Source organism: Scardinius erythrophthalmus, assembly GCF_964197995.2.
Source record: "Scardinius erythrophthalmus genome assembly, chromosome: 2".
NCBI classification, from domain to species: Eukaryota; Metazoa; Chordata; class Actinopteri; order Cypriniformes; family Leuciscidae; genus Scardinius; species Scardinius erythrophthalmus.
Window position 1 is genome coordinate 64,085,412 of NC_138222.1, and position 72,089 is coordinate 64,157,500.

The 72,089-nt window shown below is 35.0% G+C and overlaps 4 protein-coding genes across 4 annotated transcripts; all 4 read right to left on the bottom strand.

The window, feature by feature from the left end:
- Nucleotides 1-11,462: 11,462 nt before the first annotated feature.
- Nucleotides 11,463-12,410, bottom strand: LOC308705737 (aerolysin-like protein; the record flags this gene model as incomplete). Its single annotated transcript, XM_081390905.1, has 1 exon — nucleotides 11,463-12,410. One exon carries the CDS (start codon nucleotides 12,408-12,410, stop codon nucleotides 11,463-11,465), a length of 948 nt encoding a protein of 315 aa, XP_081247031.1.
- A 10,606-nt stretch (nucleotides 12,411-23,016) lies between these two features.
- LOC308705747 (aerolysin-like protein) lies at nucleotides 23,017-23,964 on the bottom strand (the record flags this gene model as incomplete). Its single annotated transcript, XM_081390917.1, has 1 exon — nucleotides 23,017-23,964. The coding sequence occupies one exon, from the start codon at nucleotides 23,962-23,964 to the stop codon at nucleotides 23,017-23,019; it is 948 nt and encodes a 315-aa protein (XP_081247043.1).
- Nucleotides 23,965-46,613: 22,649 nt separating this feature from the next.
- On the bottom strand, nucleotides 46,614-47,561 carry LOC308705755 (aerolysin-like protein; the record flags this gene model as incomplete). Its single annotated transcript, XM_081390929.1, has 1 exon — nucleotides 46,614-47,561. One exon carries the CDS (start codon nucleotides 47,559-47,561, stop codon nucleotides 46,614-46,616), a length of 948 nt encoding a protein of 315 aa, XP_081247055.1.
- Nucleotides 47,562-59,643: 12,082 nt separating this feature from the next.
- LOC308705759 (aerolysin-like protein) lies at nucleotides 59,644-60,591 on the bottom strand (the record flags this gene model as incomplete). The annotated part of the gene is made up of 1 exon (XM_081390944.1): nucleotides 59,644-60,591. The coding sequence occupies one exon, from the start codon at nucleotides 60,589-60,591 to the stop codon at nucleotides 59,644-59,646; it is 948 nt and encodes a 315-aa protein (XP_081247070.1).
- Nucleotides 60,592-72,089: the final 11,498 nt, after the last annotated feature.

Sequence of the window (72,089 nt, forward strand, 5' to 3'; positions counted from 1 at the left end):
GCTTGATTAATTCAGAGCCAAAACCTACTAAAGTAAAACAATTGAATTAAGATCTTGAAGGGCACCCAAGGGGGCTATGAAAAAGTCTCTTTGATTGTTGTGCGTGTTCGGCAAAATCCTAGAGAATTAGCCAACTGCCTCTGCTCCTGATCTTCGGGACTGACCACTTGTGTCGTGCATCCTTGGGAAGGACTGCAAAGCGATATAGTTTTCCTGATCTATAAACGGAAAAATATAAAGTAAGAGTAAATAGAATAACCAAACGTTAAAATGGCCATTTAAAAGACTAAATGAGAAGAAAATGTATTTGAAACCTAGCAAAGAAAAAAGAGAAACAGCGAATGTACATCTTATCAGCCCTGAGCCAGAAAAGCCTTTTTCATATTCAAATGTATTGACATGAGAACAAATAGAGATTTGACCATGCGTTAAATTGTCCCAGAGACTCTTCAGAGACTGAAAACAATATAATTTGACTTGTATTGTTAAAGAATATAATTATATTATAACTTGAAATATAATGAACATTATATTACACTCGCAGAGTAGGATAATAATTGGAGAAGTGTGACTTTCGTCATTAAAATTGAATTTCTGAAACAGAACTTCATTTGTGTGCTACCCAGTGCCAAAAAGGGGCGGTACACGGCTAGAATTGTGTGGCACAGGTAATAGCAAACCAAAATTGTGCAACAACTAAAATCTAATTAATCAGAGAAGTAAATTTACAAGGAGGGTGTGAAATGCTAAAAAGTACCACAGTTTTTTGCAGGTCAAAAAATATCTGCACTAACTAAAATGTGTGAACGACACCATAAACCGCAAATGCTAACCAGACAACTCAGAGATCTGGCTGTAATGAGAGAAAGCAATGAGCATTGCACATGCAGCAGACTGAAGGCTGAACTGGAAAAGCAGCTTCAGGTGTACACACTGAGACAACAGCAACAATTCAGACTTGGTCAATGAAACTCGGTTTCATGTGACATCTGGAATTAAAATTGCAATTGACATGATAATGGAACAAGTAAAAGAATTCCACAAGTCTGAATTTAATGCTTTTGAAATATTGGAATTATCTGTCTGTGGTTCGCTCTCCTCTGTTTTATGTCTCAGGTTTACTTCTGCAAATTCCTCGAAGGACAGATGCCAGGATGGGCCGGACCCCACCTCAAGGCCAGGACAGTGGAATTGTTAGAACATAACCTCGGGAGATGGGTGAAAAGACACTTCAAGAGGCCATTCACACTCACAATAGAACATCACTGAATAAATATGGCCTCCCAGTTTAGAACTGGATCAAAATTTGCAACACAATTGTTATAGATTATATTCCACCCATCTCCTAGAAGTGAACACTGAACACACACCTCCATCACTCTACCCTCACAACTGAACACTACACATCATACGAAGATGTGTCATCTTCACACAAACAGATCCAGATAGCTTCACACATATAGGTTGGTCATGACAGTCTAAAAGAGACACACATAGCATACGCTATTCACAACACACTACCAACTCACTGGAAAACACTGAAAGATACATATGAATGGCTACAGTCACAAGTCAATGATGCAAAGCATAAAGCAGAGACAGACCTGCTATCAAATTTCAAAATGTTCAAACTTTCTGATTGTTATTGGGGTGGTTGGAAGATCAGAGGGCCCCTGATTTCTCAAACATACCACTAATAACAGAAACATAAAAACGGACAGATCTGAAGTGCGAGCACTTCAATCAATTACAAAATTTACAATTTAACCCTATCATCGACTGCGACATGGCCAGCACAAAACACACACACACACACACACACACACACACACACACACACACACACACACACACACACACACACACACACACACACACACACACACACACACTCACTTGCTCACTCTCTCTCACACACACCCACACTCACAAACACAAAAACACAAAACTGTTACAAGGAATGAACAATCTCCATTCTTATATGCTTAAACATGTTCCAAGTCACTTCTTAGATCTGCATAGGTGGCTTGCATTGGAAGATTCATGAACAAAGTGATTATTATATACATGCATTTCTAATTGTGATTGAATATTATTATTGCTGTTATTTATTTAGGTTACACTGACCTCTTGCTGCATTTCCTTTGAATAATTCAGACCAAGAATATTTAAATTCCACTACCATTTAACATCACAGTGGTAGTGAAGAATTGGATATTTAAAATGAGACCATTCTACATGACCCTGAGAAACATTTGAGACCAGATGTACCATTCGCACTTGCTGACATGAACATGATATTTTATATTGAACATGACATGATTTTGTTTTGTTGCATTATGTGTTCCCATGCATTTCCATACGACTTCAAGTTCATAAGTGCTCAATCGTGAAGTGGACATTTAAGATGCTTTTCAGGTGTCTCAGGCTTTTCACACAAAGCAGTGTGAACAAAGGAGAACCCCTTTATCCACTGAGGTCTGCCCAGACCACCGTACCGCTGGAGGTGACAGGGTTGGTCAAGAAGGGTCAGATCATCATCGTGGAGAAGGTACCAGGGAAGCAGAAGTTTCCCCATGAAGGAATGACACGTCAACTGAACAAGTCACAAAAGGTCCAGATTGACTCTATGAACTTTGCTCACGTCACAGGATTACAGGAAGAGAACCTGCATGCATTCATCCACCTGCAGGACTCAAGCTATACACCTGACGAGAACAGGTGTTCTGTGAACAGGTGTTCTGCAGGTGAACACAGCCCACTGAGCTTCTACAGATGCCAACATTGCAAAAACAATTTTTGTGCTACATCTTCAAGGATTATAACAAACGTCTTACTGTGACCCCAAAAGTGTTCATCAGAATGTGACCCACGGGATCAAGGAGGGAATCTGTAAGACTGAAAATACTGGTTGAGGCCCTGATCTGAGACAAAGGGCTAATTACCATTTGACCTCCCCCATATGACCTCACTTCCGCAAACTACTAAGAACTCACACAAGAACATGTTTTAATGTGAATGATTATCACAGAGTATTTTCATGTTTGGTATCGTTTAAAATGTCACAGTGCGACTGGTACAAATGTCTCTTTCCAAATAAGTAAAACAAAAGGTAATAAGGTTTTTAAGAGTTTATGGATAACTGACTTACAAAGGAAGGTGGTCTCTCAAGCAAATGGTCACCCACCCCCATGAAGGTGCGACCACTGCATGCAAATTTCTTTTGTTAGTACATGTTTCCTGGTGAAAGGTTTGTGTATATAAGGAGATGCAGCAGAGAGTTCGGGGCCTTTTCTGTATTTCAGATCGGTCCGTGAGGCTGAGAGTGAGAGCTCTCAGCCTCATGTCTATTTCTTAAAGTTGGGTTTGCATCTTCTCTCTATTCCAGAGCATTTGATGTTTTGTATCGATTATCTTTGAATTGATTATGAAATTGTCATGATACATTTACCTGACATAATAAATTGTTACATGTGATTATTCTAACTGATTTTGACATTGTTCATTTAATGGTTAAAAGGAATAGTTATTCGCTCACTATTAGTGAGGCACAGATATTATTAAAACCCTTTCATTTATGGAGTCAGATGAAATTACGAGAGAATACATAACTAAATGTATTGCAAATATAAACAACCAATACTTTGCATGAGTGAGGACAGAACACGTGATACCTTCCCTGTGTTATTGGAAAACCTCCATTGGGCCAATTTCACGGGCCTTACAATGTTGATGAGATTCTTCTAGTTAGTTGCCCAACCAGTTTGAGAGTTTTGGCAGTTTTCCCAATTTTAGCAGTTCAAAGTACAATTAAATGTTTTGAAGGTTTTGCATTATTGTGAACATAATACATCTCCATCTCTTCAAAGGTGTTATCAGTTGTGTGATGTTGAATCATTGGTTTGATTCTATTATGGAAATGTGTGATGCTCTTCTCAATAGTCTTGATCATGTTAGATGCTTCACTTGTTCCTCCTGCCATTCCCAATGTAAAAACTGATAAAGTCAGACGCTCTAGCCATACAAAAATGCCCTCTGTAGTTTTCTTCTTTTATTATTCTTATTATAATTTTTTTTAACAAATATAACAGCAAACATAGTTACATCTCAAAACAGAATTAAACAACAATAATATAATTATAAACAGTAGACAAAAAGCCAATAAAAGCAAGTAAAATAAACAAATAAAATAAAATAAAATAAAATAAAATAAAATAAAATAAAATAAAATAAAATAAAATAAAATAAAATAAAATAAAATAAAATAAAATAAAAAATTGAGCCAGGGGTAACATAATTTTAAATAATGCATGACCAATTTTATATGGTTTAACAGCCAAATGGCACATATTATATTGAAGGAAACCAGATTTATTAAAATGTTTAATTTAGGTTTACATTGAATTTAGCATGTTAAGGTTAGGTATAAATTATGATTATCAGAGTTTTCTAGCAAAAGACTCTGGTCAGTCCTGTCTTACTGAAACTCTTGGAGTTTGTGTTTTAGCAAGAAAGTCCAGCCAGTCCTGTACTCAGGTCTCAGTGTTTGAATAGATATGCTGAGTGCATTAGGGTGGGCAACGCTTTCAGTCTAGAACCGGTTCCTAAACCTGTCTTTTTGGTTCCTGCCCCTAAATGTATATAAACTGTAAGAGAACATTTCACGTCAGACTTTGGTGACTGCAGCTACCGACAGCTCGTGTTCTCAATAAAGAATCCTGCTGAAAGATACAACCAAGTCTCCTGGTCGGTCGATTCTAAGTTCACAACAGATGGTGCCGTGAACCCGGATGGAGATGAAGGAAACTCAAAGAATTTTAAGCTCAAAGAACTGCATCTTGAAACTTCAAGCTCAAAGATCTCAACAAAGCTGACTGAGTTCCAGACTGAATCTTCTGAATCCAGATTGAAAACTTCAAGCTCCAAAAAAGATCTCAAAGACTGAATTTTTCCAGACGGAATCTTTCTCTACAAATGAAAGACTTGGTGAGTTTCACTCCATTAAAAGAACCAATGCAGACCAGTACAAATGTTTTCCTCTGCGCCGTTCAGAGAAGTAGTTAACAAACAGCTGTAGAGTTTGGTTAACTAAAGATAAGCCTCTAAAAAGTTTCTTTAGAGATGAAATTGATCCTCTGTTGTTGGCAGGGAAGATTAACAGTTACATGTTAATATTGTTTGTACCTTTGTAAGCTAGAGAAGATTTAGCCTCATGTGCTAATAAGATTGTACCTTCTGTTTGCAAGACAGTAGAGAGAAGTTTTTTTAGTGTTTGTTTGTGGTAACAGAAATTCACAAAATGTTTAGGAAAAGTACTAGAGAGATTACCCCTTTATGGACAGACAATGAGTTTAAGTCTTTGTTATCAGAACACATGGACACAATAGTGACTGAGCAAGTCAGATTGAATTTAACAAAGAAATTTGGCATTAAGGCAGACGAAGTGTGGTCAATTGAAGATTGCAAGAAAGTGTTGGGTGCGTGTATCAGGAAGAAAAATGTCAAAGGCATTATCTTCTGTCACAGAAAATTTAGCTTATCCATTGTACAAGAACAAGCTCGTTGTATAGATAAGTTGAAAGAACAGAACAAACAATTGCTTACTCAAGTGTCCTGTTTCACGAAAACGGTGGGCCTCAAGGCCTCAACCAAATGTGATTTAGAAGACCAACAGTCAGATGAAAGCTATCCTGATTTACAGTCTTTTGATAGTATAGAGGACAATGTCAATGCAGATGTAAATGCAGTTGAAGTGTGCGTAGCTAGACAAAAGCCTCAGGGAAAAGGTGTTGATACAGTTCCATTTGCAACCCCCATATTGCAGCCACAAGCAGTCAAAACATCTTTAGGTCCTAAAGATATTGAGAGAATTGCTGAAAGTTTGCCATCAGTGCAAAGAAATTTTTCTGAATTTAGAAGAGCATTGTTCAGTAAAATGCATCTTTATGACATGTCGTTGCCGGAAGTCACACAGCTGATGTCACAAATTCTAACTGAATCTGAATTCAACAATTTTGAGTCTGCTGTTACTTCCGAACTGCAACATGTCAGTAAAGGCGATTTGAGAGAAGGTGTTTTGAACATTTTAAAGAACATTGTTGGACCGAACGTGGACTGGTCAAAGCTCACTAGTTGTGTACAGAAGAAGGATGAAACTGTTTGTGAGTACACAGAAAGATTTTGCCAGACCGCTGCCGCTTACAGCGGGATTGCCGACACTCCAGAGAAAGTGTTAGGTCATAATGGTCCTCTAGTTCGCGCATGGTCCGATGGTCTTTTGTCAGAACATAGAAATGCATAGCCTTTCTTAGATCTTACATGGTCAAATAGAACCCTGCAAGACAACTTGGACAGTTTAGCTATGTGGGAAAGAGACTTTGATGTCCAGGCAAGAGTAAAAATTGCAGCAGCATCCTTTAAAGTTAACTCAGAGAAGCCAAAGAAACGCAAAAGTCCTAGAGAAGCCAGTTGTTCTTTCTGTGGCAAGCATGGACATTTTGGAAAAGAATGTAGAAAAAACAAGAATAACTTAAGACAAGTTAACAATGTTATGCAGCTTTTACTACATTTGTTTGCTACTCTGAAGCAACCCCTCCCCTCCTCATTAAACTCGGGGGGCAACCTGATAAGGTGTTAACCATTTAGGCTGTGATTACTTAATCTCCCCAATTTACAACAAAGATGAAAGACTTATTGACTGTCACAGCCTTTGTTTGAGGGACATTCAGTATACTCACAGCCTTAAAATGTTATACCACAGAAATATTCCAGTCAGACCCCCATGCTCTATATGATGTCTATTAAGACTGATGTTTCATTGGAGAATGGGAAGTGCCAATTTTTCTCACACACTGTACAGTTGTTTCCCCGTTCTACAGGAACAGGATAGGACACACGGTTCAGTGAGGGCCCTGGAAAGAACTGACGCAACAGGCGTCGGGGGCCAATCCAGGGTGAAGACAACCTCATAGGCCTTCCCCATTATTTAGTCCATCCTTACCTCACTGATCCATAGGTGTCAAATCAATTAAGAAATAGGGAAATAATGAAACGACAACAGTAGACTCTTAAAACGATAGAACCATAGTGTTTAAACTGCTACAACCATAGTGTTTTGAAGAAATACTGCTCTCTGTTTTTCTGTTTTCTGTCTTACAGTGTGCAGATAAAACTTGATGGCTTTTTCAAGATCCATATGCAACGACCGTCTCATCTGCATATGAAGCCCCAACCTCAAGAAGACAATCAGACCCACTGCTGAACGAACTATCACAAAAGAAAATGAAAAAAATACACAACGCAGAGAATTCACGGACCCTAAATTGCATGTTTGTTTCTGTGTCAGCATGCAATTACAGATGAACAACACAGAGCAAGTTATATGTGCCTGTAACTTCCACCAGTTACAAGAATGAACTTTTAAGTGTATAAATTTGTATTTTGTGAGAGTTTTTTTTTAGACTCTCAAAGGGGCAAGTGAAGGAAACCAGATTTATTAAAATGTTTAATTTAGGTTTACATTGAATTTAGCATGTTAAGGTTAGGTATAAATTATGATTATCAGAGTCTTCTAGCAAAAGACTCTGGTCAGTCCTGTCTTACTGAAACTCTTGGAGTTTGTGTTTTAGCAAGAAAGTCCAGCCAGTCCTGTACTCAGGTCTCAGTGTTTGAATAGATATGCTGAGTGCATTAGGGTGGGCAACGCTTTCAGTCTAGAACCGGTTCCTAAACCTGTCTTTTTGGTTCCTGCCCCTAAATGTATATAAACTGTAAGAGAACATTTCACGTCAGACTTTGGTGACTGCAGCTACCGACAGCTCGTGTTCTCAATAAAGAATCCTGCTGAAGATAAAACCAAGTCTCCTGGTCGTTCGATTCGAAGTTCACAACAATATTAAGCATTATTCACATTGTAATTGTCATGCTGTACTTTTGCACTATAGCAAACTAACAACACTATAAAACTCCACAATAAAGGCTCCTTTGTTAACATTAGTTAATTCATTGGCTAATAGAGGCTGTGTTCTAGTTTGTGTGTCCTTCTCTTGATAACTTCTCTCCGTCTCAGATGAACATCATTGCTAACGTTACACCAGTGTCCTTTACTGGCAGAACCTGCGCTAGTTCAACTCACTGAACTACAATCATTTGAGTTATGCATCGCTCATGCTTGGGGTGTGGAATAAAATATTATAAAAATGCACTGATAAAGATGTAGTTAATTAATGTTAACAAATGAAACCTTGTTGTAAATGATGTACTTATGGATAATAATCAGTTGATTATAAAGTTAATAAAGATAAAGTCAAAGCTTTGAACAAGAAACACTTACTGAGACATCTCTTCTGCTCGATTCACTTCACCTGTATCAGACATTAAGCATTTTCAAAGATTACACACTTTACACATTCGTCAACAACAAACTCTGTCTGTGTGTGTGTGTGTGTGTGTGTGTGTGTGTGTGTGTGTGTGTGTGTGTGTGTGTGTGTGTGTGTGTGTGTGTGTGTTCAGATCTGTCAAACACACTGAGAAAAATCACCATGAGAAAGAGATCAAAATCATCCATCTGTTTTCTTTCCAACTCATTTGTTGTTTTTGAAAATGTCCTATTAGTTTATCTTTTTGAATTAAAATGCTTATTTTTAACTAATCAATTATCTAAACAAATTCATGCACAAATTTTAGTCAGATTTAGTCAGTTTTAATGAAGTCGCATCATTTCTAAAAACTACACTAGTGAAATAAATAAACAACCAAAATATATAATCATGAAATACTGCTCATATTTATATGCTCCATTTATTTTCCCAAGAGCTTCATTTCAATATGAGTTTACAAGGAACAACAGACTTTCACATCACTATAATGTTGAAACTATCAGGTTTATTTTGTCTGGGTCATTGTCTGTGATTGTCTTTCACTGTATGTCAAGTTTTCCAGCAAACTCCTTCAGTGTGTCCTGAAATATCCTGGTGGTTTCTCTTATTGAATTGATGAATATCAGTGTGTCTGATCTGGTTTTGTTGTTGTTGCAGATCTTCTTCAGTTCAGCATTTTATTTATAATTTACATAACTTATTTTCGGAATGCAAAGCATTATAATATATTATTAACAATCAAGAAGCTGCGTTCATTGCATACACAAGTCTAGGTCTAAATCTAAATGTTACGGGAAACACACTGGAAAAAACATGGAGCAGACTTAGCATTTATCAAGCTGGCTAGTGATGTGACAAACAATACACACTATAAAGTTTTCCCCTTTTCTCAAAAACACATAAAATAACAGTTAATTTCAACAATTATTCTCTCTTAATTCAGCCATACGCAAAGCATTCTGGGAACTAACAAGCACCGCCCAGTTTCAGTTAATGCAACACAAATCATTCATGTAGTCCAACACAAACGGATTAATATTTTAGATATTCTTCCAGAGAATAAACCCAAGTGTCATGCAGATTACATCCAGGAAAAGCATGTCAGTTTCAGATTACGATGGCGGCGGGAATGCAGTTCTGTCTCCCTGTAAAACAAGCTAAATGTGATACCGCAGCCATCTCCACAGATTTGTGACTTCATAACTGAAAATATGCAACCATTCTCATGTTTCCTTCCGTAAGTTTATACAGGGAAACCCTTATTTGCATAAAAACTTGATAAATCATCGTAAAGCATGAAAGAATCACTGCTTGAAAACCTCAGGGCATTGAAACTGTGTCCTACAGCAGATCCATGGGCTTCTCATCATAGATGTGATCTGACCTGTGATTGGACAGAACAGGAAACACTGAGGAGGAAATCAGCCGTAGAGTCAGAGGATGTGCACTGTGGTTTAAACGTCTGCATCATTTTAAAGTTGTTTGTGAAGGAAAAACTTTGTATATCCGCTTGATGTATTTTTAACTGCTGTTGTTTGATATGTTCAAAATAATGATCAAGCTTAAAAAGTTTTAGAACCGGACTTTACCCTTTTTTTCTGATAATTTTAAAATAACTAAGTAAAATACATTCTCTGAGTTGTTTTAAGAACAATGACTTTTTTTAATTTTATTTTTAGCGTTTTTAAATGTATGTGAAGGGAAAAACTCTTTTACTTGTTTTTACATTTCTTCTGTTAACGACCTAAAATGCACGAATAGAATAGTACTAAACCTTTGTATTTTAATGGTCGGCATAATTTTAAGTTGTGTGTGAAAGTGGTACATGCCTGTGTAAAACTGTTTACCACATACATTTCACGCTTTTAAAGTTTAAGACACATAGTTTCAATATTTTCTTTGTCCAAAAAAACACATTCTGAAACAATGGTTCATATTCCTCCATTGGTAGAGGTGAATTGTGCTATCGAAGAGTGAATAAATCAGTAATTTAGTGAATATTTGTTAACTTAACTAACATTTCTAAATTAACTAATGACATGTTTTAATGCACACGAGTGAAATTTTACCATTTTTTCTGATGTCTTTACAAACTGTACATGTATATGTACATAGCTACTCTAACTTGTTTTACACTTCTTCTGATAACATTTTAAATACTAGCCTATACCTTTTGTATTTTAACTGTAGGCCTATACATCATTTTAACAAGTTTTAATATTTAATTAGAGAAAAATAAATGTAACAGTCGAAATATTAAATATTTAAGGAATCAATCCCTTCAGTCGTGAAAGAGATCTGTCATAATTTACCATAAATAAACAAGTGTGACGCCTCTATTCAGATGGGTTGTCATTGGCCGTGACTTTATCGCTGAACACGCTGTGATTGGACTATCCTTTAATCCATATAAAAATGTGCTTCATGTTACAAAGTATTTACGTTAGTAATACACTAAGTTAACTATAAAGTGTCACTATATTGTGAGATATTACTCCTTGACTGAGATCCCAACCATAAGCATTTCTGCACATTCAAATGAAATACAGCATCATAGAGCAACAGAGATTACTTTACTTTACTTAACTAAGTTACATTAAGGGTCAAATCAAATAGAAATAGCACATTAATTAAATGACGTTAAATCATTTAGTTGTAACTTGTAACTTACAAGTTACAACTAAATGATTCAACCACATTTAGTCACTTTTCAAGTCTGGTATAAAGACTGTTGCTCATGTGGCTGAAATGTTCGCCCAATAGAGAAAAATAATGAAAATAAGAAAATAAGTAGAGGGAACACTGCTTACAACAGAGGGTTTATTTATTTTTTTTTATTTTTTTTTATTAAATGTAATTTTAAACACATTATTAGAGAATCAGTATCTAGAGATTATTTATTGTGATTACACAAAGTACGAAGCTATATGAATATTTGTGTATTGGTATTATATAAGGTTATTTGAAAACAACAAATGTTGAATATATATATATATATTCCCTGAACACCCAAACTGATACATGATTGACAAAATTAGAAGTATTCAAAGAACTTGTGCATCACATGTGCAATCTGTCTTGACATTACAGAGGAGATTCCTTGGTATCCACTTTGATATCAGTGTAAGTGACGCCTTTGTATCTGCCCTTGGTTCTGTACGCAAACACACTGCCGTTCTTGCAGGTCATCTTCACTGTGCCAGTGTAAGGCAGGTCAAAAGTGGCTCTGCCAATAGTGATGGAAACATCAAGCTTCTTCCATGGTTGCACCTCTACATTTGTAATCAGCTTTTCGGTTCTCTTTTCTGTGTTCTCCTGACCATAAGTGCCTTGAAATCCAATGGTGACACTGAATCCTTTAGTAACTTCAGCAACCTCTGGAACCCCAGCCTTCACTTCCATTTTAAATGTTGCAGATAAACTTGCACTCACAGACCATGAAGATTTCTTATTTATAGTCGTTGAGCTTTCAAGTGTTTGATTTTGTGTGGTGGAGGAGTTGTTCCTGTAACTGTGGGCTTTGATGTCTTCTACTTTCACCTTTGGTATCAGTTGGTGGATAGTGGGATAGTGGACATCGGTGAGAACTGTTGATTCAATTGCTTTGAGAAACATGAATCCCATGCAGTCAATGTCGGCACCACCTCTTCCTACAACTCCCAAACAATATCCAGACCCGACATCCATGGGATATTCTTTTTTTAAACCCCAGTCTGTCATCTTTGCAAAAAACTCTCCCCCCAAACTGGTCTTGAATTTGATGGCTCCAAGACGTGTTCCTGCTCCGTTCCCCCACAGGGAAAGTGAGGTGAAACACTCACCAGGTGAGAACGTGTACTCTTGATACGGTCCAGAACCTTCTCCAAAATTTTCAACTCTTCCATCTGAAAGCCAGACCCTGACACCCCTAACCTGCCATCCTCCCACCCAGACTCCGATCTTCTCTAAACTGGCACCGTTGTCCACACCAGTAAATGAGAATGCACCACCTCCGCCTCCACCAATTAGATGCAGATTTATTGTGTCGGACATCTTGGAATTAAATAGATCTGAAAGCAAAATCAGATAAGAATTAACATCAGCTTTAAAAACACACACACTGTATTAATAAAACAAAACCACATAATTGTACTAGATATATGTGAAATTACTGTGGGAAAAAATAATTCTCTGAACCCTATAGATGTACACCAACTGAGAAAGTCAAAAAGCGTTTATGTAGCATCATGTCCAGCCCTCCAGCACCCCTGATAATAGGCTTGTTGGACTTGAACCGGCGCTGCACAGACCGATCGGTGAATTTCATCAGAGTACCGCAGGAGCGAATAGAAAGTAGATGGCTCCTTATGCTTTTGGACTGCTCTTGCGGTACTTTGATGTCATAAACCATATGAACGACATAAATGAAGTTTGAATTATGTCCGACACACGACCAAAGAGACGACATTCTGATGAACAAATTGCAAAGAAGAAGGACAAAGGATAAGGAACGCGGGAAGTACCGAATTTACATCGGAAAAACCTTGGAAAGGTGGCGAGAACTCCGCCGGCAGAAGGGCTTCCAATCCGACATTCCAGTTGCTCTGTTTTTGCAGAACAGGTAAATCCATTTTTCTTTCTAAATAAACGTTCATGTTCACCAAACCAACACAAGGATGTCATTAGCTAGAACTATGCAGTCAGCGTTAACTTTGGTGACTACAACACGTTAGCGATCAATCTATATTGTAAATGATCAAGCAAACTCACAGTATAGGGCGACAATTTGTGTGAATGATTGTTTTAACCCACGGTTTGTTATGAATTTGAATGTTCATTTATAGGCTATTGACAACTTTGACTAAATTTGTTTACGACACCGCTGTTGTTTATGCTCAGTGGGAAACGCGAAGCTAACGCTATCATGCTATTATTGCGTCCTTGTATGGGAGCTATAGTTATAACCTCAGGTGGCGAAATTATTTTAAGATAATGTTTCTCTTTTTCTGCATTCTGTTCTGCAATATATAAAAGCATTTATCTAACGGTGACATTACACATTGAATGAAGTATCAGTAAAACTCAACTTTGTTTGTAGTGACTACTTCGACTTTCCTTTATGCCGGAAGGGAGGGGAGGAGGGGAGGGGGGGAGGGGGGGAGGGGGGGAGGGAGGAGGGGGGGGGGGGGGGGGGAGGAGGGAGGGTCGAGCAAGCCTCCGTTTTGTTTGACAACAATTCGAACGTCAACAAGAAGTAACGTCTCTCTACGACATCGCTTAGAGCACCTTTTAAAAAAGTTTTGTCAGCATTGTGATTCTCTCTACACATACTCTCTTTAATAGACGTATTCACATTTAAACAAATTTAAACAACGTATTATTCAATTCAATACTTCTATATAATTATATTTAAGTTGCTCAAGCAAGTGGTAAAATATTTAACCATGTAGGCCTACTTATATAAAATCGCATACATTTTAAATTAAAACTTAAAATTGACAAAAACTGCAGACTCATGCCCTTTCTTTTGCATAATTTAAATCTTTATACAATAAATCTCGCATGTTTTCCACCTCCACGAATGAGACGAGTGTTGTTATGTCACCTTGTTGAGGTAAATTGTAGTTTTCCTTAATTTACTAAAAGTCTTCTAAAAGTAAAAAGATGACTGTGAAAAATTGTAGTATACAATTAAACGCATGTATGGTGAGATTATTATATTTTCATATCAATCTGTGTTAATTTTGACCACGAACCATGTGCTGTCACTTTAATTCAGCGCGTGCAGCACAGCAGAAATAGTCTCGGTGCGGAAACGATCTCTGCACTGCTGTATACGCACCGCACCTGGAACGGAAAAAAAATACGCACCGCATACACACTGCAAACGGAGTATGTGTGAAACTACAATTTACCTCAACAAGGCGACATAATGAACAACACTCGTCTCATTCGTGGAGGTGGAAAAACAAGTTCTTTGTGACATTCAAGATGTATTGTATTAAAATTTAAATGCAAAAGAAAAGGCATGATAGTCGGCTGTTTTGTCAATTTTAAGTTTTAATTTAAAATGTTTGCAATCTTAATATAAGTACATGGTTAAATATTTTTAACTACTTGCTTGAGCAACTTAATACAAGTAGAAGTAGTACATGAATAATAGGCCTGCGTTGTTTTAAATTGTGTTTTCGTGCATACGTCCATTAAAGAGTGTATATGTGTACAAAGAGAATCGCAATGCTGACAAAACTTTTTTTTAAAATAAAAGTTGTATAACTTCTGAATTTCAATTTAAAAAAAATAATTTTTTTGTAGAAAAACTAGTGATTTATACACTTTTTAGAAATGCCCAGATCCAGATTGATCCTTATTTTCGCAAATATAAACCCAAACCTTTCCCTAAACCTAACTTAAACATATTTTGACTTTTCATTTTAAAATAACCTGTTGGAAAGCGGCTCCTAGACAACCAATTAAAGTCAATGGGTACATTTTGCGTAAAGAGCATGGCAAATGAAAACATGAACTCGTGATATAGATACGCGGTGGAAGAAAATTGGGTTGGATAATCTCATGCAAAGTATTAGAAACTGTTAGCTAGCTACATCTTAAGTCAAGTGCCCTTGAGTGAAAGTATACTTACATGAATGACTGCAGTCTGAAATTCTTCTCAAGAGCAGCTCGCCTGGTCAAAGCTGGAGAAGTGTGATGTGTTTGGTCAGTCTGCTGCTTAAATACAGCTCTGAAGGGGACAGGCAGTCCTTAAAACACACCCCGAGTGATTGATCAATGATTTCCAGTGTAATCAGCTCCCCCACCTCACAAAGTAGAGTGCCATTTTAAAACCATACATAATGCAGCTTAACACAGTATGATTAGCTCAAAAACAATCACCAGAACAAATCACAATGAAGAAGACTTGAGTGACATTACTCATCTATGATGAAGCAGTCTCTCACTGACCTTGCCCTTGTGAATAAAAAGTGCACTTTAGTGTCCTTTTATAAAGTGTACTTATTATACAAATAATATACTTTAAATGTATACACTTAAGTGTGACTTAAATGCAATGTTTTCGGTGCACTGAATGTACATTAAGTGTAATTGATTTCGTATACTGTATATCACATATTAAGTTGAAATAAAATGCAACTTAAGTGGGACTTTAATACAACTTTATATTTACTTTGATAATTGCTTCTAGTGTCTTTAAAATTGATTAACTGAACTAAATGTACTTTGATGTCAGTTAACAATACACTTAAGTGTGAATTAAATGTAATGTTTTCACCGCTTAGTGCATTTTATTTGTATTTAGTTTCAAATGTATCACAAACTAACTTCATATTAAATGCAATTAGTTGAACTTTTGAATGTTTTTTTAAACAACTTAAATGGCACTTTAATAAAAATGTAAGAAGTCATTTCATACTTGCATATAGTGTATTTAAAATATAGTTAAAGTGTACTGTTTAATGAACTGACAAGCAATTAATGTGAACTAAAATATACTTTAATGTCAGTTAACAATACACTTAAATGTGAATTAAGTGTAATGTTTTCGACAAACGTATTGCATATAATATGTTATTGATTTCAAATGTATCACAGATTAAGCTCAAATTAAATGCAATTAGTTGAAATTAAGAGTGATTTTTTTTGGAACAACTTAAGTGGGACTTTAATACATTTTTATATGAACTTTGAAATATGATAAAAGTGTACTTCCAAATATACTGACAAGCAATTAATGTGAACTAACATACACTTTAATGTAATATACATCATGTACACTATTATATAATTAAATACATTTGTAATTAAAAATAATAATAATAACAAAGTTATTATAAATATCTTAATAACCTAGTTACAATCAACACAAATTCAATTTAAAACCCTCTACATTTACTACAAATTTACTACATTTACTACAAATTTATTTACAAAACAATCTCTAAAATAAATACATAAAAACCTTTCTGTTGATGCACAAGAAAATGAAAAAGAAAATTCTGTCATCATTAAACTCACCCTCAAGTTGTTTCAAACCTGTATGAATTTATTTCTTCTGCTGAACACAAAGGAAGATATTTTGAAGAATGTCAGTAACCAGACAGTTAACTGGTCCCATTGACTTCCATAGTAGGAAAAAAAATACTATGGAAGTCAATGGGACCAGTTAACTGTTTGCTTACTGACATTCTGTATACTAATTTTTAATGCTTGTCAACTGACATTCACAAATGTGTTAAAATTGGCAGCAATGGCAACAAACTGCACATTACATTTAAATGCAAAAATCGTTTAGTGCTGACATCAAAGTAGTTCAATATTGTCAGTCTTAATAAATAAATAAATAAATAAATAAATAAATAAATAAATAAATAAATAAATAAATAAATAAATAAATAAATAAAGAAGATTAGTTCTAAAACTATACGTGTTTAACGGATTAAATACAGTGACATTGACAATTATATTTTAAATTCAGCGAATGCAAATCATTTAAAAATACATCAAGTATTAAATAGTCAAATACAATTAAAGAAAGAAAGAAGATTAGTTCTGAACAATGACATTTATACGTTTAACTATTACACGTTTAATGGTTTAAATACGCAGTGAAATCGACAGACAGTTAATTTTAAAGTCAGCGAATGCAAAATAATGTACATAAGTATAGTTGAATAAAGTCAAATACAGTTCAGAAAGAAAGAAAATTAGTTCTGAACAATGTAATTTATACCATTAGGAAATTAAAGAGAAATTTACAGATGTGCAAGATTGTATTTTACAGTTTGTACACAGTGAAATGTACATTTTTTAGACTCTGAAGAAGAAGAAGTCTCTTACACGCGGGTCTAAAATATCAGTTTACATTTTCAAACATTCTTTTTGCCATTAATTGTAATAATCCAGTGAGATTTGTGTATGCACAAGGAGTCTGACAGCAGCCGGTATGATCTGATCTCACCATCATCGAGTCCGTCTGTGATTACATGAAGAAACAGAAGAAACTGAGACAGACTAAATCCAGAAGAACTGCGGGAACGTCTCCGAGACGCTTGAAGAAACCTTCCTGCAAAGCTACAGTACTGTGAAAAGCACTGGCACTCGTGTTGAAATGCTGTAAAGTGAGAATTGCTTCAAAAATAAAATCACAAATTGAATTTATGTATGATTTAACTTCTTCAAATCAATATATGGTGTAACGACCCTTTGCGTTTAAAACGGCTTTTGTCCAGGTACACTTGTGCATAGTGTACACAGAATATAAAATTGCAAATATTTCATCTTATTTCATTTTAATGAGTTGTCAGTACAGTACATAACAAAAACAAGTATGATTTTACCCCAAAATTCAACATATTGACACAAAATATAAATGCAAATCCACCTTTCTCTGCCTAGATCCAGATGTTTCTGTGAATCGCAGCGAGCCATTGCTTCTCTGTTCTGTGGCTTTTGGCAGTCAGTAAAAAAATACCTCAGATTTCTTTTCAAATCTTATGTGTACAGTAAGTTCTTCTTCTGTTATATGCATATCCTCTATGAACGGATAAGACATATTGATAATCAATCCACCTGACAGAACAAGAGCCCAACTACTGACTAACATGACATTAGATTGAGCGATTTGAGCATTTCATTGTCCTACAGTGTAAATTATTTCTCCGTCAGTGTTTTTCTTTTGTTTCCAACCACAAACCAATTTCATTGCAATTTCAGAAATCGGTTCTAACTCTGTTTTTTTTTAATCAACACTTGAATGTTGATAAGTTTAATTTAAAAAAAGGTGATCAAAGGTGATGAATTGAGTCCATCAACACACTCAAAGCTTCACAGTCCTTTGTTTTAATCAACGCTCTTAATCCCATCTTGATGAAGTCTTTGAAAAGAACGTTATTTTCTCAGCTTTTTTTTTTCAAAATGTTTGAAATGTTGATGTTTTTTTCAAAACTTACACTCTCACTATCTTCAATCTTTCGGACAAACTTGATGATGATACATAATTGTGTTATTTCTTTTAATTCCAAAGAAGTGGTTTCATTTATATCATTAATATACTATACATACTCTGTAAGTGTTAGAAGCACTTTAGGAATGTCACTAACAAACTCATTTGTTCTGCTATTGAGACATTTTTTTTGGATGTTATTCCATAAAATTTAGTTGTTATATGTGTTCAACTGTTCTGACCAGTGATTGCTAACCATGTGCTGATTAGCATCTTCGAGCTAGGCTCAAAAGTATCTAAAATTGTCACTACCAAAACAGTCACAACCGAAACGTTTTCTTGAAGTTTCGGTTGTGACATTGTTTTGGTAGTGACAAAAGGGAACACATAATCCTTTATTTGGAGGAATAAACTACATTTTAGTACAGTTATGCAAATAATTACTACTGTAGTATGTTTTAGTAATGTTTTAGTATGCAATATTCTGTTAAAATTCTGTAATGTGATGAGGTTACAATTACTTAAGGTTGCAGTCCATGATACTAGCTTAGGTGTAAGGTTGTTGTCAGTAATGTTAATTTCTATGATTAACTTGACAGGGAGAATGACATAAAACACCAACATGCCTAAAAAAAAATAGAAAAACTACAACAGAGAGACAGAGAGAATACAAACAAAGGTTGAGGGAAGACCCAGTGAAGTACGAGGAATACTTAAGGAAAGAAAATGAAAGAAATAAGAAACGAAGGGAAGAAGGAAAGTTGAAGAGTATCAGTGAATTATCTGACAGAAAAGCATGGAGGAAAAGACAGAAAAGACACAGGATGATGGTGAAAATACAAAAAGAGATGGAGACATTTTGCAGGGCTTCCGCACCACCTAGCACTTCCAGTGAGGGTGATCAGACACCAGTACACACACACACACACACACACACACACACACACACACACACACACACACACACACACACACACACACACAGTTCAGTGGTTCTGGAGATTTATCTGAATGAGGAAAATTATTCTGAAATTAATGTTTTATGTAAACACACACACACACACACACACACACACACACACACACACACACACACACACACACACACACACACACACACACACACACACACACAGACAGAGAGAGAGAGAGAGAGAGAGAGAGAGAGAGAGAGTTCAGTGGTTCTGGAGATTTATCTGAATGACTCATAAACAAAATGTTGAAAATGTGAAAATAAAACAAAGTGGTTCTGAGTCTACATTGTAAGTTGTTGTTTTTTTGGGAAGAAAAATCTAGGAGCATACCTCTTCTCACTTGCACCTCAAGACCCAAAATATAGAATAGCTCTAGGTGTTCTTATAAGATATTTACTGTCAGATGTGTGTCTGCTATATGTACTGACTGCATATGTGCATCATAGTTATTTATTTATATTAACATAAAATGTGGACAGTCTGATTCAGCCATGGCAAACTAATTATTGTGGTCACTACCAAAACATTACTGTCACTACCAAAAATGTGCAGTCACTACCATAACATGGGATGTTTTGTCAAAAATAAAGTATATTGAATTATCAACTAAGATGTTATGATAGTGTTTGGTTCAGTGCATATTCAAACCAATGAATCCTTAACTTTGAAATCAGTACGATAAACTTTATGCCTTCTACAAAGAAAGATTGGGTTCAAAATACAACAAATCTCATAAATCACACTTAAAATATTATTAAAATTATAATCTTTATTGATTTAACTAGTAAAAATATTTTTTAAAAATAGAAAAAATATATATTTATAAGGTAGATGTAAACAAAATCTTAATAGGTCATTATAAGCCTTCTTAATAAATTATTTATTATTTTGTTTCGGTAGTGACAAATTTGGGGAGAAGGAAAATATTCCAGCATTTTCTGAAAATACAATATGAGAACTGCACAATTACTACACTGTAAAAAATGTTACTGCTATTTACTTAAAAAAATTATGGTAACAATATTACACATACTATTTTTGAGTAGTTAAGCTTGATTTCATTCATGGAATCTACCTGAATAAATCATGTAAAATGCCCTAATTTAATTAGACATAATGAATTAAAAAATTTTAGTGAAATGTGCTTTTTTATTTTAAGTATTTTTTATTCTCAAAATTGTGTGAAGTCAAGTGAATGGATATGACCTGTTTATATTTATCTATGAGATATATTGTTTTACAATAAGACTGTATGCTGCTAGGACAGCACAGAATCAAACTTGTTACTGCACTATCATTAGCAGAGCTATTGCTACATGTATAAAATAACATGCTTCAGAATATTTAAAATTGCAGTTACTCACAACCTAACCATAAGCCCTACTCTTCTGCACAATGGTAACTATCAAAACTTTAACATAATAGATCTCTTTCAAATGTCAAACATACCTGAACATTAAACATTAACAGATGTTTCCCTTTACTCAAAAACACATGAAATAACACTTTATATCAAGATTTACTCTCCATTTCCAGCCATGTGCAAAGCATGCTGGGAACAAACAATGGTGTCGCATAAATGAGCTAATTCTCTTAAAATAAATAGGTAGCCCCTTTTCCTTAATTTTTTTAGATTTATCAGTTCCTCAATTCAAGCCTTAAAATTGTGTATGTTTCCTTAAAAAAAATAGGAAAATGCATCTCTTGGTGTTATTAGTGAAATGTTCTCAATATTTTCAACAAAAACTGAACCACAATTTTCTTAATAAAATATACATAATATTTTTAATGATCACCTCAATTTTTTTAATGAAAATTACAAGACTCATGATTCATTTTTTACAGTGTAGAAAAGCGTACCTTGGATATTATACAATTTGCATACATGCAAAATTTGTGGGAAAAAACAAAAAAAATTTCAAGATGTTTCCAACTTTGCACCAATTCTGTAGAATGGCCCATATATAATTATTATTTATACATATATACATATATACAGTATAAATATATATATATATATATATATATATATATATATATATATATATATATATATATATATATATATATATATATATATATATATATATATATGTATAGACTATATATAGACTATATATAGGCCTATAAGCAGATCTTTTTTTACAATGAAAAACGTGCAATGATAAACTTACAAGTGTCTTTGATTTAGGAAATTATTGAAGGCCTGCTTTAAAGATTACAAAATAAAATAAAAACGTGCAATGAAAAACAGGAATAGTTTTAATTTGTCATGTCATTGAATCAACAGTAAGAGAGAATAATAAACCAGAACTTTAACTTCTATGAGTAAAACTGACGCTTCATCTTTTGTGTGATGTACAATAAACTTTATTAAACTCATCAGTATATTTTTGATCATCATTCGGACCTGGTCCGAAACAGCAGACTTGTAGGCTAGGTACATACAAGCAGATGACAAATACTTTATAACCGTAATTAAATTAAACTATACCTGTTCCATCTCCATACAGCACTCGCACTCTGACTCTGTAGGCATTATTGTCCGACTCCGGGTCGAAATGAACACCGTTACTGAGAGTTTCTGATATTATCATCAGTCCTGAGAGACTGAGTGCGAGCTCATGAAGCTCCGCCCACTGTGCCGCGCAGCAGCAGCTCATTTGCATTTAAAGGGCACACACTAAAACAGCGCGTTTTTCTGAGCCCCCAAAAATGACAATTTAAACATACTGTAAAAAATTATCTGTTTTTGAGCTAAACCTTCACATACACACTCTGGGGACATCAGAGACTTGTTTTACATCTTGTTAAAAGGAGCATAATAGGTCCCCTTTAAAATGTGCCTTTAATATTTAATTAGAGAAAAATAAATGTAACAGTCTAAATATTAAATATTTAAGGAATCAATCCCTTCAGTCGTGAAAGAGATCTGTCATAATTTACCATAAATAAACAAGTGTGACGCCTCTATTCAGATGGGTTGTCATTGGCCGTGACTTTATCGCTGAACTCGCTGTGATTGGACTATCTTTTAATCCATATAAAAATGTGCTTCATGTTACAAAGTATTTACGTTAGTAATACACTAAGTTAACTATAAAGTGTCACTATATTGTGAGATATTACTCCTTGACTGAGATCCCAACCATAAGCATTTCTGCACATTCAAATGAAATACAGCATCATAGAGCAACAGAGATTACTTTACTTTACTTAACTAAGTTACTTTAAGGGTCAAATCAAATAGAAATAGCACATTAATTAAATGACATTGAATCATTTAGTTGTAACTTGTAACTTACAAGTTACAACTAAATGATTCAACCACATTTAGTCACTTTTCAAGTCTGGTATAAAGACTGTTGCTCATGTGGCTGAAATGTTCGCCCAATAGAGAAAAATAATGAAAATAAGAAAATAAGTAGAGGGAACACTGCTTACAACAGAAGGTTTATTTATTTATTTTTATTAAATGTAATTTTAAACACATTATTAGAGAATCAGTATCTAGAGATTATTTATTGTGATTACACAAAGTACGAAGCTATATGAATATTTGTGTATTGGTATTATATAAGGTTATTTGAAAACAACAAATGTTGAATATATATATATATATATATATATATATATATTCCCTGAACACCCAAACTGATACATGATTGACAAAATTAGAAGTATTCAAAGAACTTGTGCATCACATGTGCAATCTGTCTTGACATTACAGAGGAGATTCCTTGGTATCCACTTTGATATCAGTGTAAGTGACGCCTTTGTATCTGCCCTTGGTTCTGTACGCAAACACACTGCCGTTCTTGCAGGTCATCTTCACTGTGCCAGTGTAAGGCAGGTCAAAAGTGGCTCTGCCAATAGTGATGGAAACATCAAGCTTCTTCCATGGTGGCACTTTTACATTTGTAGACAGCTTTTCGGTTCTCTCTTCTGTGTTCTCCTGACCATAAGTGCCTTGAAATCCAATGGTGACACTGAATCCTTTAGTAACTTCAGCAACCTCTGGAACCCCAGCCTTCACTTCCATTTTAAATGTTGCAGATAAACTTGCACTCACAGACCATGAAGATTTTTTATTTATAGTCGTTGAGCTTTCAAGTGTTTGATTTTGTGTGGTGGAGGAGTTGTTCCTGTAACTGTGGGCTTTGATGTCTTCTACTGCCACCTGTGGTATCAGTTGGTGGAGAGTGGGATAGTGGACATCGGTGAGAACTGTTGATTCAATTGCTTTGAGAAACATGAATCCCATGCAGTCAATGTCGGCACCACCTCTTCCTACAACTCCCAAACAATATCCAGAGCCGACATCCATGGGATATTCTTTTTTTAAACCCCAGTCTGTCATCTTTGCAAAAAACTCTCCCCCCAAACTGGTCTTGAATTTGATGGCTCCAAGACGTGTTCCTGCTCCGTTCCCCCACAGGGAAAGTGAGGTGAAACACTCACCAGGTGAGAACGTGTACTCTTGATACGGTCCAGAACCTTCTCCAAAATTTTCAACTCTTCCATCTGAAAGCCAGACCCTGACACCCCTAACCTGCCATCCTCCCACCCAGACTCCGATCTTCTCTAAACTGGCACCGTTGTCCACACCAGTAAATGAGAATGCACCACCTCCGCCTCCACCAATTAGATGCAGATTTATTGTGTCAGACATCTTGGAATTAAATAGATCTGAAAGCAATATCAGATAAGAATTAACATCAGCTTTAAAAACACACACACTGTATTAATAAAACAAAACCACATAATTGTACTAGATATGTGTGAAATTACTGTGGGAAAAAATAATTCTCTGAACCCTATAGATGTACACAAACTGAGAAAGTCAAAAAGCGGTTACGTAGCATCATGTCCAGCCCTCCAGCACCCCTGATAATAGGCTTGTTGGACTTGAACCGGCGCTGCACAGACCGATCGGTGAATTTCATCAGAGTACCGCAGGAGCGAATAGAAAGTAGATGGCTCCTTATGCTTTTGAACTGCTCTTGCGGTACTTTGATGTCATAAACCATATGAACGACATAAATGAAGTTTGAATTATGTCCGACACACGACCAAAGAGACGACATTCTGATGAACAAATTGCAAAGAAGAAGGACAAAGGATAAGGAACGCGGGAAGTACCGAATTTACATCGGAAAAACCTTGGAAAGGTGGCGAGAACTCCGCCGGCAGAAGGGCTTCCAATCCGACATTCCAGTTGCTCTGTTATTGCAGAACAGGTAAATCCATTTTTCTTTCTAAATAAACGTTCATGTTCACCAAACCAACACAAGGATGTCATTAGCTAGAACTATGCAGTCAGCGTTAACTTTGGTGACTACAACACGTTAGCGATCAATCTCTATTGTAGGCTAAATGATCAAGCAAACTCACAGTATAGGGCGACAATTTGTGTGAATGATTGTTTTAACCCACGGTTTGTTATGAATTTGAATGTTCATTTATAGGCTATTGACAACTTTGACTAAATTTGTTTACGACACCGCTGTTGTTTATGCTCAGTGGGAAACGCGAAGCTAACGCTATCATGCTATTATTGCGTCCTTGTATGGGAGCTATAGTTATAACCTCAGGTGGCGAAATGATTTTAAGATAATGTTTCTCTTTTTCTGCATTCTGTTCTGCAATATATAAAAGCATTTATCTAACGGTGACATTACACATTGAATGAAGTATCAGTAAAACTCAATTTTGTTTGTAGTGACTACTTTGACTTTCCTTTATGCCGGAAGGGAGGGGAGGGGAGGAGGGAGGAGACGGGATGAGGAGGAGGGAGGGTCGAGCTAGCCTCCGTTTTGTTTGACAACAATTCGAACGTCAACAAGTAGTAACGTCTCTCTACGACATCGCTTAGAGCACCTTTTAAAAAAGTTTTGTCAGCATTGTGATTCTCTCAACACATACTCTCTTTAATAGACGTATTCACATTTAAACACAATTTAAACAACGTATTATTCAATTCATTACTTCTATATAATTATATTTAAGTTGCTCAAGCAAGTGGTAAAATATTTAACCATGTACTTATATAAAATCGCATACATTTTAAATTAAAACTTAAAATTGACAAAAACTGCAGACTCATGCCCTTTCTTTTGCATAATTTAAATCTTTATACAATAAATCTCGCATGTTTTCCACCTCCACGAATGAGACGAGTGTTGTTCATTATGTCACCTTGTTGAGGTAAATTGTAGTTTTCCTTAATTTACTAAAAGTCTTCTAAAAGTAAAAAGATGACTGTGAAAAATTGTAGTATACAATTAAACGCATGTATGGTGAGATTATTATATTTTCATATCAATCTGTGTTCATTTTGACCACGAACCATGTGCTGTCACTTTAATTCAGCGCGTGCAGCACAGCAGAAATAGTCTCGGTGCGGAAACGATCTCTGCACTGCTGTATACGCACCGCACCTGGAACGGATCGCCGGACCGCATCCGCGTGCAGCGTGAAAGCTCTGACCTGTTAACATGGGTACGGGAAAAAATACGCACCGCATACACACTGCAAACGGAGTATGTGTGAAACTACAATTTACCTCAACAAGGCGACATAATGAACAACACTCGTCTCATTCGTGGAGGTGGAAAAACAAGTTCTTTGTGACATTCAAGATGTATTGTATTAAAATTTAAATGCAAAAGAAAAGGCATGATAGTCGGCTGTTTTGTCAATTTTAAGTTTTAATTTAAAATGTTTGCAATCTTAATATAAGTAGGCTACATGGTTAAATATTTTTAACTACTTGCTTGAGCAACTTAATACAAGTAGAAGTAGTATGAATAATAGGCCTGCGTTGTTTTAAATTGTGTTTTCGTGCATACGTCCATTAAAGAGTGTATATGTGTACAAAGAGAATCGCAATGCTGACAAAACTTTTTTAAAATAAAAGTTGTAGGCTATAACTTCTGAATTTCAATTGAAAAATAAAAAATTTTTTTTAGAAAAACTAGTGATTTTTACACTTTTTAGAAATGCCCAGATCCAGATTGATCATTATTTTCGCACATATAAACCCAAACCTTTCCCTAAACCTAACTTAAACATATTTTGACTTTTCATTTTAAAATAACCTGTTGGAAAGCGGCTGCTAGACAACCAAAGTCAATGGGTACATTTTGCGTAAAGAGCATGGCAAATGAAAACATGAACTCGTGATATAGATACGCGGTGGAAGTAAATTGGGTTGGATAATCTCATGCAAAGTATTAGAAACTGTTAGCTAGCTACATCTTAAGTCAAGTGCCCTTGAGTGAAAGTATACTTACATGAATGACTGCAGTCTGAAATTCTTCTCAAGAGCAGCTCGCCTGGTCAAAGCTGGAGAAGTGTGATGTGTTTGGTCAGTCTGCTGCTTAAATACAGCTCTGAAGGGGACAGGCAGTCCTTAAAACACACCCCGAGTGATTGATCAATGATTTCCAGTGTAATCAGCTCCCCCCACCTCACAAAGTAGAGTGCCATTTTAAAACCATACATAATGCAGCTTAACACAGTATGATTAGCTCAAAAACAATCACCAGAACAAATCACAATGAAGAAGACTTGAGTGACATTACTCATCTATGATGAAGCAGTCTCTCACTGACCTTGCCCTTGTGAATAAAAAGTGCACTTTAGTGTCCTTTTATAAAGTGTACTTATTATACAAATAATATACTTTAAATGTATACACTTAAGTGTGACTTAAATGCAATGTTTTCGGTGCACTGAATACACATTAAGTGTAATTGATTTCGTATACTGTATCACATTAAGTTTAAATAAAATGCAATAAGTTGTCATTAAGAGTGATTTTTTGGGACTACTTAAGTTGGACTTTAATACAACTTTATTTACTTTCATAATTGCTTCTAGTGTCTTTACAATTGATTTAAAGTGCACTGCTCAATGCACTGACAAGCAATTAAAGTTAATTAAATGTACTTTGATGTCAGTTAACAATACACTTAAGTGTGAATTAACTGTAATGTTCTCACTGCTTAAGTGCATTTTATTTGTATTTAGTTTCAAATATATCACAAATTAACTTCATATTAAATGCACTTAGTTGAACTTTTGAATGCTTTTTTAAACAACTTGAATACAAATGTAAGAAGTCATTTCATACTTGCATATAGTGTATTTAAAATATAGTTAAAGTGTACTGTTTAATGAACTGACAAGCAATTAATGTGAACTAAAATATACTTTAATGTCAGTTAACAATACACTTAAATGTGAATTAAGTGTAATGTTTTCCACAAACGTATTGCATATAATATGTTATTGATTTCAAATGTATCACAGATTAAGCTCAAATTAAATGCAATTAGTTGAAATTAAGAGTGATTTTTTGGAACAACTTAAGTGGGACTTTAATACATTTTTATATGAACTTTGAAATATGATAAAAGTGTACTTCCAAATATACTGACAAGCAATTAATGTGAACTAACATACACTTTAATGTAATATACATCATGTACACTATTATATAATTAAATACATTTGTAATTAAAAATAATAATAATAACAAAGTTATTATAAATATCTTAATAACCTAGTTACAATCAACACAAATTCAATTTAAAACCCTCTACATTTACTATAAATTGACTACATTTACTACAAATTTATTTACAAAACAATCTCTAAAATAAATACATAAAAACCTTTCTGTTGATGCACAAGAAAATGAAAAAGAAAATTCTGTCATCATTAAACTCACCCTCAAGTTGTTTCAAACCTGTATGAATTTATTTCTTCTGCTGAACACAAAGGAAGATATTTTGAAGAATGTCAGTAACCAGACAGTTAACTGGTCCCATTGACTTCCATAGTAGGAAAAAAAAATACTATGTAAGTCAATGGGACCAGTTAACTGTTTGCTTACTGACATTCTGTATACTAATTTTTAATGCTTGTCAACTGACATTCACAAATGTGTTAAAATTGGCAGCAATGGCAACAAACTGCACATTACATTTAAATGCAAAAATCGTTTAGTGCTGACATCAAAGTAGTTCAATATTGACAGTCTTAATAATTAAATAAATCAATAAATAAAGAAGATTAAATCTAAAACTATTACGTGTTTAACGGTTTAAATACAGTGACATTGACAATTATATTTTAAAGTCAGCGAATGCAAAATCATTTAAAAATACATCAAGTATTAAATAGTCAAATACAATTAAAGAAAGAAAGAAGATTAGTTCTGAACAATGTAATTTATACCATTAGGAAATTAAAGAGAAATTTACAGATGTGCAAGATTGTATTTTACAGTTTGTACACAGTGAAATGTACATTTTTTAGACTCTGAAGAAGAAGAAGTCTCTTACACGCGGGTCTAAAATATCAGTTTACATTTTCAAACATTCTTTTTGCCATTAATTGTAATAATCCAGTGAGATTTGTGTATGCACAAGGAGTCTGACAGCAGCCGGTATGATCTGATCTCACCATCATCGAGTCCGTCTGTGATTACATGAAGAAACAGAAGAAACTGAGACAGACTAAATCCAGAAGAACTGCGGGAACGTCTCCGAGACGCTTGAAGAAACCTTCCTGCAAAGCTACAGTACTGTGAAAAGCACTGGCACTCGTGTTGAAATGCTGTAAAGTGAGAATTGCTTCAAAAATAAAATCACAAATTTAATTTATTTATTATAAAGTAATGTATCCCTTACTTCTATTAACTTCTTCAAATCAATATATGGTGTAACGACCCTTTGCGTTTAAAACGGCTTTTGTCCAGGTACACTTGTGCATAGTGTACACAGAATATAAAATTGCAAATATTTCATCTTATTTCATTTTAATGAGTTGTCAATACAGTACATAACAAAAACAAGTATGATTTTACCCCAAAATTCAACATATTGACACAAAATATAAATGCAAATCCACCTTTCTCTGCCTAGATCCAGATGTTTCTGTGAATCGCAGCGAGCCATTGCTTCTCTGTTCTGTGGCTTTTGGCAGTCAGTAAAAAAATACCTCAGATTTCTTTTCAAATCTTATGTGTACAGTAAGTTCTTCTTCTGTTATATGCATATCCTCTATGAACGGATAAGACATATTGATAATCAATCCACCTGACAGAACAAGAGCCCAACTACTGACTAACATTACATTAGATTGAGCGATTTGAGCATTTCATTGTCCTACAGTGTAAATTATTTCTCCGTCAGTGTTTTTCTTTTGTTTCCAACCACAAACCAATTTCATTGCAATTTCAGAAATCGGTTCTAACTCTGTTTTTTTTTAATCAACACTTGAATGTTGATAAGTTTAATTTAAAAAAAGGTGATCAAAGGTGATGAATTGAGTCCATCAACACACTCAAAGCTTCACAGTCCTTTGTTTTAATCATCGCTCTTAATCCCATCTTGATGAAGTCTTTGAAAAGAACGTTATTTTCTCAGATTTTTTTTTTCCCAAAATGTTGCTTTTTTAATAAAACTTACACTCTCACTATCTTCATTCTTTCGGACAAACTTGATGATGATACATAACTGTGTTATTTCTTTCTGTAAAGAGTGTTGTAACTAAACGTTAAATGCATTTATGTAATAAGTTCACTGATATGTGGGTATTTCCATTATTAAAAGTATCTCTTTATTAGCAAGCTATATTCATAGGAAAACCTTCTGACTTCTGTTTGGTGCTGATAGAGTATACAGAAATGACACACTGGACTATAATCTGTGAGTTTGTTACATTTATATTTAGATGGACTTAAAAAAATTATTGCATGTAGCTTTATTAAACCTTTTAATACAGTGGTTTGTTACATTTATTTTAATTCCAAAGAAGTGGTTTCATTTATATCATTAATATACTATACATACTCTGTAAGTGTTAGAAGCACTTTAGTAGATGCAGTTATCTTTAGTTAAATACTGCAAGACTACCCTGCTGTAGGACACTGCTTAGAAATTGCTTTAAAGGGCACCTATTATGCAAAATTCACTTTTACATGGTGTTTGAACATAAATGTGTGTCGGCAGTGTGTGAGCAAAACCACCCTAGAATGATAAAAATCCACCCAGTGTTTTTTTTACAATCTCAATCAATCATAAGCACTTTCTCAGAATGAGCTGTTCTCAGATTCTATGCAATGTGACGTAGAATTGCACAAGCACCACCGACGTGATTTCATTGACACTGTGGTTTTTGCATAGACTTATACTCTTATACATTACACACTTCTTATACTGTGTGTAACAAGTGCCTCGTTGGAGCAATGGGCCAGTTTCTAGGTCAGTGGAGAGCAGAATAAATACTGGGTTGCATAGGCAGAGGTTTCGAAGTCATAAAAAAAATTCTAATTCTACTTTTGTCGAGTTTGCCCGAGAGAAAAGTAATTTGCTTGATAAATGGTGTCATGCAAATAAAGCCAATGATTTTGCGTCACTGAGAGAATTGGTCTTGCTGGAAGATTTTAAGGGTTGTCTACCTGATCGTGTTGTGCTTTATTCAAACGAACAGAAGGTATCCACGTTGTCACAAGCCGCTGTTTTGGCAGACGAATTTGTCCTTACGCACAAGACTGTGTTTTCGCCACGTATAGACAAGACTACTGTTGTAGTCAAAAATTCTCCTAATTTTGATCAGTCTCCCAGAACGAAATTCGTTTCGTCGTCATCGAAAGAAGCTCGTGAGTGTTTTTATTGCCATAAGCAAGGCCATTTAATTGCCGAGTGTAACATCTTGAAACGGAAACAACCCAGCAAACATTTGGACGTTTAATGTCCGTTGAAAAGACGTCCGTCCGAGATGTCCCGTCATGGTTGAAAAATAGTTCCAAAATGAAAGTTGAACCGACGTCTTTGACGTCGTCTGGCCGTGAATTCCATGTCTTTTCTGCGTGTCCCTGGACGTCTAAATGGGTTTATTTTTTTAGTTCTTCTGGATGTTTATAATAGCCTACATACATATACATATATATATATATATAATCCTGCATATAAAATAATCACACCCATATTGTGTAACATCGTGAAAGGCAATCATTTAGGCTATTTTTACACATCTTAACTTGACAAAGGTTCTAAAAAGGTCCAAAATCATTCCGGTCAGACCTGAACGTCTATAAAACCGTTTCGTGTACATCAACACATTATTTGTGGACAAAAGCAAAAAATAGTGCTATAATATGACATAACATTTTATTGTGAATATTACATTTGAAATGTCTTCCAGCTGTTAAACAGCTATTATTCAAAAAAGATAATAGAAATAGTACAATGTGGTAAATTCTGTGGTAATGGCTTTTTCTCTAACAGTTTCACATTAAGGTTAAGCAGACATTAATCAAACCAGAATATAACAAAAGTACAGGAACAGTCAACAAATTCTATTCTCTTTAGAGTCTTTCTATAATATGCCATCATTGATGAATAGAAGTCAGAGCTGTGGCAGTGCTAAGTTTCAGTTACTAACAGTCTTGCATTACCGTTAAACAGCCATAAATAAAAGTTTTTAGAGTCTATGAAGTTTGCTTATGGCTTTATGGTTGTTTTGTTTTGTTTATGGCTCATTTTTTAAATCCACCACCCTCAGCTGTTCCTGGAGCGTTCTTCAGGTGTTCCTCCGCTGCTGCATCTATGTCCGAGTCTGTAGCATTTGGGCTCCACCTCATCACAGCATCTGAGGAAAGAGAATATGGTTTAAAAAAAAAAAAGAAAAAAGAAAAAGGCTAATTTCTAGGTAAATTACGTACTTTTTTAAAAAAAATGTCGGAAAATAACCATGTTATTTTACTGAATAAACGGTGGAGCACAAACGAGTTACGCAGTTTCGTTCCGCTTTCATTTTTTATTTTTTTTATTTTTTTGCGATGTTTTAACAATGTTGCGGTTGCGCCAGCGCGACCTATAACAAAATCTGGTCTCACCAGCAGAAAAAATTAGCCTGGTTCTACCAGACTCTCGTACATAAATGTAAAATTAAATCAAGTTAAATTTGTACAGAGAGTCTGCCCCCTCTCATTGACAAGCGTTAACTTCATTGAAGGCGGGTACTCTGTTGAAACAGAGAATGTCTAATGTTACATTTATAATACAAAATGTACTTACCCAACAGCAGATTTTTAGTAATTCGGCAACACACCAATGCACCCTCAAATCCTGCTCGCCTCGTGGTTGTAGAAAAACTGGAAAATGGCTACGCTATCGCTTTATCGCGAGATAATATATCATATCGCGGGATTTTGCAATATCGCGAGATTTTCTACAACATCCCGGTGGCACAGTTTTGATGTGTAAAGCAGTGTACGTCTTTTCAGAACCTCTTAAAACTACTTGGGGCACTTAAATTAATTATTGCAGTATCAACCAAGGTGTAAGCATAATACTTTTGCATATTTCATAAGGATTTCATAACACGCCAAAAATGGAAATACGAATTGGCGTGTCATATATACGCCATTTCATGAGATCAGTCTGCGATACTAGATCCTACAAAATCAAAACCATGGACCGACTCAGAAGATTTTCGGATCGACTCACAGAAGCAATTATTAGCAAAGATGATAGTAAAAATGAATAAAATAAATGAACCACTCAGACTACTGGAATGCAGCTAATTAAAAGGTAAGTGTATTTCTTTTCTCTTTGTTTGTTGTCTTGCATACGTTGTATTTTTCGAAATTGGCAGAATGAAATAAAACAAAATAAAATCAAATGGATAACAGTATCACACAGTATTTGAAATAAATGATAAACACAGAAACAGTCAACAATTCCAAACGTCAGTTTCTGAAATTTGACCTGTGTCTCAATTTCAAGTTCAATATCTCAATTTCAAATTCCCAAAAAAAAAAATAGGAAAGTTCATCAAAAATGATTGAGTTCAGGCCATGAAGAGAAAAAGAAGTAATAAAAACTCAGTGAGTGTTTTAGCGCAATTTTCTCACCTCATGGGATCACAACACTAAAAGATAGTAAATCTTTTCCTGGATTTTTTTTTGTGCGTTCCCGAGATTAGACCTTCCTTAACATAATGCCGAAAACCCAAAAGGCCCTATTTTAACGATCTGAAACGCAAGTGTCAAAGCGCAAGTAACTTTGTGGGCGGGTCTCGGCGCTGTTACTATTTTCCCGGCGGGAAAAATGACTCTTGCGCCCAGCGCAAATCTAAAAGAGGTTGGTCTGTTGGAGATGTTTAAAGTAGCTTCATTATTCGTAGGTGTGGTTTGGGCGTAACGTGAAATAAACCAATCAGAGCATCATCTCACATTCCCTTTAAGAGCAGACGCGCTTGTTCTAAAGCGGATTCCTATTATAACGGCGGATTTGCCAGGCGCGCGCGATGAGCGGTTCACAGCCGAGGAGACCGACGTTCTCGTCAGGGACGTTGGGGATGGAGAAACACACCCAAATTAACTTCGGTTAAACAGGCGGATGATAATTTGGGTAAATGTGTAAGCTAGATGTAGGCTATGCTTTTATAATAATCTATCTATCTATCTATCTATCTATCTATCTATCTATCTATCTATCTATCTATCTATCGTAATAATGTATGATTTGAAAAATGAGAACTGTTGCTTCTGTGTAGATGAGAGAATCAAAGTGTATGTTGTGCACACTACATTGATTATGGCCAAGCATGCGCCCTTAAAATAGCATATGAATAACATGCGCAACGCGCCACTGACTTTAAACCGTTTTTTTTTCGGCCAGTGGCGCAATTGTTTTCTAAACCTGCAAAATAGCATGAGGGAACGTTTGCGCCAGATCACGCCTCCTCTTTGTGCTGAACCGCCTCCGCGAGCGCAAGTGTATTTTTTAGTTAACCGACGTGTGTCTGTGGAGGGAAAAGTCCGCTTTGCGCGGGTGCAAAATAGGAATGAAACATGCGTCGTGTACAAAGTCAATTGCGCTGGGTGCAAGATAGGGCCCAAAGTCTCTAGGTGGTCTGGTTGAGGAGTAGATAGAAGTGCAAGATTGGTGCGCACAGACACACAGAACAGAAATCATGAGTTAACAAGCGCAATTTGTCCGGCGGAAAATTGCGCTAAAAACGAAACTTTGTCCTCAGGGAAATCCAGGAAAAAAACGTAATGTGTGCGGTTCTGTCCTACCCAATCAGAAAACTCTTTCTCGCAACTCTCACAACTCTTTTACTCTGTTTCCAGGTACGAAAGATGGGATGGCTTGCCAGTCCAAACCAGGGATAAGATCCACAGCCAGGACAGAATTCAAGATCACAGCAGCAATTCAGAACTCACAAAAGAGAGAAATAAAACAAGAAACACAAAAAAACCCGGCCTTGCAAAAACAAAGCCAAAACAATCATCAGTTAAACTCATTCAAATAAACAGTTTCACATTACTAAAATGTCTGTTTCAATTATTTGGATACAGGAAACAAATACATGCTAGTCACCATGTGCTTAACTAACACACTAGAGTCTATATGCAGAGCTAGCAAAGCTAGCACCGCATGGCACAAACTTTGCAATAGAGAAACATATAATCTCAATAAAAAGTACGTCTTTCAAACATTTAAACATAGATATTATATCAGAAAACACTTAAAGCATTTCCAAACTATTTTTTACATCACTCATCACTTTTCAAATGTATTTTACACATTAAGAGTAGCATCATTTATTTGAAATGAAACAAAAACAGTACAAAAACAGTATCCATATTCCCAAAATACATTTCTTACAAAGAAATTGGTACTCACCAAGAAGAAATATAAATCAGACAACAAAAGGAAGAAAAAGTTTCAAGGAAAAAGATTGCCAGATTGATCCTATCACGTTAGTAGTATCTTCTCATCGCAATCAGGTTCACAACAAACTTCTCAAAGCTTAAACATAAATCAACTTCTCGCTTTTAACGATCTATTGCTGGATTATTAAACATCTATTCTCAAATAATTTACTCTGCTATCACTGTCGTGTCGTTCGCAATCTCTCACTCTCTCTCATTTCTGCTTGTAGTGTACGCGATACTTCTGGAAACTTTCCAACAGGGGCGGAGCTAACCTTTCACCTCACCAATAAGGATTCAGTTCAACTTCTAAATTTTTGGATTATTTATAATAAAATAAATACATTTTACTTCATGTTCTTCTTTTCTTACTATTAATTTAATAGTGATATAAATAAAAGAATAATAATTATTAATATTAGTGACCCGAGTTAATGACCAGGGTTACACTAGACCCCACCCTCAATGTAGGTTGGTTATATATATATGTATATATATATATATATATATATATATATATATATATATATATATATATATATATATATATATATATATATATATATATAATTATTATTTATACATATATACATAATGACCAGGGTTACACTAGACCCCACCCTCAATGTAGGTTGGTTATATATATATATATATATATATATATATATAGGCTATGTATAGACTATATATAGGCCTTTAAGCGGATCTTTTTTTACAATGAAAAACGTGCAATGATAAACTTACAAGTGTCTTTGATTTAGGAAATTATTGAAGGCCTGCTTTAAAGATTACAAAATAAAATAAAAACGTGCAATGAAAAACAGGAATAGTTTTAATTTGTCATGTCATTGAATCAACAGTAAGAGAGAATAATAAACCAGAACTTTAACTTCTATGAGTAAAACTGACGCTTCATCTTTTGTGTGATGTACAATAAACTTTATTAAACTCATCAGTATATTTTTGATCATCATTCGGACCTGGTCCGAAACAGCAGACTTGTAGGCTAGGTACATACAAGCAGATGACAAATACTTTATAACCGTAATTAAATTAAACTATACCTGTTCCATCTCCATACAGCACTCGCACTCTGACTCTGTAGGCATTATTGTCCGACTCCGGGGCGAAATGAACACCATTACTGAGAGTTTCTGATAGTCACCATGTGCTTAACTAACACACTAGAGTCTATATGCAGAGCTAGCAAAGCTAGCACCGCATGGCACAAACTTTGCAATAGAGAAAAATATAATCTCAATAAAAAGTACATCTTTCAAACATTTAAACATAACTATATGCACTCAGATATTATATCAGAAAACACTTAAAGCATTTCCAAACTATTTTTTACATCACTCATCACTTTTCAAATGTATTTAACGCATTAAGAGTACAAAAACAGTATCCATATTCCCAAAATACATTTCTTACAAAGAAATTGGTTCACCAAGAAGAAATATAAATCAGACAACAAAAGGAAGAAAAAGTTTCAAGGAAAAAGATTGCCAGATTGATCCTATCACGTTAGTTGTATCTTCTCATCAGGTTCACAACAAACTTCTCAAAGCTTAAACATAAATCAACTTCTCACTTTTAACGATCTATTGCTGGATTATTAAACATCTATTCTCAAATAATTTACTCTGCTATCACTGTCGTGTCGTTCGCAATCTCTCACGGGCTGAGTCCCAATTCGCATACTATCCGTCCTAAATAGTATGCGAAACTAGAATTAGTACGTCCCAAATCGTAGTATGTTGAAAAGAGTATTCCAAAGATACCCGGATGGTCTACTATTTCCGGTTAGAATTCGAACGGCTAATATTGCCCACAACCCATCGCGTGCGGGAGGGAGGAGCTTTGCGATGGCTTTGCGGTGATGTAAACATGGCAGCCGGAGGCAGCAGCGGAGATGCGCCCTCAGCTTTTAAGTGTAAGAATTCAAATGTTTAACCCTAATTAAAGTTATATTTTATTGTCTCATAATATTATTGGGTTTATGTTGTGCTAAAAAAGTACCGTGTTTATCTTGTAGGGTCCGATGAAGATACTGAGCGCCTCATTAATTGGCGCATTGCCAATGATGTCCTTTTCACAGGGAAAAGAAACGCGGCAATCAAAGGTTTTGAGTAAGTAGCGGTCATTGACATTTGTATGCTTTTGTAGATGCTGTAGTAATTGGTATTTTACTTTATTTGTTATGTGTCATAGGCTTATATATTTGCTGTTATATTGTGTAAAAAAAAATTATCCATCGGATGTAGGAAAAGTCTGTCCCAATTTATATCCCTCTGATTTGTTATAGAAATATTATTGTGAGTAATTAAATATACATCCACTGTACAACTCCTGTAAAATGTTCCTCTGTGTTTTTTAGTCCAAAGGTGTGCTCAGTAGGAGAAATGATATGGATATGTGTTTACTTAAATAGCTCTAGAAAGGAGTAAGTTAGTGTGAGAATAATTGAGCTCTAAACACTCATTTAATGTCTGTTTTATTACTATTTTAGGGTGTACAAGTGATACTCAGGTTTTAACTTAGTAATGCATGTTCTGTGTTTGCTTTATAAATTCAAAAGCTTCCAATGGTATTGTTGTGAATAACTTGTTAATGTGCTTGCTGTGTTCTCTTTTGGGTCCACAAGAGCCTTCGTTCATCAAAGCGACCTGCTGGGAAAGGTTTCAGCGGCATGGGTTAAGAAAAAGTGGGAAAATCTTAAGCAAAAGTACAAAGTAAGTAAATGTGATGTATGTTGTCTTCTATTTTGCCTTAAATATAAATAATTAGTTAAATAAAATGTAAGTAATTGTAAGTCTTTTTCCCCACAAATGTTATAGGATCTTAAGTGTCCACAGTCAGGGGTCAGCACAGAGGGAGGGGAACTGACAGCCGCATCCTGGAAGTGGTATGGGGTGATGGATGCTGCATTAGGCTCAAAGCCATCCATCACCCCACCAGTATTAATACAGTCTGGTGACCAGGATGAGGCTGTTGGTCCCTCTGTTCCTGGCCCTTCTAACATTGGAGGCACAAAAAGGAAGAGAGGGTCAGGAGAGAGTGAGCTTCTTTCCTATTTGAGAGAGCTGGAGGAAAGGGAGGCTAAGAGAGAGGAAGAGGCACAGCTGCGAGAAGAAAGAAGAGAAAGAGAGTTTGATGAGAGGGAGAGAAGAAAAGAGGAAGAGAGGGAGAGAAGAAAGGAGGAAGAGAGAAGAGAGAGAAGAGAGAGAGAAGAAGAAGCCAGGAGGAGAGAAGAAGAATTTAGAGTGAGAATGGAGATGAGGGATGAGGAGATGAGAAGAGAGGTAGCAGCTAGGGAAGAGAGGCTCCTTAATTTGATGGAGGTCCTGACCAAATCTTTAATTAATAAATAATTGTTAGGGGTGTATATTGTTAATTAATTAATCAGTTTGTATAAAGAGTTAATCAGTTATTATAATGAATTAATAAATTAATCAAATTGTAAATTAAGACCATCTCTGGTATGATTTTTTCATTCTGTTTGAGTGATTATGGTATTAATTCGTTCTGTCTTAAATTATATTCCAGGAACAAAAATATGACCATTCTTTAATTCTACAGTAAATGTAAAATCCATTGATAATATACATTTGATATATACTAGTCAAGTCAAGTCAAGTCATCTTCATTTATATAGCGCTTTTAACAACGTAGATTGTTTCAAAGCAGCTTTACAGAGATAAGCGTATAATGTAAGGTAACAGAGATTGTTTTGGCTTTATAGCAGAGTTAAGTTATTTTCAATCTAAAGTTAGTTTTGATTGATTTGCTTCCGTCGCAACGATCATTTGTTATTAAATTAGGGGCCGCTAAGACGACACCATTCTCTCTACACAGACTTTAAACGCGAACCTGTGAGAAATGCTGATGGCGTTCACATGCGCATTTAGAATGGGTTCTATAGTTATGTGCGTTTGAATATACGCAGGTTTGGAATTCCCTACAAGCCAAGCCTAAACAAAGTACTTGTCTTTCCTTATAGATTTGATTTTTTTTTAGAGTGCAAAAGGCCTGTGCAAAATCAGTTTTTGAGTGTGTTTTTAGTAATTGTTGGTTTGGTGTGTTTGAGAGCTCATTGTTACAATTACACAGCAAAAGTTCTGAGACATTTTTATTTGTCTTTGGTAGAAATGTCAGAATGTTTATTTTAAACCACAACCCTCTAAAAATGATATATTTAACAGTATCATTTGCATTTCTCATCCAAACAACGCCATCTCAAACTTGGCACTGCACTTACTCGTGCCCGTAGCAAGACATCAGTCAAGTTTGAAATCCCTCGGACTAAAGGTTCGACAGATATGCTGTTAACAGACAGACAGACATTTGTATAATTTTTATATATTTATATATATTATGACATATATTTAGTTATACCCTGTCTCAGTCCACTATAGTTAATATCAGTTAATTATGTCCATTGGAATGAATGCAGAATCTGAAAGGGTTAATATAAAAATGAATTGGCACTGTATTCAGTTGTTGACAATTGATTGAGTTTATGAAAATCAGTTGAGCATTTATGAACAAATTTGATTGACACACTACACAGAGTATTGTTTTTCATATATAGTAAACATCTGAAATCAAGGGTTGAGTAGTGGTTGGAGAAGCAGCCAGGAAAGGAGGAGGTAGTGATTATTTGTGGAGGGTGAGTCATTTTTAAATTCTCCCAAATCCATAGGATTTAATTTTTCTACCTGGCTACAATTTTGCAGACGATTTTAGAGCTAATATAATGAAAACCCATGACACATTGTATGTTAATGAAATCACCGCACACAACTTCTCTGTTGGTGTCAGCGTTGTCTTCGTTGTTGACATCCTCATCATCATCGCCCACATCTGCTTCCATGATGTCACCGGTGGCAAAGCACATGTTGTGTAAAATGACACAGCATGTAACAACGATGGGGGTGAAGTCTGGGCTCACCTCAAGGGCTTTAAAGAAGATGGACCTCCAGCGGGTCTTCAGCATGCCAAAGGCCCTCTCAATCACGCACCTGGCCCTGGAATGATGCCTGTTGTAGCGGGCCTCAATTGGAGAGGCAACAGGCTCACGGTAGGGGGTCATGATGGTGATGGGTGATGTCAGGCAGGGGTACCCTCCATCTCCCAGGATGCACCGGCCTTCGGGTGGGTACAACTGCCTGCTGTAAATGGCACTGTTCTTTAGGGTCCTTGCATCATGGACAGATCCAGGAAAGCCAACACAGATGTCAAGGAACTTTCCTCTGTGGTCACACACAGCCTGGAGCTGGACTGAATGGAATAATTTCCTGTTAAAATAACAGGCTGCATTGACTGCTGGGGGCTTTATACGGACGTGGCAACCGTCAATAGCTCCAACTGCCATCCGAAAAGCAGGAGAGCCTGCAAGCCTGGCAAACCCTGCACCAACCTCCTCCAACTCTTCACCCTGAGGGAGACGCACCATCATTTTTAGCAGGCCAAGGATAGCCCTGCAGACCTTGTGCACAACCCTGTGCACAGTCGATTTAGGGATGTCGAATGCTGAGGACACAACCTTATAGGAAGCAGCATGGGCCAGCCAGTACAGAAACATCACCACCTCTATGTCTTTTGACCATCCATGATCAACCTGATAAGGCAGTGCCTCTATGAGGTTGATTATGGATGGTCTGGTCAGGCGCAGATAGGGGCGGAGGTCAGACTCCCTGTCCAAAAACATCCTCAGGATGGGGGCCGTTGCATTCAGCTGGCAGTATGGTGTGGGGTTATCAGGCTACAAAACAATAAATAAAAAGGCTCTAGTACAGTGTCATGCAAGTGTCTTTTTTATGTATTTCTTTTGATGTTTCTGTCTTAGATTTATACCTTACTATAAACCCTTATGAAAATAAACTCCTTTTACTACACTAACCATAGTTTAACCACACTGACTTATTTGTAGTAATACTGTGGCTGTACAAATGTTAACTTTATTAGTCCAACTAAAGAAACATGGTTACTACACTTTTACTATAGTAAAAGCATGGTTCATTTTCATCTGGGTATTTTTGAGTTATATACATACGTATAAAATTAAGTATAAAATACGGTAAACAATAGTTATACTATAAACTTTAAATATTTGAACTTTAAAATAAGTAGCTTTCGTTACACACATTGCACATGAACGTCAGAACCAGCCGCCTCACAAACGACCTGCGTTTGGTTCTACGACGACGACGCCCTGCTTCTTCACTCCTCAACTTGGTAGAAGAACACATTGTAAAATGTATTGTGAAAAAAAAAAACGATGAGAAAAAAAGAGGGGAATAGTAAATAAAATTTTATTGGACATAAGAATGAATGAAACGTTAACAGTTGTGTTGTGCGTAACTAGGCAACCACGTTGTCGTTCAAGTTGCATGACGTCATCGAAGTATGTCCCAGAACGTGCATACTCTTTTGCTACTTACCGGATCAACCAGAGATTATAAAAAAAATTGGGAGTTCTTTAAATATAAGGCCAGGTATATTGCAGTTAAAAGAAGTAAGGAACTTAAAAATATTAAACATAAAATTGATTCAGAGTTGGTTAATAGACTTAATGGATTACTAGCCAAAGATAAGATTTCAGAAGAAGAAGATATTGAAATAAAAAAATTAAATCTGGAATTAGATAGAGTTTATTTAGAGTTGGCCAAAGGTGCATATATTAGGTCTCGGGCAAAATGGCTTGAGGAGGGGGAAAAGAATTCTAGCTATTTCTTTTCCCTGGAAAAAAGAAACAGTCAGAGGAAAGCTCTTTCAGCACTTAACATTGATGGAGTTACCTCTAAAGATCCAAAAGAAATATCAGAATTTGTTAGCAAATTCTATAGCAATCTATATACATCTAAATTTAACTATGACAGCTGTGAAAAATTTATTGATACAATTAGACACCGTATTACAACTATTGATCGTGAGTTTAGTCGAATTTGTGACGCTGATTTGTCAATAGATGAAATTAATCAAGCTCTGCACTCAATGAAAAAAGGTAAATCCCCTGGTATTGACGGGCTTTCCGTAGAATTCTATCTTCACTTTTGGGAGTTTATTAAATTGCCTTTATTTCATATGTATAAGGAATGCATCAGTCAGGGAGAAATGACCTCTACAATGAAACAGGGAGTTATATCCCTTATACCCAAGTCAAGCAAGGACCCTTTATTAATTGACAATTGGCGGCCTATTACTCTGTTAAATTTAGATTATAAAATGTTAGCCTCTGTTTATGCTAAAAGATTATGTTCTGGTCTAAATAACATTATTTCGGAATCTCAGTCGGGATTCATGAAAGGCCGTCACATATCTAATAATATAAGGTTAGTATTAGATGTGCTGGATTACTCTAATTTAATTCATTCAGATGGTCTCATACTTTTTCTTGATTTTCAAAAAGCCTTTGACTCTTTAGAACACAAATTTCTTTTTCGCACTCTTGAGTTATTTGGATTCGGTAAATCATTTATTGATACTGTAACCATGTTTTATAGAGATATTAACAGTTCAGTGATCGTTAACTTTGATACGTCCAAAAGGTTTGACATCCATCGTGGAGTCAGACAGGGCTGTCCAATCTCCCCGTTTTTATTTCTTTTAGCCACTGAACTACTTTGTTTAAGGATTAACCAAAATGAAAGTTTGACAGGAATCTCTATATTTAATCGAGAGTTTAAAATTACACAGCTAGCTGACGACACCACACTGTTCTTGGAGGATAAAAAACAGTTACTTAATGCTCTGGAACTGGTGGAACAATTTTCATGTGCTTCGGGTCTAAAACTTAACATTTCAAAGTGTGAAATTATCTCAATTCATGATGAGACATCATTGGAGGGGATCCCAGTTAAAAACTGTGTAAAATATCTAGGTATCAATATCACTAAGAATCCAGTTACCAGACATCTTTTCAATTTTTCTGATAAAATGACAAAAACTAAAAACGTCTTCAACATCTGGCTTCAGAGAGATCTTTCATTATACGGTAGAGTCCTTTTAGGCTCTCTCGCTTTGTATACCCTGCTCTTTCTTTGTTTATCAATGATAAAGCTATAAGGGAAATTAACAAAATATTTTTGGATTTTATTTGGAGAAATAGGCCTCACAAATTGAAAAAAGAAGTACTCGCTAATTCCAGAGGTGAAGGCGGCCTTGACTTTTTAGATTTTGCTGATACTATAAACACCTTTAAAGTAAACTGGCTGAAAAGATGCCTTGTGAATCCAGTGTCGTTATGGTTTTTCATTCCTAATAATATCTTTAACAAACTGGGTGGCCTGTCTTTCCTATTAAAGTGTAATTTCTTACCTAGCAAGTTACCCATTTCCTTATCTAACTTTCATTAATGCCTTCTTTCGTGGAAATTGTGTTTTGTCCATGGCTTTTCCCCCCACAAAGTTCTCCTGTGGAATAACGCGGATATAACCATTAGAAATAAATCTCTCTTTTTCCCTAGATGGTTTAACAATAATTTTAATTGCATTCTATCTGTCTTTGATGATTCTGGTCATATTCTAACTTACGAGAAATTTTTGAATCACCATAACTTTCCAGTTCCACCAAAGGAATATAATTCCTTGATAAAAGCTATCCCAGCAGGTTTAATTCAGCTAATTAAAAATCACCTTACCTTCAGTAAAGGTAATAGTGTTTATCCGGCTTTACGCTTGGGCGCGATAGATTTTGTAGATCGAAAATGCAACAATAGACATATTCGCTCAACTTTTCAAATGAAGAGAAAGGTTACTCCAAGGGGTAAATTCTATTGGGGATCCATTGTAACAAACGTAATATGGAGAAAGGCCTGGCTTTTGCCTAGTAAATTTTGTGTACCCAACAAAGTTAAGGAAATTCATTATAAAATCCTTCATAAAATCTATCCCGTTAACTCTTCTATTTCTAAATATTCTGATATTGATGAGACTTGCTCTTTTTGTGGTTTTGTTGAGGAAACTGTCCCCCATTTATTTTGTGAGTGTAATGTAACCAATAGATTTTGGGCTAATTTAAGTGCTTTTGTTTTTGGCCCTACAAATGTGACCCACACCTTCATTCTTAAAGAGGTTATCTTTTATTATGAAAACCCAAAGCGGATGTCCCTTGAACATGTTGTTAATTTCCTTATCTTATATGCAAAATTCTTCATCCACAAGCAAAAATGGCTTAAGTCTCCTTTGAGCTTCCCTCTTTTTCTGGCTGACCTTAATTCTTTTATTTCTTCCCTTAGACTTATAAATAACAAAAAAAGTGCAAAATTGTTGATGCATTATGATGATTTATTCAAAGATATGACTTAACCTTGTTGTTATGCTTTTCTTTTTTTTTTTCTTTATGTATAATTACATATTGTGCTGTATGCAAATCCAGGATATTTATGTATTATTATTATTTATTTTTATTTCTTTTCTCTTCGTATTATTGTTTGTTCATTGTAAGTGATACAACCTTACTTCACTTCCCTGAGCTTGTAATTATGTGTAAGTTCTGCAATAAAAAAAAAAAAAAAAAAACTCTTTTGCTACACACTCAAAAGTATGTACTTTTTCCTTACAAAAAAAGTACATACTTCTAGGTCGTAGTATAAGTAGGCGAATTGGGACTCAGCAACTCTCTCTCATTTCTGCTTGTACGCGATACGAACTTTCCAACAGGGGCGGAGCTAACCTTTCACCTCACCAATAAGGATTCAGTTCAACTTCTAAATTTTTGGATTATTTATAAATAAATACATTTTACTTCATGTTCTTCATTTCTTACTATTAATTTAATAGTGATATAAATAAAATAATAATAATTATTAATATTAGTGACCCGAGTTAATGACCAGGGTTACACTAGACAATGTAGGTTGGTTATATATATATATATATATATATATATATAATTATTATTTATACATATATACATAGGCTATGTATAGACTATATATAGGCCTATAAGCGGATCTTTTTTTACAATGAAAAACGTGCAATGATAAACTTACAAGTGTCTTTGATTTAGGAAATTATTGAAGGCCTGCTTTAAAGATTACAAAATAAAATAAAAACGTGCAATGAAAAACAGGGATAGTTTTAATTTGTCATGTCATTGAATCAACAGTAAGAGAGAATAATAAACCAGAACTTTAACTTCTATGAGTAAAACTGACGCTTCATCTTTTGTGTGATGTACAATAAACTTTATTAAACTCATCAGTATATTTTTGATCATCATTCGGACCTGGTCCGAAACAGCAGACTTGTAGGCTAGGTACATACAAGCAGATGACAAATACTTTATAACCGTAATTAAATTAAACTATACCTGTTCCATCTCCATACAGCACTCGCACTCTGACTCTGTAGGCATTATTGTCCGACTCCGGGTCGAAATGAACACCGTTACTGAGAGTTTCTGATATTATCATCAGTCCTGAGAGACTGAGTGCGAGCTCATGAAGCTCCGCCCACTGTGCCGCGCAGCAGCAGCTCATTTGCATTTAAAGGGCACACACTAAAACAGCGCGTTTTTCTGAGCCCCCAAAAATGACAATTTAAACATACTGTAAAAAATTATCTGTTTTTGAGCTAAACCTTCACATACACACTCTGGGGACATCAGAGACTTGTTTTACATCTTGTTAAAAGGAGCATAATAGGTCCCCTTTAAAATGTGCCTTTAATATTTAATTAGAGAAAAATAAATGTAACAGTCTAAATATTAAATATTTAAGGAATCAATCCCTTCAGTCGTGAAAGAGATCTGTCATAATTTACCATAAATAAACAAGTGTGACGCCTCTATTCAGATGGGTTGTCATTGGCCGTGACTTTATCGCTGAACTCGCTGTGATTGGACTATCTTTTAATCCATATAAAAATGTGCTTCATGTTACAAAGTATTTACGTTAGTAATACACTAAGTTAACTATAAAGTGTCACTGTATTGTGAGATATTACTCCTTGACTGAGATCCCAACCATAAGCATTTCTGCACATTCAAATGAAATACAGCATCATACAACAGAGATTACTTTACTTTACTTAACTAAGTTACTTTATGGGTCAAATCAAATAGAAATAGCACATTAATTAAATGACATTGAATCATTTAGTTGTAACTTGTAACTTACAAGTTACAACTAAGTGATTCAACCACATTTAGTCACTTTTCAAGTCTGGTATAAAGACTGTTGCTCATGTGGCTGAAATGTTCGCCCAATAGAGACAAATAATGAAAATAAGAAAATAAGTAGAGGGAACACTGCTTACAACAGAGGGTTTATTTAATTTTTTTTATTTTTTTTTATTAAATGTAATTTTAAACACATTATTAGAGAATCAGTATCTAGAGATTATTTATTGTGATTACACAAAGTACGAAGCTATATGAATATTTGTGTATTGGTATTATATAAGGTTATTTGAAAACAACAAATGTTGAATATATATATATATTTCCCCTGAACACCCAAACACCGGCCCAAAAAATACAATGAGGCCTGAATGTAAAGCAACTGATACATGATTGACAAAATTAGAAGTATTCACAGAACTTGTGCATCACATGTGCAATCTGTCTTGACATTACAGAGGAGATTCCTTGGTATCCACTTTGATATCAGTGTAAGTGACGCCTTTGTATCTGCCCTTGGTTCTGTACGCAAACACACTGCCGTTCTTGCAGGTCATCTTCACTGTGCCAGTGTAAGGCAGGTCAAAAGTGGCTTTGCCAATAGTGATGGAAACATCAAGCTTCTTCCCTGGTGGCACCTCTACATTTGTAGACAGCTTTTCGGTTCTCTTTTCTGTGTTCTCCTGACCATAAGTGCCTTGAAATCCAATGGTGACACTGAATCCTTTAGTAACTTCAGCAACCTCTGGAACCCCAGCCTTCACTTCCATTTTAAATGTTGCAGATAAACTTGCACTCACAGACCATGAAGATTTCTTATTTATAGTCGTTGAGCTTTCAAGTGTTTGATTTTGTGTGGTGGAGGAGTTGTTCCTGTAACTGTGGGCTTTGATGTCTTCTACTGCCACCTGTGGTATCAGTTGGTGGAGAGTGGGATAGTGGACATCGGTGAGAACTGTTGATTCAATTGCTTTGAGAAACATGAATCCCATGCAGTCAATGTCGGCACCACCTCTTCCTACAACTCCCAAACAATATCCAGAGCCGACATCCATGGGATATTCTTTTTTTAAACCCCAGTCTGTCATCTTTGCAAAAAACTCTCCCCCCAAACTGGTCTTGAATTTGATGGCTCCAAGACGTGTTCCTGCTCCGTTCCCCCACAGGGAAAGTGAGGTGAAACACTCACCAGGTGAGAACGTGTACTCTTGATACGGTCCAGAACCTTCTCCAAAATTTTCAACTCTTCCATCTGAAAGCCAGACCCTGACACCCCTAACCTGCCATCCTCCCACCCAGACTCCGATCTTCTCTAAACTGGCACCGTTGTCCACACCAGTAAATGAGAATGCACCACCTCCGCCTCCACCAATTAGATGCAGATTTATTGTGTCGGACATCTTGGAATTAAATAGATCTGAAAGCAATATCAGATAAGAATTAACATCAGCTTTAAAAACACACACACTGTATTAATAAAACAAAACCAGATAATTGTACTAGATATGTGTGAAATTACTGTGGGAAAAAATAATTCTCTGAACCCTATAGATGTACACCAACTGAGAAAGTCAAAAAGCGTTTATGTAGCATCATGTCCAGCCCTCCAGCACCCCTGATAATAGGCTTGTTGGACTTGAACCGGCGCTGCACAGACCGATCGGTGAATTTCATCAGAGTACCGCAGGAGCGAATAGAAAGTAGATGGCTCCTTATGCTTTTGGACTGCTCTTGCGGTACTTTGATGTCATAAACCATATGAACGACATAAATGAAGTTTGAATTATGTCCGACACACGACCAAAGAGACGACATTCCGATGAACAAATTGCAAAGAAGAAGGACAAAGGATAAGGAACGCGGGAAGTACCGAATTTACATCGGAAAAACCTTGGAAAGGTGGCGAGAACTCCGCCGGCAGAAGGGCTTCCAATCCGACATTCCAGTTGCTCTGTTTTTGCAGAACAGGTAAATCCATTTTTCTTTCTAAATAAACGTTCATGTTCACCAAACCAACACAAGGATGTCATTAGCTAGAACTATGCAGTCAGCGTTAACTTTGGTGACTACAACACGTTAGCGATCAATCTCTATTGTAGGCTAAATGATCAAGCAAACTCACAGTATAGGGCGACAATTTGTGTGAATGATTGTTTTAACCCACGGTTTGTTATGAATTTGAATGTTCATTTATAGGCTATTGACAACTTTGACTAAATTTGTTTACGACACCGCTGTTGTTTATGCTCAGTGGGAAACGCGAAGCTAACGCTATCATGCTATTATTGCGTCCTTGTATGGGAGCTATAGTTATAACCTCAGGTGGCGAAATGATTTTAAGATAATGTTTCTCTTTTTCTGCATTCTGTTCTGCAATATATAAAAGCATTTATCTATGACATTACACATTGAATGAAGTATCAGTAAAACTCAATTGTGTTTGTAGTGACTACTTTGACTTTCCTTTATGCCGGAAGGGAGGGGAGGGGAGGAGGGAGGAGACGGGATGAGGAGGAGGGAGGGTCGAGCAAGCCTCCGTTTTGTTTGACAACAATTCGAACGTCAACAAGAAGTAACGTCTCTCTACGACATCGCTTAGAGCACCTTTTAAAAAAGTTTTGTCAGCATTGTGATTCTCTCAACACATACTCTCTTTAATAGACGTATTCACATTTAAACACAATTTAAACAACGTATTATTCAATTCATTACTTATATATAATTATATTTAAGTTGCTCAAGCAAGTGGTAAAATATTTAACCACACTGTAAAAAATAATTCTGTGGCTTAGTAAATATTACAGAAATTTTTAACTTTATTAACTTAATAAAATCTCTGTATATCGTTTACTTGATTGTTTGAGTTAAACATACCAAAATAATTGAGTAAAAATCCAACAGTTAATTTTATCTAAAATTTACAGATATATTTAAGTTTTTTTCAATAAAATAATTTAGTATTTGACTAACCAATTATTTCTTTATAATATACTTAATATATATGTGAAATTTCTATCAAAATATTTGAGAATGTTTAATTAAACTGATCTGTTTCAAGAAACAAAAAAATTACTTAATTCAAATCAATATTATTAATATATTTAACACGCTCTTAAAATTGAGTAAGTTTACTCAATTAAAACAATGCCCCCCCTCCCCCACCCTCTGACGTGACGAAAACTCGACGGTTGGAGTGAGCGCGGGCTGTTTGAACTCTCCAGTCTCCAGAACAACAACAGCTCTCGTCTCCAGAACAACAACAGCTCTCTTCTCAGCGTCGCAGATTTGGTGCATTTTCACTGTGAAATTCAGGTTGGTGTATGTTTTATTTTATCTATAAAATCATTACTGTGCTTTAAGTCATATTTAATGCAAAACAACATACAGAGGCGTAATTCGACACCTAAACGAGACGAGAGCCGCGTTTGTCTTGCGTGATTGAAACGCTTTGCATAAACACATGACTTTCATAATGATAATGAATATAATTATTATCATTTGGATGATAAAATGTCCTCAGAACTATCACTTTTTGTTTATTGGCAGGTTATGTCAGTCGCTAGCAGTATATTTCGGCTGTGCCCCAGACAGTGACTGTGAGTGAAACGCAGGACGGCGGTATGAAGTTCAAAGTTCACCCGCAGAGGCGAGTCTGTCTCCGGCATGAGGACCAGCGCAGATTCGGTGGATATTGGATATAGAGTGGTTGATTACACTTGAATTAGGCTACCTGAATGTTTAAATATTTCATTTTTACTTGTTAAATAAGTTTAAATGCAGGCAATATTGTATACATGAAAAAACAGTCTAAAATGTGCTGTATTGCTGTACTCATTGAAAATAAAGGCCAAAGTAATGTATACTGGTGGTTGTCTGGAGTACTATTTTACAAAGGTTTAGAGAAAATAAAAAAGTTAATATTACTCATTAATAAAAACAGTTAATATTACTCATAAATATTGTTTTTTAAATGTTTAAATGTTAAATTATTTCTACTCAATTTTATTTGTTAATGTACCAGATGCAGTTACTCAGATTTACTTAATTTTTTTACTTGCATTTACTCAATTCATACAGTGTATTTCATTGATTTCACAGCTTTAAAATTTACTCAATTTTTTTGAGTGTAAAAATGTTTCACCAATAAAATTGAGTAAATAATAGTTAAACTTTTTACAGTGCATGTACTTATATAAAATCGCATACATTTTAAATTAAAACTTAAAATTGACAAAAACTGCAGACTCATGCCCTTTCTTTTGCATAATTTAAATCTTTATACAATAAATATTGCATGTTTTCCACCTCCACGAATGAGACGAGTGTTGTTCATTATGTCACCTTGTTGAGGTAAATTGTAGTTTTCCTTGATTTACTAAAAGTCTTCTAAAAGTAAAAAGATGACTGTGAAAAATTGTAGTATACAATTAAACGCATGTATGGTGAGATTATTATATTTTCATATCAATCTGTGTTCATTTTGACCACGAACCATGTGCTGTCACTTTAATTCAGCGCGTGCAGCACAGCAGAAATAGTCTCGGTGCGGAAACGATCTCTGCACTGCTGTATACGCACCGCACCTGGAACGGATCGCCGGACCGCATCCGCGTGCAGCGTGAAAGCTCTGACCTGTTAACATGGGTACGGGAAAAAATACGCACCGCATACACACTGCAAACGGAGTATGTGTGAAACTACAATTTACCTCAACAAGGCGACATAATGAACAACACTCGTCTCATTCGTGGAGGTGGAAAAACAAGTTCTTTGTGACATTCAAGATGTATTGTATTAAAATTTAAATGCAAAAGAAAAGGCATGATAGTCGGCTGTTTTGTCAATTTTAAGTTTTAATTTAAAATGTTTGCAATCTTAATATAAGTACATGGTTAAATATTTTTAACTACTTGCTTGAGCAAATTAATACAAGTAGAAGTAGTACATGAATAATAGGCCTGCATTGTTTTAAATTGTGTTTTCGTGCATACGTCCATTAAATAGTGTATATGTGTACAAATTGAATCGCAATGCTGACAAAAACTTTTTTTTAAATAAAAGTTGTATAACTAATGAATTTCAATTTAAAAATTTTTTTTTTTTAGAAAAACTAGTGAACACTTTTTAGAAATACCCAGATCCAGATTGATCCTTATTTTCGCAAATATAAACCCAAACCTTTCCCTAAACCTAACTTAAACATATTTTGACTTTTCATTTTAAAATAACCTGTTGGAAAGCGGCTCCTAGACAACCAATTAAAGTCAATGGGTACATTTTGCGTAAAGAGCATGGCAAATGAAAACATGAACTCGTGATATAGATACGCGGTGGAAGTAAATTGGGTTGGATAATCTCATGCAAAGTATTATAAACTGTTAGCTAGCTACATCTTAAGTCAAGTGCCCTTGAGTGAAAGTATACTTACATGAATGACTGCAGTCTGAAATTCTTCTCAAGAGCAGCTCGCCTGGTCAAAGCTGGAGAAGTGTGATGTGTTTGGTCAGTCTGCTGCTTAAATACAGCTCTGAAGGGGACAGGCAGTCCTTAAAACACACCCCGAGTGATTGATCAATGATTTCCAGTGTAATCAGCTCCCCCACCTCACAAAGTAGAGTGCCATTTTAAAACCATGCATAATGCAGCTTAACACAGTATGATTAGCTCAGAACCAATCACCAGAACAAATCACAATGAAGAAGACTTGAGTGACATTACTCATCTATGATGAAGCAGTCTCTCACTGACCTTGCCCTTGTGAATAAAAAGTGCACTTTAGTGTCCTTTTATAAAGTGTACTTATTATACAAATAATATACTTTAAATGTATACACTTAAGTGTGACTTAAATGCAATGTTTTCGGTGCACTGAATACACATTAAGTGTAATTGATTTCGTATATATCACATATTAAGTTGAAATAAAATGCAATAAGTTGTCATTAAGAGTGATTTTTTGGGACAACTTAAGTGGGACTTTAATACAACTTTATATTTACTTTGATAATTGCTTCTAGTGTCTTTAAAATTGATTAACTAAACTAAATGTACTTTGATGTCAGTTAACAATACACTTAAGTGTGAATTAAATGTAATGTTTTCACCGCTTAGTGCATTTTATTTGTATTTAGTTTCAAATGTATCACAAATTAACTTCATATTAAATGCAATTAGTTGAACTTTTGAATGTTTTTTTAAACAACTTGAATACAAATGTAAGAAGTCATTTCATACTTGCATATAGTGTATTTAAAATATAGTTAAAGTGTACTGTTTAATGAACTGACAAGCAATTAATGTGAACTAAAATATACTTTAATGTCAGTTAACAATACACTTAAATGTGAATTAAGTGTAATGTTTTCGACAAACGTATTGCATATAATATGTTATTGATTTCAAATGTATCACAGATTAAGCTCAAATTAAATGCAATTAGTTGAAATTAAGAGTGATTTTTTGGAACAACTTAAGTGGGACTTTAATACATTTTTATATGAACTTTGAAATATGATAAAAGTGTACTTCCAAATATACTGACAAGCAATTAATGTGAACTAACATACACTTTAATGTAATATACATCATGTACACTATTATATAATTAAATACATTTGTAATTAAAAATAATAATAATAACAAAGTTATTATAAATATCTTAATAACCTAGTTACAATCAACACAAATCCAATTTAAAACCCTCTACATTTACTACAAATTTACTACATTTACTACAAATTTATTTACAAAACAATCTCTAAAATAAATACATAAAAACCTTTCTGTTGATTGTCGTGGAAATTCTTTCTCCACTTTAAATAATAATTGGAAGACAGCTGGAGATTTCAAAAGTTATAAAGATCTTTATTTCTTGCAAGAAAGGCAGTTCACACATCAGTCAGAGTCTGATATGGAAGGGCGCTGACTTCTCCTTTTTGCTCAGCTATATACCCTTAACACATCCTGGTCTGTCTCAAAAGATCGCCTTGGTTTACCTTAAAAGGCAACATGTCTCTGTTCGAAATCTCTTCTAACATAAAATCTATCTAGACAAAGCAGTACCATGTCTGCAAAAGTTTCCTGTTATTAGCTGCTGATCTCATTCGCACCTTTTGCCTATCTCTATTTTCTATCAAAACTGCACACATACTTTTCACACTTAAAAGTATACAATAGGTCACTTGAGTACTCATAGTCTATTTGCTACCCAGAAGAACATTTTGTTCATGCAAGCTTATATGATTATATTTCTTTAAATGCTTATGAGTAAAAATAAATGTTCAACGTTAACACAAGTTGCACACACCTAAAAGTAAAAGAACACATCTAAATGTAAAATTTCCATCACATGATGCACAAGAAAATGAAAAAGAAAATTCTGTCATCATTAAACTCACCCTCAAGTTGTTTCAAACCTGTATGAATTTATTTCTTCTGCTGAACACAAAGGAAGATATTTTGAAGAATGTCAGTAACCAGACAGTTAACTGGTCCCATTGACTTCCATAGTAGGAAAAAAAAATACTATGCAAGTCAATGGGACCAGTTAACTGTTTGCTTACTGACATTCTGTATACTAATTTTTAATGCTTGTCAACTGACATTCACAAATGTGTTAAAATTGGCAGCAATGGCAACAAACTGCACATTACATTTAAATGCAAAAATCGTTTAGTGCTGACATCAAAGTAGTTCAATATTGTCAGTCTTAATAAATAAATAAATAAATAAATAAATAAATAAATAAAGAAGATTAAATCTAAAACTATTACGTGTTTAACGGTTTAAATACAGTGACATTGACAATTATATTTTAAATTCAGCGAATGCAAAATCATTTAAAAATACATCAAGTATTAAATAGTCAAATACAGTTAAAGAAAGAAAGAAGATTAGTTCTGAACAATGACATTTATACGTTTAACTATTACACGTTTAATGGTTTAAATACGCAGTGAAATCGACAGACAGTTCATTTTAAAGTCAGCGAATGCAAAATAATGTACATAAGTATAGTTGAATAAAGTCAAATACAGTTCAGAAAGAAAGAAAATTAGTTGAACAATGTAATTTATACCATTAGGAAATTAAAGAGAAATTTACAGATGTGCAAGATTGTATTTTACAGTTTGTACACAGTGAAATGTACATTTTTTAGACTCTGAAGAAGAAGAAGTCTCTTACACGGGGGTCTAAAATATCAGTTTACATTTTCAAACATTCTTTTTGCCATTAATTGTAATAATCCAGTGAGATTTGTGTATGCACAAGGAGTCTGACAGCAGCCGGTATGATCTGATCTCACCATCATCGAGTCCGTCTGTGATTACATGAAGAAACAGAAGAAACTGAGACAGACTAAATCCTGAAGAACTGCGGGAACGTCTCCGAGACGCTTGAAGAAACCTTCCTGCAAAGCTACAGTACTGTGAAAAGCACTGGCACTCGTGTTGAAATGCTGTAAAGTGAGAATTGCTTCAAAAATAAAATCACAAATTGAATTTATGTATGATTTAACTTCTTCAAATCAATATATGGTGTAACGACCCTTTGCGTTTAAAACGGCTTTTGTGCAGGTACACTTGCGCATAGTGTACACAGAATATAAAATGGCAAATATTTCATCTTATTTCATTTTAATGAGTTGTCAAACAAAAACAAGTATGATTTTACCCCAAAATTCAACATATTGACACAAAATATAAATGCAAATCCACCTTTCTCTGCCTAGATCCAGATGTTTCTGTGAATCGCAGCGAGCCATTGCTTCTCTGTTCTGTGGCTTTTGGCAGTCAGTAAAAAAATACCTCAGATTTCTTTTCAAATCTTATGTGTACAGTAAGTTCATTCTTCTGTCATATGCATATCCTCTATGAACGGATAAGACATATTGATAATCAATCCACCTGACAGAACAAGAGCCCAACTACTGACTAACATTACATTAGATTGAGTGATTTGAGCATTTCATTGTCCTACAGTGTAAATTATTTATCCGTCAGTGTTTTTCTTTTGTTTCCAACCACAAACCAATTTCATTGCAATTTCAGAAATCGGTTCTAACTCTGTTTTTTTTAATCAACACTTGAATGTTGATAAGTTTAATTTAAAAAAAGGTGATCAAAGGTGATGAATTGAGTCCATCAACACACTCAAAGCTTCACAGTCCTTTGTTTTAATCAACGCTCTTAATCCCATCTTGATGAAGTCTTTGAAAAGAACGTTATTTTCTCAGCTTTTTTTTTTCAAAATGTTTGAAATGTTGATGTTTTTTTCAAAACTTACACTCTCACTATCTTCAATCTTTCGGACAAACTTGATGATGATACATAATTGTGTTATTTCTTTTAATTCCAAAGAAGTGGTTTCATTTATATCATTAATATACTATACATACTCTGTAAGTGTTAGAAGCACTTTAGGAATGTCACTACCAAACTCATTTGTTCTGCTATTGAGACATTTTTTTTGGATGTTATTCCATAAAATTTAGTTGTTATATGTGTTCAACTGTTCTGACCAGTGATTGCTAACCATGTGCTGATTAGCATCTTCGAGCTAGGCTCAAAAGTATCTAAAATTGTCACTACCAAAACAGTCACAACCGAAACGTTTTCTTGAGTTTCGGTTGTGACATTGTTTTGGTAGTGACAAAAGGGAACACATAATCCTTTATTTGGAGGAATAAACTACATTTCAGTACAGTTATGCAAATAATTACTACTGTAGTATGTTTTAGTAATGTTTTAGTATGTTAATTTCTATGATTAACTTGACAGGGAGAATGACATAAAACACCAACATGCCTAAAAAAAATAGAAAAACTACAACAGAGAGACAGAGAGAATACAAACAAAGGTTGAGGGAAGACCCAGTGAAGTACGAGGAATACTTAAGGAAAGAAAATGAAAGAAATAAGAAACGAAGGGAAGAAGGAAAGTTGAAGAGTATCAGTGAATTATCTGACAGAAAAGCATGGAGGAAAAGACAGAAAAGACACAGGATGATGGTGAAAATACAAAAAGAGATGGAGACATTTTGCAGGGCTTCCGCACCACCTAGCACTTCCAGTGAGGGTGATCAGACACCAGTACACACACACACACACACACGCACACACACACACACACACACACACACACACACACACACACACACACACACACACACACACACACACACACACACACACACACACACACACACACACACAGTTCAGTGGTTCTGGAGATTTATCTGAATGAGGAAAATTATTCTGAAATTAATGTTTTATGTAAACACACACACACACACAGACAGACAGAGAGAGAGAGAGAGAGAGTTCAGTGGTTCTGGAGATTTATCTGAATGACTCATAAACAAAATGTTGAAAATGTGAAAATAAAACAAAGTGGTTCTGAGTCTACATTGTAAGTTGTTGTTTTTTTGGGAAGAAAAATCTAGGAGCATACCTCTTCTCACTTGCACCTCAAGACCCAAAATATAGAATAGCTCTAGGTGTTCTTATAAGATATTTACTGTCAGATGTGTGTCTGCTATATGTACTGACTGCATATGTGCATCATAGTTATTTATTTATATTAACATAAAATGTGGACAGTCTGATTCAGCCATGGCAAACTAATTATTGTGGTCACTACCAAAACATTACTGTCACTACCAAAAATGTGCAGTCACTACCATAACATGGGATGTTTTGTCAAAAATAAAGTATATTGAATTATCAACTAAGATGTTATGATAGTGTTTGGTTCAGTGCATATTCAAACCAATGAATCCTTAACTTTGAAATCAGTACGATAAACTTTATGCCTTCTACAAAGAAAGATTGGGTTCAAAATACAACAAATCTCATAAATCACACTTAAAATATTATTAAAATTATAATCTTTATTGATTTAACTAGTAAAAATATTTTTTAAAAATAGAAAAAATATATATTTATAAGGTAGATGTTAACAAAATCTTAATAGGTCATTATAAGCCTTCTTAATAAATTATTTATTATTTTGTTTCGGTAGTGACAAATTTGGGGAGAAGGAAAATATTCCAGCATTTTCTGAAAATACAATATGAGAATTAACTGCACAATTACTAGAAAAGCGTACCTTGGATATTATACAATTTGCATACATGCAAAATTTGTGGGAAAAAACAAAAAAAAATTCAAGATGTTTCCAACTTTGCACCAATTCTGTAGAATGGCCCATATATAATTATTATTTATACATATATACAGTATAAATATATATATATATATATATATATATATATATATATATATATATATATATATATATATATATATATATATATAAATATAGGCTAGTATAGACTATATATAGGCCTATAAGCAGATCTTTTTTTACAATGAAAAACGTGCAATGATAAACTTACAAGTGTCTTTGATTTAGGAAATTATTGAAGGCCTGCTTTAAAGATTACAAAATAAAATAAAAACGTGCAATGAAAAACAGGAATAGTTTTAATTTGTCATGTCATTGAATCAACAGTAAGAGAGAATAATAAACCAGAACTTTAACTTCTATGAGTAAAACTGACGCTTCATCTTTTGTGTGATGTACAATAAACTTTATTAAACTCATCAGTATATTTTTGATCATCATTTGGACCTGGTCCGAAACAGCAGACTTGTAGGCTAGGTACATACAAGCAGATGACAAATACTTTATAACCGTAATTAAATTAAACTATACCTGTTCCGTCTCCATACAGCACTCGCACTCTGACTCTGTAGGCATTATTGTCCGACTCCGGGTCGAAATGAACACCGTTACTGAGAGTTTCTGATATTATCATCAGTCCTGAGAGACTGAGTGCGAGCTCATGAAGCTCCGCCCACTGTGCCGCGCAGCAGCAGCTCATTTGCATTTAAAGGGCACACACTAAAACAGCGCGTTTTTCTGAGCCCCCCAAAATGACAATTTAAACATACTGTAAAAAATTATCTGTTTTTGAGCTAAACCTTCACATACACACTCTGGGGACATCAGAGACTTGTTTTACATCTTGTTAAAAGGAGCATAATAGGTCCCCTTTAAAATGTGCCTTTAATATTTAATTAGAGAAAAATAAATGTAACAGTCTAAATATTAAATATTTAAGGAATCAATCCCTTCAGTCGTGAAAGAGATCTGTCATAATTTACCATAAATAAACAAGTGTGACGCCTCTATTCAGATGGGTTGTCATTGGCCGTGACTTTATCGCTGAACTCGCTGTGATTGGACTATCCTTTAATCCATATAAAAATGTGCTTCATGTTACAAAGTATTTACGTTAGTAATACACTAAGTTAACTATAAAGTGTCACTATATTGTGAGATATTACTCCTTGACTGAGATCCCAACCATAAGCATTTCTGCACATTCAAATGAAATACAGCATCATAGAGCAACAGAGATTACTTTACTTTTTTTTTTTTCTTTCTCTTTATTAAGGACCATGTACAATTTCTAACATAAATGTTGCCATTTGATGCATTGTACCAGAGTTAGCCGCAGGCTAATTTACATCTGCAGTCCATACAAATAACACTCCCCCAACTCCAGTACAAAATAAATAAATAAAAAAATAAAAAAATAAAGATAAAATATGAAAAACACGCACACAAGATACAAAAAACACAATTTGACAGTAGCACATCAATGTAAGTGAGTACAAATTTGATTGTTTTTCAGAGAAACTTTCAATTCGGATTTAAAACTGTTAATGGAACTGCAGCTTTTTATATCGTCTGTTAGTGCATTCCACTGTGTGGTTGCTTTAAAAGAAAAAGCAGATTGTTTAAAAGCCGAGCGGCAATAAGGTATGTTACAGTCAAAAATAGACGCTATTCTAGTAGATTTGACAGAAATCGCAGAACGAGTTTTTTTACTTACTTTTTTTTTTACTTACGATTTTTACTTACTCTTTACTTAACTAAGTTACTTTAAGGGTCAAATCAAATAGAAATAGCACATTAATTAAATGACGTTAAATCATTTAGTTGTAACTTGTAACTTACAAGTTACAACTAAATGATTCAACCACATTTAGTCACTTTTCAAGTCTGGTATAAAGACTGTTGCTCATGTGGCTGAAATGTTCGCCCAATAGAGAAAAATAATGAAAATAAGAAAATAAGTAGAGGGAACACTGCTTACAACAGAAGGTTTATTTAATAAATTGTATTTTTTTTAATTAAATGTAATTTTAAACACATTATTACAGAATCAGTATCTAGAGATTATTTATTGTGATTACACAAAGTATGAAGCTATATGAATATTTGTGTATTGGTATTATATAAGGTTATTTGAAAACAACAAATGTTGAATATATATATATATTTCCCCTGAACACCCAAACACCGGCCCAAAAAATACAATGAGGCCTGAATGTAAAGCAACTGATACATGATTGACAAAATTAGAAGTATTCAAAGAACTTGTGCATCACATGTGCAATCTGTCTTGACATTACAGAGGAGATTCCTTGGTATCCACTTTGATATCAGTGTAAGTGACGCCTTTGTATCTGCCCTTGGTTCTGTACGCAAACACACTGCCGTTCTTGCAGGTCATCTTCACTGTGCCAGTGTAAGGCAGGTCAAAAGTGGCTCTGCCAATAGTGATGGAAACATCAAGCTTCTTCCCTGGTGGCACTTTTACATTTGTAGACAGCTTTTCGGTTCTCTTTTCTGTGTTCTCCTGACCATAAGTGCCTTGAAATCCAATGGTGACACTGAATCCTGCAGTACCTTGAGCAACCTCTGGAACCCCAGCCTTCACTTCCATTTTAAATGTTGCAGATAAACTTGCACTCACAGACCATGAAGATTTCTTATTTATAGTCGTTGAGCTTTCAAGTGTTTGATTTTGTGTGGTGGAGGAGTTGTTCCTGTAACTGTGGGCTTTGATGTCTTCTACTGCCACCTGTGGTATCAGTTGGTGGAGAGTGGGATAGTGGACATCGGTGAGAACTGTTGATTCAATTGCTTTGAGAAACATGAATCCCATGCAGTCAATGTCGGCACCACCTCTTCCTACAACTCCCAAACAATATCCAGAGCCGACATCCATGGGATATTCTTTTTTTAAACCCCAGTCTGTCATCTTTGCAAAAAACTCTCCCCCCAAACTGGTCTTGAATTTGATGGCTCCAAGACGTGTTCCTGCTCCGTTCCCCCACAGGGAAAGTGAGGTGAAACACTCACCAGGTGAGAACGTGTACTCTTGATACGGTCCAGAACCTTCTCCAAAATTTTCAACTCTTCCATCTGAAAGCCAGACCCTGACACCCCTAACCTGCCATCCTCCCACCCAGACTCCGATCTTCTCTAAACTGGCACCGTTGTCCACACCAGTAAATGAGAATGCACCACCTCCGCCTCCACCAATTAGATGCAGATTTATTGTGTCGGACATCTTGGAATTAAATAGATCTGAAAGCAATATCAGATAAGAATTAACATCAGCTTTAAAAACACACACACTGTATTAATAAAACAAAACCACATAATTGTACTAGATATGTGTGAAATTACTGTGGTAAAAAATAATTCTCTGAACCCTATAGATGTACACAAACTGAGAAAGTCAAAAAGCGGTTACGTAGCATCATGTCCAGCCCTCCAGCACCCCTGATAATAGGCTTGTTGGACTTGAACCGGCGCTGCACAGACCGATCGGTGAATTTCATCAGAGTACCGCAGGAGCGAATAGAAAGTAGATGGCTCTTTATGCTTTTGGACTGCTCTTGCGGTACTTTGATGTCATAAACCATATGAACGACATAAATGAAGTTTGAATTATGTCCGACACACGACCAAAGAGACGACATTCCGATGAACAAATTGCAAAGAAGAAGGACAAAGGATAAGGAACGCGGGAAGTACCGAATTTACATCGGAAAAACCTTGGAAAGGTGGCGAGAACTCCGCCGGCAGAAGGGCTTCCAATCCGACATTCCAGTTGCTCTGTTTTTGCAGAACAGGTAAATCCATTTTTCTTTCTAAATAAACGTTCATGTTCACCAAACCAACACAAGGATGTCATTAGCTAGAACTATGCAGTCAGCGTTAACTTTGGTGACTACAACACGTTAGCGATCAATCTCTATTGTAAATGATCAAGCAAACTCACAGTATAGGGCGACAATTTGTGTGAATGATTGTTTTAACCCACGGTTTGTTATGAATTTGAATGTTCATTTATAGGCTATTGATAACTTTGACTAAATTTGATTACGACACCGCTGTTGTTTATGCTCAGTGGGAAACGCGAAGCTAACGCTATCATGCTATTATTGCGTCCTTGTATGGGAGCTATAGTTATAACCTCAGGTGGCGAAATGATTTTAAGATAATGTTTCTCTTTTTCTGCATTCTGTTCTGCAATATATAAAAGCATTTATCTAACGGTGACATTACACATTGAATGAAGTATCAGTAAAACTCAACTTTGTTTGTAGTGACTACTTTGACTTTCCTTTATGCTGGAAGGGAGGGGAGGGGGGGGGAGGGAGGAGACGGGATGAGGAGGAGGGAGGGTCGAGCTAGCCTCCGTTTTGTTTGACAACAATTCGAACGTCAACAAGTAGTAACGTCTCTCTACGACATCACTTAGAGCACCTTTTAAAAAAGTTTTGTCAGCATTGTGATTCTCTGTACACATACTCTCTTTAATAGACGTATTCACATTTAAACACAATTTAAACAACGTATTATTCAATTCATTACTTATATATAATTATATTTAAGTTGCTCAAGCAAGTGGTAAAATATTTAACCATGTACTTATATAAAATCGCATACATTTTAAATTAAAACTTAAAATTGACAAAAACTGCAGACTCATGCCCTTTCTTTTGCATAATTTAAATCTTTATACAATAAATATTGCATGTTTTCCACCTCCACGAATTAGACGAGTGTTGTTATGTCACCTTGTTGAGGTAAATTGTAGTTTTCCTTAATTTACTAAAAGTCTTCTAAAAGTAAAAAGATGACTGTGAAAAATTGTAGTATACAATTAAACGCATGTATGGTGAGATTATTATATTTTCATATCAATCTGTGTTCATTTTGACCACGAACCATGTGCTGTCACTTTAATTCAGCGCGTGCAGCACAGCAGAAATAGTCTCGGTGCGGAAACGATCTCTGCACTGCTGTATACGCACCGCACCTGGAACGGATCGCCGGACCGCATCCGCGTGCAGCGTGAAAGCTCTGACCTGTTAACATGGGTACGGAAAAAAATACGCACCGCATACACACTGCAAACGGAGTATGTGTGAAACTACAATTTACCTCAACAAGGCGACATAATGAACAACACTCGTCTCATTCGTGGAGGTGGAAAAACAAGTTCTTTGTGACATTCAAGATGTATTGTATTAAAATTTAAATGCAAAAGAAAAGGCATGATAGTCGGCTGTTTTGTCAATTTTAAGTTTTAATTTAAAATGTTTGCAATCTTAATATAAGTACATGGTTAAATATTTTTAACTACTTGCTTGAGCAAATTAATACAAGTAGAAGTAGTATGAATAATAGGCCTGCGTTGTTTAAAATTGTGTTTTCGTGCATACGTCCATTAAAGAGTGTATATGTGTACAAAGAGAATCGCAATGCTGACAAAACTTTTTTTAAATAAAAGTTGTATAACTTCTGAATTTCAATTGAAAAAAAGATCCAGATTGATCATTATTTTCGCACATATAAACCCAAACCTTTCCCTAAACCTACCCATAACATTTTAAACCTAACTTAAACATATTTTGACTTTTCATTTTAAAATAACCTGTTGGAAAGCGGCTCATAGACAACCAATTAAAGTCAATGGGTACATTTTGCGTAAAGAGCATGGCAAATGAAAACATGAACTCGTGATATAGATACGCGGTGGAAGTAAATTGGGTTGGATAATCTCATACAAAGTATTAGAAACTGTTAGCTACATCTTAAGTCAAGTGCCCTTGAGTGAAAGTATACTTACATGAATGACTGCAGTCTGAAATTCTTCTCAAGAGCAGCTCGCCTGGTCAAAGCTGGAGAAGTGTGATGTGTTTGGTCAGTCTGCTGCTTAAATACAGCTCTGAAGGGGACAGGCAGTCCTTAAAACACACCCCGAGTGATTGATCAATGATTTCCAGTGTAATCAGCTCCCCCCACCTCACAAAGTAGAGTGCCATTTTAAAACCATACATAATGCAGCTTAACACAGTATGATTAGCTCAGAACCAATCACCAGAACAAATCCCAATGAAGAAGACTTGAGTGACATTACTCATCTATGATGAAGCAGTCTCTCACTGACCTTGCCCTTGTGAATAAAAAGTGCACTTTAGTGTCCTTTTATAAAGTGTACTTATTATACAAATAATATACTTTAAATGTATACACTTAAGTGTGACTTAAATGCAATGTTTTCGGTGCACTGAATGTACATGAAGTGTAATTGATTTCGTATACTGTATATCACATATTAAGTTGAAATAAAATGCAATAAGTTGTCATTAAGGGTGATTTTTTTGGGACAACTTAAGTGGGACTTTTATACAACTTTATTTTTACTTTCATAATTGCTTCTAGTGTCTTTAAAATTGATTAACTGAACTAAATGTACTTTAATGTCAGTTAACAATACACTTAAGTGTGAATTAACTGTAATGTTCTCACTGCTTAAGTGCATTTTATTTGTATTTAGTTTCAAATGTATCACAAATTAACTTAATATTAAATGCACTTAGTTAAACTTTTGAATGCTTTTTTAAACAACTTAAATGGCACTTTAATACAAATGTAAGAAGTCATTTCATACTTGCATATAGTGTATTTAAAATATAGTTAAAGTGTACTGTTTAATGAACTGACAAGCAATTCATGTGAACTAAAATATACTTTAATGTCAGTTAACAATACACTTAAATGTGAATTAAGTGTAATGTTTTCGACAAACGTATTGCATATAATATGTTATTGATTTCAAATGTATCACAGATTAAGCTCAAATTAAATGCAATTAGTTGAAATTAAGAGTGATTTTTTGGAACAACTTAAGTGGGACTTTAATACATTTTTATATGAACTTTGAAATATGATAAAAGTGTACTTCCAAATATACTGACAAGCAATTAATGTGAACTAACATACACTTTAATGTAATATACATCATGTACACTATTATATAATTAAATACATTTGTAATTAAAAATAATAATAATAACAAAGTTATTATAAATATCTTAATAACCTAGTTACAATCAACACAAATTCAATTTAAAACCCTCTACATTTACTACAAATTTACTACATTTACTACAAATTTATTTACAAAACAATCTCTAAAATAAATACATAAAAACCTTTCTGTTGATGCACAAGAAAATGAAAAAGAAAATTCTGTCATCATTAAACTCACCCTCAAGTTGTTTCAAACCTGTATGAATTTATTTCTTCTGCTGAACACAAAGGAAGATATTTTGAAGAATGTCAGTAACCAGACAGTTAACTGGTCCCATTGACTTCCATAGTAGGAAAAAAAAATACTATGGAAGTCAATGGGACCAGTTAACTGTTTGCTTACTGACATTCTGTATACTAATTTTTAATGCTTGTCAACTGACATTCACAAATGTGTTAAAATTGGCAGCAATGGCAACAAACTGCACATTACATTTAAATGCAAAAATCGTTTAGTGCTGACATCAAAGTAGTTCAATATTGTCAGTCTTAATAAATAAATAAATAAATAAAGAAGATTAGTTCTAAAACTATACGTGTTTAACGGTTTAAATACAGTGACATTGACAATTATATTTTAAAGTCAGCGAATGCAAAATCATTTAAAAATACATCAAGTATTAAATAGTCAAATACAATTAAAGAAAGAAAGAAGATTAGTTCTGAACAATGTAATTTATACCATTAGGAAATTAAAGTAAAATTTACAGATGTGCAAGATTGTATTTTACAGTTTGTACACAGTGAAATGTACATTTTTAGACTCTGAAGAAGAAGAAGTCTCTTACACGCGGGTCTAAAATATCAGTTTACATTTTCAAAAAAATGTTTTGCCATTAATTGTAATAATCCAGTGAGATTTGTGTATGCACAAGGAGTCTGACAGCAGCCGGTATGATCTGATCTCACCATCATCGAGTCCGTCTGTGATTACATGAAGAAACAGAAGAAACTGAGACAGACTAAATCCAGAAGAACTGCGGGAACGTCTCCGAGACGCTTGAAGAAACCTTCCTGCAAAGCTACAGTACTGTGAAAAGCACTGGCACTCGTGTTGAAATGCTGTAAAGTGAGAACTGCTTCAAAAATAAAATCACAAATTGAATTTATGTATGATTTAACTTCTTCAAATCAATATATGGTGTAACGACCCTTTGCGTTTAAAACGGCTTTTGTCCAGGTACACTTGTGCATAGTGTACACAGAATATAAAATGGCAAATATTTCATCTTATTTCATTTTAATGAGTTGTCAATACAGTACATAACAAAAACAAGTATGATTTTACCTCAAAATTCAACATATTGACAAAATATAAATGCAAATCCACCTTTCTCTGCCTAGATCCAGATGTTTCTGTGAATCGCAGCGAGCCATTGCTTCTCTGTTCTGTGGCTTTTGGCAGTCAGTAAAAAAATACCTCAGATTTCTTTTCAAATCTTATGTGTACAGTAAGTTCTTCTTCTGTTATATGCATATCCTCTATGAACGGATTAGACATATTGATAATCAATCCACCTGACAGAACAAGAGCCCAACTACTGACTAACATTACATTAGATTGAGTGATTTGAGCATTTCATTGTCCTACAGTGTAAATTATTTCTCCGTCAGTGTTTTTCTTTTGTTTCCAACCACAAACCAATTTCATTGCAATTTCAGAAATCGGTTCTAACTCTGTTTTTTTTTTAATCAACACTTGAATGTTGATAAGTTTAATTTAAAAAAAGGTGATCAAAGGTGATGAATTGAGTCCATCAACACACTCAAAGCTTCACAGTCCTTTGTTTTAATCAACGCTCTTAATCCCATCTTGATGAAGTCTTTGAAAAGAACGTTATTTTCTCAGCTTTTTTTTTTCCCAAAATGTTGCTTTTTTAATAAAACTTACACTCTCACTATCTTCATTCTTTCGGACAAACTTGATGATGTTACATAACTGTGTTATTTCTTTCTGTAAAGAGTGTTGTAACTAAACGTTAAATGCATTTATGTAATAAGTTCACTGATATGTGGGTATTTCCATTATTAAAAGTATCTCTTTATTAGCAAGCTATATTCATAGGAAAACCTTCTGACTTCTGTTTGGTGCTGATAGAGTATACAGAAATGACACACTGGACTATAATCTGTGAGTTTGTTACATTTATATTTAGATGGACTTAAAAAAATTCTTGCATGTAGCTTTATTAAACCTTTTAATACAGTGGTTTGTTACATTTCTTTTAATTCCAAAGAAGTGGTTTCATTTATATCATTAATATACTATACATACTCTGTAAGTGTTAGAAGCACTTTAGTAGATGCAGTTATCTTTAGTTAAATACTGCAAGACTACCCTGCTGTAGGACACTGCTTAGAAATTGCTTTAAAGGGCACCTATTATGCAAAATTCACTTTTACATGGTGTTTGAACATAAATGTGTGTCGGCAGTGTGTGAGCAAAACCACCCTAGAATGATAAAAATCCACCCAGTGTTTTTTTTACAATCTCAATCAATCATAAGCACTTTCTCAGAATGAGCTGTTCTCAGATTCTATGCAATGTGACGTAGAATTGCACAAGCCCCACCGACGTGATTTCATTGACACTGTGGTTTTTGCATAGACTTATACTCTTATACATTACACACTTCTTATACTGTGTGTAACAAGTGCCTCGTTGGAGCAATGGACCAGTTTCTAGGTCAGTGGAGAGCAGAATAAATACTGGGTTGCATAGGCAGAGGTTTCGAAGTCATAAAAAAAAATTCTAATTCTACTTTTGTCGAGTTTGCCCGAGAGAAAAGTAATTTGCTTGATAAATGGTGTCATGCAAATAAAGCCAATGATTTTGCGTCACTGAGAGAATTGGTCTTGCTGGAAGATTTTAAGGGTTGTCTACCTGATCGTGTTGTGCTTTATTCAAACGAACAGAAGGTATCCACGCTGTCACAAGCCGCACGTTTTGTAAACAAGTTAAAAGAAACCTTTACAAGTGAAGAAAATTTGATGTTGGAAGATTTTTTTTCAGGGGCTAGTATCCCTGATAGTGATGACCTGTTTCCATGTGTGTTAATCCAGCCGAATTTCGAAGAGTGTTCAGGTTTTTTTTTTTAAACTAGAAGGTTCCCTTTCAGTTGATTTTTTTTCTTGTAAAGGTAAAGATCTGTATAAAATGTGTGTTCTTATTCTGAACCAAAAATTGCTTGACAAAAGAATTGATACCCCTTGGCGGTCAGTTTTTAAAGTATGCAATGATGTAAAACCTGAATGGAGAGTGCTATACAAAACACCATTACTAAAAAAGACGGGTGATTTGCAGTGGAGAATTCTGCACGGGGCTATTGCAGTCAACTCTTTTATTTCTGTTTTGGATGCGAGTAAAAACCCTGGTTGTCCGTTTTGTCTTCAAAAGGAGACTGTTTTTCATGCTTTTGTGTACTGTTCTAGGCTTACGCCTTTATTTGTGTTGGTTCAAGAAATGTGTGATAAGTTCAATGAGATTTTTCATCCAGAAACCTTTATATTTGGTTTTAAGTATGTGCAGAAAAAACGTATAGAGTTTCAATTGTTGAATTTTATTTTTGGTCAAGCAAAATTGGCAATTTATATGAGTAGAAAAAGTAAAATAGAGAAAGGGTGTAATGATGATGTGATTCTGGTTTTTAGATCTTTAGTCAAAGCAAGAATACTGATTTCAGATTTTACAATGACATGAATAATCTTTCCACTTTTAAAATGAGATGGTGCAGTCATGATGTGTTGTGTACAGTAATTGAGGATGATTTAAGCTTTTGCTTCTAAAAAAAAAAAAAAAAAAAAATTGTAAGTAGCCTAATTTATTTGCACACTGTTTGTTAAAAAGGTGATTGTCATTTTTGGCTACTTGTGAATTAAAGTTTTTTCAAAATTCAATTCTCTCTCTCTCTCTCTCTCTCTCTCTCTCTCTCTCTCTCTCTCTCTCTCTCTCTCTCTCTCTCTCTTCCTGGTTAAGTGCCTTGAGGCTTTTGGATTTGGTCCATCTATTATTGCTTATATTAAACTGTTGTATACTGACACATACAGCATGCTGAAAATTAATGGTACCATTACAAGACCTTTCAGAGTAAGCAGAGGCATAAGGCAGGGGTGTGGACTCTCAGGAATCCTGTATGCAATTGCAATTGAACCTTTTTTGGTCGCACTGAGAAACAAGCTGGGTGGCATATCAACAGTGTGTCCGTCCACCTCAGACCCAAAAACTGTTAAGCTTAGTGCCTATGCTGATGATGTCACTGTTTTTATCAGATCTGCTCAGGATGTCAGGACTTTGAGAGAATCTTTGGAGGTTTATCGGAAAGCTTCCTCATCTCGAATTAATTGGCAAAAGTGTGCATCTTTTTTATTGGGTGAATGGGAGAATGGAGGCCCTCCAGCACTTCCTCAGAACTGTTCCTGGAGTCTAGAGGGGTTTAAAGTGTTGGGAATTTTCCTTGGGACTGACCAATATATCCAGAAAAACTGGGATGGATTGTTTGAAAAAGTTTCTGGGCGTATACAAAAATGGAAATGGATACTAACTCAACTGTCATATAGAGGAAGAGTGCTCATTATTGACAACTTAGCAGCTTCCATGATGTGGCATCGCTTAAATGTGATTGACCCACCAAAAGATTTGTTGCAACGTCTACAGAAGACTTTTGTTGATTTTTTCTGGGATGGTTACCATTGGTTTCCCCCTTCAATTCTGTATTTGCTAGTTAATGAAGGGGGCCAAGGGTTGATTGATTTGGCAGCCAAGGTTAAAGCTATGAGGTTAAAGACAATTCAGAGCCTACTCTACCCTGTGGATTTTAAGCCATGGGTTTCGTTTGGTCTGGCATTGCTCAGAAGTTTTGGTGGGTTCGGTCTTGATAGGCATTTGTTTTTAATGTCTTCTTATGATGGAAAGTTTTCAGCTAATGTAACATTTTATACTTCTGTGTTAAACTCCTGGTCAGGTTTTAAATTGATTAGAAATGGGAATAATCATTTTGGCCTTGAAGAACCACTGTTTTACAACTCAATATTGGGTGATAACATTTGTACATCTAATTCAATTGTTAATTTTTTTTTTGAAAAAACGACTGACTAAAGTTTCAGACTTGATCGATACCTTGTCTAAAAAATGGAGGTCAATCATAGAGATTGCTAATCAGGCTGGTATTAAATCAGTCAGGACAATAGAGAGGCTTATTGGTGGGTTGAAAGCGGCTTTTCCCTCCACACTCCTCCTGTTTGTTAACAGTTTTCTGTCTGGAGGTCCTTCTGAAGTTTTGTTTCCTAAGTTATTTGTTTCTCCCAAGGTTGGTTTTGAAGATAATCATGTAGGAAAGCTGCTGACATTTAACAGTTTACAAGAGCTTGATTTTCAGCTGGTAGGGAAAAGAGACCTATATCAGTTATGTGTTAAAGTGGATCACTTTGAGAATATTAAGGACAGAGTTGATACAAAATGGAGATAATTTTTAACAGTTCCTGCAGCTCTTTCTCCTTCATGGAGGCTTTTTTATAAGGGTCCACTACCTAAACGATCTGGAGACCTACAGTGGAGGTTATTACATTGTGCACTACCTACTAATTCTCATGTCTCTAAATTTAATTTGAATGTACTACCTTTTTGTTTTTTCTGTTCTTTACCAGAATCTGTTTTTCATGCTTTTACTGAGTGTTCTAGATTAGCTCCATTATTTATGATGCTTGAAAGACTTTTTGGGGTTTTAGGCTTTGTTTTTAACAAGATACTATTCATATATGGTTGCAAGTATTCTAGAGCGCACCGACAGCAGTGTACTGTAGCAAATTTCATAACTGGACAAGCCAAATTAGCCATTTGGAAGTCTTGCAGACTGGCTGCTGAAGGACGAAATATAAATGTTGTTCTGCTGTTTACTGCTTTGGTTGAATCCAGAATAAGAGTGGAACATAGATTTTTTCAAATGACAAATAACTTGATTGAGTTCGAGTTTAAATGGTGTGCAAATGGAGCTTTACTGTCTTTTTCTGAGGAAGGAGAAAAAATGTTTAATTGGTGATGTATGGTGGTTATTTTGAGTGGATTTAGTTTTATTTATTAGTATTATTATTATTTTTATTTTATTTTTGTATTTTTTGCAATATGATATGTGAAGTAAAATGACGTGTTCGTTTTTAGGATGTTTTAATAAAGTGTGTTAAAAGTCAAAGTCTCTCTCTCTCTCTCTCTCTCTCTCTCACTGAATCAATGATTTATGTGTATTTCAGTCTCATCTGCTGAAGACCAGAGTCAGTAGCCTACGCCGTAACAGAGGAAGAAACTTCAATCTGATATTAAAGAGTTAATTCTGTCCACATGTGTGAATGTTCTGTCAGCATTTATTTGTCCTTTAACATGGTTTGAAAGTATTTTAGTTCGTTCTTCTTTATATGAGCTTTATATTTGTCATAACCTTGTGTTGTTAGTCTGTTAGTGAAAGCTTGACAATGATATTGTTGCTTGTTCTAGTTCGCTTGTTTGAGTAATTACATAACATAGTTTTATTCTCTATCAAATGTTCTGTATAAATGAATAACTGTTGAAATTAAGAGTTTATTAGAGGGGTTTTTCTTGGTTTTTCACATTTGTAAACCATCATCTAATTCAAAAACAATGTCTTAATGTTTCAGTCATAATTGAATAATAAATCTTTATATATTTAGTGTCTGTAATTAAATCATTTGCAAGCATTTCATCATTAAAATTCTTTGTTGACAGTTTCCCTTTAAAGACACTCAGGGACAAAGACAATAAATGTATTTGACAGCAGTTTATAACTCACTCAATAAATATTTCATGTTTATTCATGTTTATTTAACTCAAGATTTCCATTACATGAGAGTAGATGTTGAAACTTCATGCTGATTTGCACTCAACTCTTGCCAATATTAGCACCAGCTAAGACGTAGCTTTACAGTAACCTATGCGTCTCCATCCATTTACGCTTCCTTCCATATGGTGATGTGAAGATCCTTCTGTCTGGTGTTAATGGCTGAAGTATATTTCCATTCCAACACCATGAACCAAAAAAAAAAAAAAAAAAATTGTTCATATGGAGACCAAAGTTGAATGTGAAGTCCAGGAATAAAATAAAATAAAATTAAATTAAACAAAGTCTCAGTAGTCCTTCTGGATCCCTTGTGTGTGTGTATGATACTCAAATGTCAATGTGTGTAAAGGCCTTTTCGTGTTTACTACCCGGGTAGTGTGTATGTGCTTAGCTCTCAGTTCGAATCCTTGTTGAATCACAATGATTCTTTTGAATCGTAGATCAGGGTCTGGCTCGCCGTTCAAAGGTGAATCATTGAGCCAATGAGTGTTTGATATCACTGCCGTAAAACATGTCGTAACGCTTCGTGAGGGCGCAATTTTGTAATTTAAATTCATCACGAGCGCTGAGTTTGACAGTTACAGACTGCGCTGCTGATAGCCTGTGAAATGGAAATGAAGATCACTCACTGGATAAAGGGCTGAATTTGGATCTCTTTCTTGCAAACGTATGGATCTAAAGATTTGGATTATAATTTCAAGCTAATAAAATTTATGTCTTTTGTGAATTTATGTTGGGTTTTGGTGGATTATTGTTCTATTGGAGAAAACGCATTTTGTGTCTCACTGTAAATAAACGAAATATTACAACCCAGCAAACACAGAACGTTGGC